This window comes from Ranitomeya variabilis, chromosome 4 (assembly GCF_051348905.1).
Source record: "Ranitomeya variabilis isolate aRanVar5 chromosome 4, aRanVar5.hap1, whole genome shotgun sequence".
Taxonomy (NCBI): Eukaryota; Metazoa; Chordata; class Amphibia; order Anura; family Dendrobatidae; genus Ranitomeya; species Ranitomeya variabilis.
The window spans coordinates 28355680-28427768 of record NC_135235.1 but is presented as its reverse complement, the minus strand read 5'-3'; the positions used below and the strand labels follow the sequence as shown (position 1 = coordinate 28427768).

The following is a 72089-nucleotide window of genomic DNA, read 5'->3' as shown; positions in this document are numbered from 1 at the left end:
GCTGGGGACCCGACTAGATGCATCGTGGACTTCTTTGCGGCGTCCCCGCCACTGTCCCAGAGGTCCAAGATGGCGCCGCTGTCTCCCAGATCCTCCCGGGCTGCGCGCCGAGGCTCTCAGTCCTCTGCATCGAGCGCTGCAGCGGTGGATCTCCCTGACTCCCTGGTGACAGCGTCGCTCCTCAGAGAAATGCTGGGAGATCTCCGGACCTCCCTGCAAGAAGACATGCGTTCCATGATGGCGGAACTCAGGGGAGAGGTAGAGGAATTGGGAGGCCGGACTGACCATTTAGAAAACAAGATGTCGGAACTGGTGTCCTCCCATAATGAACTTTGGGAAGCTCATGAAAATCTGCAAGTAATCACTACAAAAATCCAGGCTAAAACTTTGGATTTAGAAGATAGATCCAGACGAAATAATGTTAAGCTCAGAGGTATTGCTGAAACAGTTGGGTCTGAAGATCTTAAAGCCTTCCTTCAAGACTTTATTCTCACTGTACTTCCTCACTACACTAAAGAAGGTATTATAATTGACTGTATACATCGGATTCCCAAACCCTCAGGATTAGACCCCTCGGTACCCAGAGATGCACTTGCTCGTATCCACTTCTTTGTAATGAAAGATGAGTTTTTGCAAGCCTTGAGAGCCAAGCCATCTTTGCCTGAACGCTTTGCAGCTATTTCTGTTTTCCCGGATCTGTCAGCTGGAACACTGGCCCTGCGCAGGGAATTTCTTCCTTACACTGCAATCCTCAGAGATAAAGGCATAATTTACCGCTGGGGTTTTCCCACCAAGCTCTGCATCCGCAGGGATGGTGTGACCACTACGTGTTTAACCCCGTTGCAAGCTGCCAAGACTCTGGCGCAGTGGGGCTTCGACCCGCCTGGTCCCCCCTCCCCCTCTGCATCCTCCAAGCATCCCCGAAGGCGCCGTATTATTCCGGACTGGAAGGTTGCCTGATGTGCTAATTTCCTACATCTCCTGGTTGGGAGAAAGAAGGTTCTTCCTTTTTTTTTCCTTTTCCCGCAAAAAATTTTTTTGGTACTTTTTACTTCACTTCTCGTTGTTTCTACTAACTTTTGCTGAGATTGGCCCCTGGTGGCTCCCTCTCAGCTTATTGCCCCATAGGTGATTTGTTTTCTTTGTTTTCACCTTGGACTCAGGAATTTCCTGAATGGTCCTTTGCTGTTTGCCCTTGTTATGGTTTATTTGGTTCTATGTTTCCCTTCCCTTCCTTCCTCCTCCCCTGCAACTCAGATTACTATCTCATTATAGATTAAGTCGTCTCATATTCGCCATCATATATCCTGCAATTTTTATAATTTTTTATTATGAGTGTGTCGTTGTATTCCATTAATGTTAATGGCCTCAATTCTCCTGGTAAGAGGTCACTGGTATGGCGCCAGCTGGTCAAGTCTAAACAGGACATTATATGCCTACAAGAAACGCACCTATTGGAGCAAGATAATATTAGAATGTATTCAAATTTATATCCGCACCAATTTTTCGCAAATGGGAAGTCCAAGAAGGCTGGGGTAGCCATTTTTGTTAGCAAAACTAACTCCTTTCAACTAATTAGCTCTATGGCTGACCCGGCGGGCAGATTTCTTATAATTTTATGTCTGATCAACAATTATTCCGTGTATGGTCCAAATGTTGGTCAATCTAAATTTTTGGGCGCTTTCTTTTCAGAGTTAAGTAAATACCATCATGGTCATAAAATAATTGCTGGAGACTTCAATATTCCAGTTTCCAAGGAGTTAGATTGTTCGTCACATCTTGCTTCTACAGGCGAGGCAGCTCACTTAATTAATTCTCACAACCTCCATGATATTTGGAGATATCTACACTGTAATGAAAGAGACTACACATTCTGGTCTCCACGCCACGCCTCTTATAGCAGAATTGACTATATTTTGGTAGATGATGTAGCTCTCCCTCACTGTATTGCGGCCTCTATAGGCAACATCACCTGGTCTGATCATGCCCCTGTGTCTATTACCCTTAAAGATCCTCTTGCATTAAGGCCCCCTTCACACTGGCGCCTTAATACCCACCTTCTTTCTGAGCAAGCGAATTCTTTACAAATTGAACATTCTCTTCAGGAGTTTTTCTCCCTTAATGACTCTGCGGATGTGCGCGAGGACTCCCTCTGGTTTGCCCATAAAGCGGTAATACGTGGCCTTTTTATAAAGATGGCTGCAACAGCCAAACGTAAATATAATGCAAATCTCCACTCTGCTTTGTCTGAGGTGTCCCGTCTAGAGGCTCATCACAAGGCTCAAACCTCGGCTCAATTATTTTCTAACCTGTCTGTGGCACGCCTCCATCTCCGACAGCTTCTCCTTCACAGGGTAGAGAACTCGTTAAAGAAAACCAGGGCTAAATTCTATTCTATGGGGGATAGAGCCGGTACGTTACTTGCTAAACGGGTCAAAAAAAAGAGGCCCAATCTAAAATTCCCTACCTTCTCAAGCCAGATGGCGCCCGTATCCACAACCCAATTCATATTGCTGAAGAATTTGCCTCATATTATGCCTCCCTATATAATCTCAACTCTGACCCGGGTACTCCCCAGCCTTCCCAGGCCTCGATTGCTGCTTTCCTGAACAGGGCAGATCTACCAACATTAAATTCAGAACAACTGTCCCTTCTCAACGCTCCTGTTGAGGCCTCTGAAATCTCCCAAATAATTAAAGAAGCCAAAAAACGGTCGGCCCCCGGTCCGGACGGATTCTCCTTTTCTTACTATTCTCAGTTTCTTACTATACTATCTCCTTACCTTTTACGCTTATTTAATTATTGGCGATCAACTGGCTCTGTCGTGAAGGAGGGATTGGAGGCATGTATTTCGACTTTACCTAAACCTGGGAAGCCTACGACCTCCCCTGGTAATTTTCGCCCCATTGCCCTCCTTAACTGTGATATCAAAATCTATGCTAAGGTCTGGGCCAATAGGTTAATGTCGGTCCTCCCCTCCTTAATTCATGCAGATCAGGTTGGCTTTGTTCCGGGTAGGCAGACGAGGGACGGCACAAGACGTCTTATCGATCTCCTTGATGTCGTGGAGAGGGGGAGGCTGCCCTCTGTGTTTTTGTCCCTCGACGCGGAGAAAGCGTTCGACAGAGTGCACTGGGGTTATATCGCTGCCACTCTACATAAGTTTGGTATTGTTGGCCAGATCTTTTCAGCCATTATGGCTTTATACTCTAACCCCTGTGCCTCTGTCCGTTCTGCTGGTTTTAATTCCCGCGTTTTCTCTATTTCTAACGGAACGCGACAGGGTTGCCCCCTCTCTCCCATCATCTTTGCTCTTGTCATGGAGCCGCTGGCGGCTGTGGTGAGACAATGCTCAGACATTAGGGGCATACCAGTGGGTAATCAAGAACATAAAATTGGCCTCTACGCAGATGATGTGGTATTGTCCTGTTCTGCTCCCCTTGGTTCGCTGGCTGCAATATCCTCTATTCTCTCTCAATTTGCAGAAGCCTCTTATTATAAGCTCAACTTAACTAAATCTACAATTTTTCCCCTGTTTATTTCTCCCTCTCTTCAACTCCAAATTCAATCTAAATATCCTTTTATTTGGTCACCCCTTGGTTTTACTTATTTGGGTATACAAATCACACATTTAAAAAACATAGTCCGAACTAACTGTGATTCAACTCTTCTTGAAATTAAAAAAGAATTAGACCGCTTTCCTAGCTCTCAGCTGTCATGGATGGCCAGAATTCAAACCACTAAAATGTTAATTCTACCGAAACTTATATATCTTTTTAGATGTCTCCCTCTTTCCATTCCCTCTAAGTACCTTTCAGCCTTTCAATCAGCTATTGATCGTTTTATTTGGCACAATAAACCTCACAGAATAAAGCGATCAATAATGTCTCTCCCATATTCCAGGGGAGGTCTGGGAGTTCCCAAAATTCATTTGTACCACACAGCCGCTATCTTAGATCCTCTTAAAATTTGGTGGGAGGGGAATTCCTCTCTCCAATGGTTCAACATTGAATCGCAATTTGCACCTAAGGGATCCCTCAGATTCCTTCTTGAACTCTGCCTGCTCCGTCCACCCAATTGGCCCCCCCTTCTTAAAACAATCGTTTCGGCTTCTAAAACTTGGGCAAAGTCGTGCCCTGTGCATTTCCCATTTTTATTTAATTACTAGCTGTACTACCCGGCTTCGCCCGGGTTAATGACTGCTGTTAGCAAAATAGAATGTGTTAACAAAAATGTATTCTGCACACAAAAACCACAAAACAAATAGATAGAAATGTAATTATTAAAAGGCAAAAACTAAGCAAATAGAAGCATTTCACAACATATATTAGCTTTGTTATACTGAGAATGTCTTTGTTGCCTATATTAACCAATCAGAGCTCAGGTTAATTAACTGTAGCAAAATAGAAGCTGAGCTGTGATTGGTTGCTATTGGCAGCCTGATAAATCCCCAGCCAACAGGAAGCCCACCCCCTGGCAGTATATATTAGCTCACACATACACATAATAGACTGGTCATGTGACTGACAGCTGCCGTATTTCCTATATGGTACATTTGTTGCTCTTGTAGTTTGTCTGCTTATTAATCAGATTTTTATTTTTGAAGGATAATACCAGACTTGTGTGTGTTTTAGGGCGAGTTTCATGTGTCAAGTTGTGTGTGTTGAGTTGCGTGTGGCGACATGCATGTAGCGACTTTTGTGAGATGAGTTTTGTGTGGCGACATGCGTGTAGCAACATTTTGTGTGTCGAGTTGCATGTGACAGGTTAGTGTAGCAAGTTGTGTGCAGCAAGATTTGTGCATGGCGAGTTTTGCGCGTGGCGAGTTTTATGTGTGGTGCGTTTTGAGTATGTGCAAGTTTTGTGTGAGGCAACTTTTGCATGTGGTGCAACTTTTGTACATGTGGCAATTTTTCTGTGTGTGCAAGTTTTGCATGAGGTGAGTTTTCCATGAGGTGAGTTTTGCACGTGTGGCGAGTTTTGCGTGAGCCTAGTTTTGCATATGGCGAGTTTTGCATGTAGCGAGTTTTGCGCGTTGCGAGTTTTGAGTGGTGACTTTTGTGTTTCGACTTTTATGTGGCGAGGTTGGTGTGTGTGTGGTGAAATGTGTGCTGAGGGTCGTATATGTGTTCAAGCACGTGGTAGTGTGTGGCGCATTTTGTGTTTGTGTTCATATCCCCGTGTGTGGTGAGTATCCCATGTCGGGGCCCCACCTTAGCAACTGTACGGTATATACCCTTTGGCGCCATCGCTCTCATTCTTTAAGTCCTCATTGTTCACATCTGGCAGCTGTCAATTTTCCTCCAACACTTTTCCCTTCACTTTTTCCCCATTATGTAGATAGGGGCAAAATTGTTTGGTGAATTGGAACGCGCGGGGTTAAAATTTCACCTCACAACATAGCCTATGACGCTCTCGGGGTCCAGACGTGTGACTGTGCAAAATTTTGTGGCTGTAGCTGCGACGGTGCAGATGCCAATCCCGGACATACACACATACATACATACACACATTCAGCTTTATATATTAGATATACCTGTATGTAATCTCCTGTATATAGTATATACCTGTGTGTCATCTCGCCTATATATAGTATATATCTGTGTGTCATCTCCTCCTGTATATAGTATATACCTGTATGTCATCTCCTCCTATACATAGCATATACCTGTATGTCATCTCCTCCTGTATATACTATATACCTGTAGGTAATCTGCTCCTGTATATAGTATATACCTGTGTGTCATCTCCTCCTGTATATAGTATATACCTGTATGTCATCTCGTCCTGTATGTAGTATGTACCTGTATGTCATCTCCTCCTCTATATAGTATATACCTGTGTGTCATCTCTCCTGTATATAGTATATATCTGTGTGTCATCTCCTCCTGTATATAGTATATACCTGTGTGTCATCTCCCCTGTAAATAGTATATACCTGTGTGTCATCTCCTCCTGTATATAGTATATATCTGTATGTCATCTCCTCCTGTATTAGACCTCGTTCACACGTTATTTGGTCAGTATTTTTACCTCAGTATTTGTAAGCTAAAATGGCAGCCTGATAAATCCCCAGCCAACAGTAAGCCCACCCCCTGGCAGTATATATTAGCTCACACATACACATAATAGACTGGTCATGTGACTGACAGCTGCCGGATTCCTATATGGTACATTTGTTGCTCTTGTAGTTTGTCTGCTTATTAATCAGATTTTTATTTTTGAAGGATAATACCAGACTTGTGTGTGTTTTAGGGCGAGTTTCGTGTGTCAAGTTGTGTGTGTTGAGTTGCGTGTGGCGACATGCATGTAGGGACTTTTGTGAGATGAGTTTTGTGTGGCGACATGCGTGTAGCAACTTTTTGTGTGTCGAGTTGCATGTGACAGGTTAGCGTTGTGTGCAGCAAGTTTTGCGCATGGCGAGTTTTGCGCGTGGCGAGTTTTATGTGTGGTGCCTTTTGAGTATGTGCAAGTTTTGTGTGAGGCAACTTTTGCATGTGTTGCAACTTTTGTGCATGTGGCAATTTTTCTGCGTGTGGCAATTTTTCTGCGTGTGCAAGTTTTGCGTGTGGCGAGTTTTCCATGAGGTGAGTTTTGCACGTGTGGCGAGTTTTGCATGTAGAGAGTTTTGCGCGTGGCGAGTTTTGAGCGGCGACTTTTGTGTTTCTACTTTTATGTGGCGAGGTTGGTGTATGTGTGGTGAAATGTGCGCTGAGGGTGGTATATGTGTTCGAGCACGTGGTAGTATGTGGCGCATTTTGTGTGTGTGTTCATATCCCCGTGGTGGTGTGGTGATTATCCCATGTTGGGGCCCCACCTTAGCAACTGTACAGTATATACTCTTTGGCGCCATCGCTGTCATTCTTTAAGTCCCCCTTGTTCACATCTGGCAGCTGTTAATTTGCCTCCAACACTTTTCCTTTCATTTTTTCCCCATTATGTAGATAGGGGCAAAATTGTTTGGTGAATTGGAAAGCGCGGGGTTAAAATTTCACCTCACAACATAGCTTTGATGCTCTCAGGGTCCAGACGTGTGACTGTGCAAAATTTTGTGCCTGTAGCTGCGACGCCTCCAACACTTTTCCTTTCACTTTTTCCCCATTATGTCGATAGGGGCAAAATTGTTTGGTGAATTGGAAAGCGCGGGGTTAAAATTTCACCTCACAACATAGCCTATGACGCTCTCGGGGTCCAGACGTGTGACTGTGCAAAATTTTGTGGCTGTAGCTGCGACGGTTCAGATGCCAATCCCGGACATACATACATACATACATACATACACACACACACACATTCAGCTTTATATATTAGATGTCTCTATTCGGGCTCTGGAGGGGGTGGTGGAGGGCCTGTCTCTTTCCACTTGGGAGGCTTGCGGGATTGACCATATTATCGACCTCTATGATGGACCCGATCTAAGGTCTTTCGCAGACCTTTTGGCCCGGTATAATGTCCCTCCTAAGGCCTTTTTTCAATATTTTCAGATTCTGAGTTTTTTGAAGCGCCCAAATTTGTTTGGGGTACCCGCGTCCCCCCTGGGAGAGGAAACTCCGGTTCAGAGGTTTTTTAGACCTAATACTTGGGTAACCCATGGTATCTCAATTATTTATAGAGCACTTCTTTCCCATGACTTCTCAGATAGGCTCTCTTTTATGTACACCTGGGAGGCTGCCCTCTCGTTTGATGCCTCTTGTGAGGACTGGAGTTTGGCCATGCAACACCCCTCCAAATTCTCTTCATGTCTTGGGCACCTGGAACAGTCTAAAAAAATCCAACTTCTGTGGTATCTCGCTCCAGCCAAATTAGCAAAATTCTACCCTACAACTTCTCCCCTGTGCTGGAGAAACTGTAACTTTAATGGTTCGCTTGCTCATGTGTGGTGGAGTTGCCCCCGTATACAACTTTTTTGGCGCCAGGTTGAAGTTATCCTTTCGGAAGTAACCCGAATTCCTGTTACCCTAACCGGCCCTTTGGCGGTTCTAGGTATTTCACTGATAGACTTCCCATCTTCCCTGCAACCCATTATATCCAACATCCTAGTTGCTGCTAGGCTATGTATTGCAAAACACTGGAAATCCCCATCTGTCCCCTCCAATTCTGAGCTACTCGCTAAAATCAACCTTCACTTTAGCTATGAGTCAATTACTGCTGACAGTCTCTCTAAAAGGAATAAAGTCCTTACATGGTGGGACCCTTGGGTCTCTTCCCCTTTTATTTCATCTCCAGAACACCCTGCATCTACTGTCTCGCATTAATGGTGTTGTTATCTATGATATTCAGTGTATTATTCTTTCCTGTTTGGTCTAATTTCATGTATAGATGACTTCTCATATGGACGTGATCTCTGTGTTGCAAACTCACCCTTCCCTTTTTATTTCCCCTCCCTTTTTACCTGTATGTGTACTTTGCTCTTATTACTCAATAAAAATCTGAATGGTTAAAAAAAAAAAAAAAAAAAAAAAAATTAGATATATCCTTAGAGCTATCTCAACATTTGGGAAAGTGTCCTGCACACCCTTTTCCATGATAAGCTTGTACATGAATAGTTCAGTGCTGATATCTTTTGGCTCCTCGTCTGTGAATAAATTGGCAAATGTTACAAACTGACACAGTTCATCGATAAATGTAATGTCCAAGTCATCTGAATAAGACCTGATGAGTTGCTGTGCTGTGGACTTAAGCTCGTCTGAAGACAGTTCTGTCAGATGGCTAAAAAAGCTAAATGTGCTTGATATATCTTTATATGCTTGAAGACGTTGGTCAAGAGAAGAGATAAACTGATCAATAATAGGCAAGAAAGTTTCTGTTCTGTATTTTTCAGATGGGCTGTGTTGTACTTCTTCCTTATGGCCATAATCCAATGGATTGAGACACGTTTCGGCGCCTGTGTCGAGTTATCGTCTGAACATTTTGAAGGAGTCACGCTGGTCAGTGACGGCACATCAGTGTTTAGATCGAGTTTTGCGTGTTGTAGATTTTAACTAGTAGCATCTGTTCTTTGCAGGATATCACTCCAGAAGGTGGTGTTAATACCAATTTCAAGTTGATTCATTTGTCTTAACAGTCCTTCTGCTTCACACCTTACACAGCTTTTTTCTTCAAAGTCATCAGCAATCTGTTTAAGTACATCTTTAATTAGCTGATAGTCATGCTTACGGGCCTTAGTAGCGTCAGCTCTGCAGGACCAACGCGTTGTTGTGACACATTGAGAGTCAATGCTGTTGCTGATTCAATATTTTTCAAAGCCTCCATCAGGAGCTGATGCCGATGCGCTGAAACTGAAGAAGAACAGCTTTTCAAGGAAGTCAAAAAAATGTACAGCACTCGAGCAGCTTTCTACAGCATTTTTAGCAACCAGATTTAAAGGGATCCTGTCACCCCCCCCCCCACCGAGGCTTTTGAAACTAAAAGAGCCACCTTGTGCAGCAGTAATGCTGCATTCTGACAAGGTGGCTCTTTTAGTTCTGGGTGCTGTAACTGCAGAAATAATCCGTTTTGTAATTTGTCCTAAATACCTTTCTTCAGTCCTGGAGGCCGGCGTTTCCCCCCCTGCTGCAGACGCCACACAGCTGTCACTCAAGTCTTCTTGGCGCCGGGCGCCGCCTCCTCACCGCTGTTTTGAAATGAGCCAGCGCATGCACTCTTTTCTCCTGCCTTGGGCAGGCGCAGTGAGCGCTGCCCGTCTGTCCTCATATGAAGTCTCGGTGACTGCGCCTGCGCGGCCGCCCTGCTTGTGAATCCCAGCCCTGCAGTGTGAATAAATCAGAAGACACTGCAGGGCTGGGATTCACAGGCAGGGCGGCCGCACAGGCGCAGTCAGCTGGACTGCATATGAGCACAGAGGACGGGCAGCGCTCACTGCGCCTGCCAAAGGCAGGAGAAAAGAGCGCAGGCGCCGGATCACTTCAAAACAGCGGTGAGGAGGCGGCGCCCGGCACCAAGAAGATTTGAGCGACAGCTGTGTGGCGTCTGCATCAGGGGGGAAACGCCGGCCTCCTTGACTGAAGAAAGGTATTTTCTGACAAATTACAAAACGGATTATTTCTGCAGTTACAGCACCCAGAACTAAAAGAGCCACCTTGTCAGAATGCAGCATTACTGCTGCACAAGGTGGCTCTTTTAGTTAAAAATGCCTGGGGGGAGGGGGGGGTGACAGGTTCCCTTTAAACAGTGTGCCGTACAAGGAATCCAGGATTGTTCGGCTTGCAGGCCGTTGTATTTGCCACTCATTGCAGATGCATTGTCATAACTTTGACCTTGGCAATTTCCCAGGTCTAGGTCATGTCTCTTCAAAAATTCCAAACAAGGCATTGAAAATGTCTTGAGCGCCATGGCCTTTGTTTGCCATGAATGTTGCAAAGAAGTGTATGTTACTATTTTACATGTTTTGGGATATTTATCCCTATATTAGTGGGAGGCCCCCGCTTGGTGGGTGGCCCAGGGCCCAGGCCCCTTGGGTCCCCCTAAATCTGGGCCTGTATCTTATGTTATGTTTTGTTGAGTTGCTGTTCTGCTGGTTTTGCTTTTCCTCCTCTGGGCTTGTGTATTTGATTTGTTGTAACCTTTCCTCATTGCTTTTACAGGAGTGGAACTGCTCAAACTTGTCTGACATGTCTCTTTAGAACACAATGCTGCCTGAAAAAAAAAAAAATACAGCAACCCTAAGGCTAGTTTCACACATCAGTTTTTTGTTTTAAGGCTAAATCCAGTTAATTTGTAAAAAAAAAAAACGGATCTGACGTAAATTGTGAAAAACTGACACGCCAGATCCGTTTTTTAGATCTTTTTCTTCAGAATTTCTTTTAGCCTTTGCCTGATGAAGAGACCTGAGTAGTCTCAAAAGCTTTTCAGTTAGCCATTAAAAGGCATCAACCAGTGAGGACTCTCAATTCTAAATATTTTTCTATCCACTGGCAAACACGGCACCAAGATATATAGCTTTCCTGTATCAAAATGTTTTTTTTCTGTGTTTTTTTTTTGTGATGTGTTGTGCATAAATATGTGTTTCTTCAGATTTTGTATTAGTCTATGCCTGATGAAGAGACCTGTGTAGTCTCAAAAGCTTGCAATGTGTTACCATCTTTTCAGTTAGCCATTAAAAGGTATCAACTACTGAGGACTCTCAAGTCTAAATATTTTTGTATCAAAATGGTGATTTGTGGTGATTTAAAAGAATTCCTGTGAATATAATAAGTGAGTTTAAAATTATGTTATAAAAGGATCTTATATGCGAAAATACGGCGATAGCTGTTAGCATCAAGCTGAAGCTCAAATAAGCGCCAGACAGCAGAATATAGTGAACACACCGCTTCCCACATCCAGAGAAGAGAAGATCTCATAGGCAACAAGAGACAACATTAATGATTTGATTTCAGAGGAACGGGAGTGAGTCTATGTAAAGCACTCACAAATCATAAGAAGGTCAGCAGGATGAGAAGGGACGGCGTGGAAGCAAAGTGACGAAGGATCAACTCCCCCCTGTCAGTCGGGATAATTCTAACCCGTGAGATCACCACAATTAGCATCATCTCTCAGGACTCAATCTCAGGATAAAATAGACCATATTCAGGGAACAATTATATAGGAGACGGTTTGTATAAATTTAGGGAGTGGAAACGGTCGCTCCCAAGAGTAAACCCAGACTACACCAATATAAGGAATTTGCTACATAACACGTATAAGAAGGATTGTTTTTATATATAAAGCAGTGAATGAAAAAATATATATGAATAGGATTACACAGAATTACCGCATAGGCTACAAGTAAACACAATTATCTATAAAAATTAATCTTAATAGATATAAGTATAACCCCTACTCTGGAACCCTCTACCACAACATATCAGACTCTCGCCTACCATCGAAACCTTCAAAAAGAGCCTGAAGATCCACCTCTTCCGACAAGCCTACAACCTGCAGTAATCACCGATCGACCAAACCGCTGCACGATCAGCTCTATCCTCACGTACTGTATCCTCACCCATCCCTTGTAGATTGTGAGCCCTCGTGGGCAGGGTCCTCTCTCCTCCTGTACCAGTCGTGACTTCTATTGTTTAAGATTATTGTACTTGTTTTTATTATGTATACCCCTCCTCACATGTAAAGCGCCATGGAATAAATGGCGCTATAACAATACATAATAATAATAATAGTATAAATGCCTAAAACCACAAAGGATTATAAAACTAATAAAGGTATAAAACCACACTGGGTATAGAAATATAAACATAAAAAAGGGGGCTGCGCATTCAGATAAAGCCTCAGTTATTCCATTAAACGTCTATCAATCAAAATAATCAGACGTGTGGATCTGCAGCAGCCGCCAGCCTATATGCTCTTATCTCATCCTAACCAGGTGAGCAAATTTCACTCTTTTGAAGTAGTTGTCTACTATCAGGATCTGGGAAATCCTCCAGGCTCAAGACTATAGCAGCAGAGGGTCCGTTACAATTTCATCTCTCTCTACCATGGAATACTTCCAGAACCGCTCGGCTTCTAGAGAACGCTTGATTAAACAGACAATTGGTTTTGTTGAACCCAGCTCCACTACGGAACTGAACCAACAAGTATTCTCCGATGAAGAAACATAAAATCTCCGTAAAATCTTTTATCATTTTAAAGAAGCATTAAAAGAAGAACTTCATTTTAATCTTCATGTTCATTTTCTCTCGATTTATTTGAGAGAAAATATCTGCCCCAGAGGGCTTAGCGTAATATATGACTCTCCCTTTCCTGGGGATTCGGTTTTTACAAATGACTGGAATAATATCTTAAATAATTGCATGACAGAAATGTTAACCTGTTTATTTAGAAAGAGATCTGAACTTTGCGATATAGCAACAACTAAGATCAAACAAATTCATAATGATCTGTTACCATTTTTAGCACATCCGGAGTATAAGAAAATAAACTCAAAGGTCACAACATTTATAATGCAGCTAGAAAATGACACTATAATGAGAAATAAAAAAAATTACGGAGGGACAGGGGAGATTATAAAATAATACGAAAAATAAAAACCTAAATAATAATAATAATACAACTACACCTGTTAAAGTCCACTAAAAACAGTTGGATAATGAACCTCACACAGAATTATTAAATCAATCAAATAATGGTTCGAGCTGTTTTAACCCATAACCCATCTCAGTCAAGACTCACATTACAATTCTTGACAATAATTCTATTTCCAGTATTTCTCCAGATAATAGTACTCCCAAAACGTCTTCTAATACCCTCAAAGTTTTCTAAATCACTCCCAAACTCTGCTTGAGGGTAGGGAGCATCTTGAAAAAATTAAAATACAAATCGACCAAATAAATGGCTATAAGGATAAAGAAAAAAGAGAAAATTTCTTCTACTTCCAATAGATCCTTTTCCACCTGAGAAAAAGGGTGACATCTCTTTCCCGGACTCCTCTCCCCCTTTTCCTACCTCATTACTAGATCTATCAATACAACACCAAGTATGCTCATACCTTCACAACCTTCCAATGCTATTGTGCTTGATAAATTTAATATTACTAAAAACGATGTTATCATTACCTCTCAAATTGGTAATACCATTATATTTGACAACTCAAATGCTTCCAAAAATGGTACCGTTCCTTTTTTACCCCGTGCTCTGAACAACATACAATTAAATCAATTATTTCTTCCAAAAAAACAGAAAAAGAATAAATGCTATAGAGGAACAAGAGGTGGGAGAAAAAAAAGAGCGGAAAAATAATACCTTAGTAGCCAATGATGAGGGGGGTACTTCCAATATTTTTAATTTATCACAATGTGATCTAACAACTAATGAGACAGCTCTTCTCTCCGAAGGATTATCCTTTTGCCCTAATAATAAATCTATAATAGTAATAAATAATAATAAAGGACTTTGACCTCTTTTTGGACTTTGGATTTTCATTAGCATACTAACCCTAAAAAGACATTTTGCTAAAAACACTGCAAACAATTCCCCAGATGTTGAAGAAGATGCCCATGATTCTATAGATCTTTTTCTTCTAGATGTACCAAATAAATCTAATTTTCATCCTCTAGAAGACAAAAGCCACCAAATTAATGCCTTTAGTGACATTGTACAAAAAGAATTTGAAAAAATTACACGTAGTGCTTAGTAATAAAAAGAAGAAATCTAATCTTAATTTACGAGAGAAACAAGCATTGAAAGCAGTGTCACTTAACGATTTGATTGTGATTCGACCGGCTGGCAAAGGTGGAGGAATTGTAGTTCAGAATCGATGTGATTACATCAATCAAGTTTATAGGAGTCTGTCCGATGCTGATTATTATATTAAAAGCTCATCTAGTGATTATTCAAATTCTATTAAAACTTATAATGTTCTCATCGCCGAGGGTCTATCCCAGAATATTTTCAACAGTAAAGAGAAGAATTTTTTAAGCATCAAGAACCCCAGCATTCCTTTTTTCCACCATCTGCCCAAAGTGCATAAAAGTCTTCACAAAGAAATTTGTATTTTAAATGAGAATTGGTGCAAAAATATTATTTTATACAAAAGATTTATTGATGACTTATTTTTATTTGGGACAACTCCACTAATAATGTTGAAACTTTTATCCAGACAATAAATTTTAACAGCTGGGATCTTTCTTTTGCAGCGGTCTATAATAATCTTTCAATCAATTTCTTAGATGTTACCCTTTTTGTTAAAGAAGGAAAGATCTATAGCAAAACATTTTTTTAAAAGGTGGATACCAATGGTTATATCCATTATAGCAGTGGACACTACAACAAATGGTTAAATAACATCCCCAGCAACCAGTTTCACCATAATAGAAGGAACTGTTCACAAGATACCGAATTTAAAGAACAGTCCAATGTTTTAAAGAAAAGATTTTTTACTCAGAAATACCCTTCACATTTAATTAAAAATGCTTTTAAAAACTCAATTAAATTAAATCAGAGGACATTATTGGAGCCTAAAGAGAAAATAATAACTAATAATAATTATTCACTGAACGTTATAACGCAATTCTCCACTGAACACAAGGAGATACGTAAAGTTCTCCACAAGAACTGGTACATATTATTGAATGATCCCGTTTTAAACAGAATTCTTCCGAGAAATCTGGGGTTCACTTTTCGGAATGCCCCCACAATTAACGATTTAATAGCCCCTAGCTGCCTGAGATCCCATATAAGTTCTAATGGTTGTCACACCATTAATTCCATCAAAGGAATTTTCAAACGTGGCACCAGAAATTGCTTACTCTGTTCCAGTACAAACCATAAAGCTGACCATATAGTTTCCTTCTCCACCAAAGAAAAATTTATTATTCCTTTTTTTCTGAACTGCAATTCTGACTTTATAATGTATGTCATTGAGTGTCCTTGCAGTAAGCAGTATGTGGGGAGAACTACGCAGCATCTCAGACTTAATTCCCATCGCCACAGTATTAAAAAAGGCTTGCTTAATCATGGTCTGTCCAGACATTATGCCCTGATACATAATAAGGATTTTACCACTAAAGATCAGCCCAATTGATCATATACTTACACATGTACAGGTACCCAACAGATCCATGAAATTAAATAGAAAATATAATGGATTTATAAATTAGGTAGCCTAAAACCACAGGGTTTAAATGAAATAACTGAGGTTTTTATCTGATTAGTGCAGTTCCCCCCATTTCTATATATATTCAGATTTCAATGAATTTACATATATATATATTTCTATTCTTTATGCAGTTTTATATATATATATATATATATATATATATATATATATATATATATATATATATATATACCGGTATATATATATATATATATTTATATTTTATGTGGTTTTAGTTTTTTATTTTGATTGATAGACGTTTAATGGAATAACTGAGGCTTTATCTGAATGCGCAGCCCCCTTTTTTATATTTATATTTATTAATTTTATAAACCTTTGTGGTTTTAGGCATTTATACTTATATCTATTAAGATTAATTTATATAGATAATGTGTTTACTCGTAGCCTGTGCGGTAATTCTGTGTAATCCTATTCATATATATTTTTTCATACACTGCCTTATATATAAAAAAATCCTTCTTATATGTGTTATGTAGCAAATTCCTTATATTGGTGTAGTCTGAGTTTACTCTTGGGAGTGACCGTTTCCACTCCCTAAATTTATACAAACTGTCTCCTATATAATTGTTCCCTGAATATGGTCTATTTTATCCTGAGATTCAGTCCTGAGAGATGACGCTAATTGTGGTGGTTTCACGGGTTACAATTATCCTGACTGATGGGGGAGTTGATCCTCAGTCACTTTGCTTCCACGCCGTCCCTTCTCATCCTGCTGACCTTCTTATGATTTAAATTGTGAGTGCTTTACATAGACTCACTCCAGTTCCTCTGAAATACAATCATTAATGTTGTCTCTTGCTGCCTATGAGATCTTCTCTTCTCTGGATGTGGGAAGCGGTGTGTTCACTATATTCTGCTGTATTGCGCTTATTTGAGCGCCACTTGATGGTAACAGCTATCTCCGTATTGTCGCATATAAGATCCTTTTATAACATCATTTTAAACTCACTAATTATATTTACAGGAATTCTTTTAAATCACCACAAAGCATTGTATATATTTTTTTAATAGAAAATAATAAAAAATGATTTTATTACACATTTATTATTAAGATTCTAATGGACTATTTTGAGAAAAAGGATTTTGCTGGTCTCATGAGGTAGTCCAGCTGTAAGGTATCCGCTCTCGAACTGGAATGACCCTTTTATTACAGGTTCTTGTATATATATATTTATTTATTTAGTGGACATCGGATTTCTCTACTCTTTCTTTCTATTTTATTTCTTCTGCAAATGTTGCAACTTGGAACCTAGATATGTAAATGAAGTTAATAATTTTTTACTTTAAATACTTCTATAATATAGCCTATTAGAATTGTTAACCATGTGACATCTATGAACTTTGACACTATGTCATCTGACCTGTTGACGCTGATTTTTTTTTTTAAACTCAGAGTCCTTTCAAAACTATATATGCCTGTGATGGCTGTATTTACTGTGTGGTATTTCCTGATGAAGGGGGCATGAGACCCCTGAAACGCTTCAAATAAAACCACTGTGACTCTCCGACATTCTCCTGGAATTTATCCCTGCAGCAGCGCAGAGTTTTTAACTACGAATTCCCTTTGAATATAGTTCCACCAGTCTGTCACACTGCTTCTGGTGCAATAATGTCAGCAGTTCTTCTTTGTTTGATGGCTTGTGACTATCCATCATCCTCCTGATTACATTCCGGAGGTTTTCAGTGGGGTTCAGGTCTGGAGATTGGGCTGCCCATGACAGGGTTTTGATGTGGTGGTCTCTTAATTTTTGCCAGAGCTGTATATAGATTTACAAAAATGTCTCCACTGTCATCTTTGGGAATATACTGAGAATTATAGTAAATATGGCAATTTATTACACCATTAATTTTATATATAGATAATTGGAGCAATTTGTTCATTTTAATGGTTAACTATTAAAAGTTACATTTTAATTCACATCCCTTTCCGCCCTTGTCCCTTCCCTTATCTTAATCTGAACAAGCTGAGGCCACTCATGTGAATTTAACAATTGTTTGCTGAATTTATCCATTCTTTCAATGTTTGGTAAAGCTGCCTGTCAGAGTGTTTTGTGGGGTGTTGTTTTTTTACATTCCTGTATCTGCTATGAATGACTGTACAAGTTTTTAAATCAATGGAAGGGTAAAGGGGTAAAGTAATGAGCGATACGTAGTGAAAGTAGTGACAGTAATGTTTACTAAACATTTCACAACAAAGCCGGCGCTCATGACAGTTTTGTCTCCATTCAAAAAAATCGGTTGGATTATTCTGATCAGAGTGGGGTCAGTTTTTCTCGGAGGTGGAGAAAATAGAAAATAAAAAAAAGAAGTTTCTTCAGCTTCTCCATTATGTCAGTTTGTGAAAATCGGACCTACGCTCAGATGTCATCCAAGTGCAGTCTGATGTTTTCACAGACCCATAGACTTGCATCGCCAATCTGACACTCAGATAAAAATTTGGACATGTCACTGATTTTTTTCCTTGGACAAACCAAGCAGAGGAAAAATTGGACTTGTGCACAGTCCGGTAGAATAAGATGAGTATGACTGTTATCCATGAAAACCACAGATACCACTCGCCAGAGATAATTGGTCTTGTGCTAAAGGTACCTTCACACTCTGCAACTTTGCAACGAGAACGACAACGATCCGTGACGTTGCAGCGTCCTGGATAGCGATCTCGTTGTGTTTGTCAGGCAGCAGCGATCTGGATCCTGCTGTGATATCGCTGGTCGGAGCTAGAAGTCCAGAACTTTATTTCGTCGTCAGGTCGGCGTGTATCGTCGTGTTTGACATCAAAAGCAACGATACCAGCGATGTTAAGGTACCTTCACACTAAACGATAATGATAGCGATCCGTGACGTTGCAGCGTCCTGGATAGCGATCTCGTTGTGTTTGACAGGCAGCAGCAATCAGGATCCTGCTGTGATATCGCTGGTCGTTGCTGAAAGTTCAGAACTTTATTTGGTCGTCAGATCGCCGTGTATCGTTGTGTTTGACAGCAAAAGCAACGATACCAGCGATGTTTTACAGTGGTAACCAGGGTAAATATCGGGTTACTAAGCACAGGGCCGCGCTTAGTAACCCAATGTTTACCCTGGTTACCAGCGTAAAAGTAAAAAAAACAAACAGTACATACTCACCTTCGCGTCCCCCGGCGTCCGCTTCCTGCACTGACTGAGTGCCGGCCGTAAAGTGAAAGTACAGCACAGCGGTGACGTCACCGCTCTGCTGTTAGGGCCGGCACTCAGTCAGTGCAGGAAGCGGACGCCGGGGGACGCAAAGGTGATTATGTACTGTGTTTTTTTTTTACTTTTACGCTGGTAACCAGGGTAAACATCAGGTTACTAAGCGCGGCCCTGCGCTTAGCAACCCGATGTTTACCCTGGTTACCCGGGGACCTCGGCATCGTTGGTCGCTGGAGAGCGGTCTGTGTGACAGCTCTCCAGCGACCAAACAGCGACGCTGCAGCGATCGGCATCGTTGTCGCTATCGCTGCAGCGTCGCTTCGTGTGAAGGTACCTTTAAACATGGAGCTAATGACCTGTGAGAACGATAAGTGAGTCGCCGTTACGTCACTGGATCGCTCCTGCATTGTTCTGGAGCTGCTGTGTTTGACGTCTCTAGCAACCTAAACAGCAACGCTGCAGTGATCGGCTCGTTGTATATATCGCTGCAGCGTCGCTGAGTGTGACGGTACCTTAACAGACAGCAATCACTGTAGTCTGATCCTTTCATCTGTAGATCGGAATATGACTACACGGAGTTTGCTTGTAGTCTGTTACCATTGAGGGGCATAGTTCTGCAGAGGAGCCGAGTACACAACAGTGATCTAAATTCTGTCCTAATTCTAAGTTTACGAACATTACAGGACACACAAACATCACTGCTGGAGGTGAGTGATTGGCTGCAGTGGTCAGCTGACTGATGGACAACAGCTATCACGTCATCAGTAGAGACCACTGAAGCCCCAGGAACGTTCCCTGCTGTTTGCCCGATATTACCGCAGAATCCCTATAATATCTGAGTTTTCCAGTAAATTGTAGTTTTATCTGTAAGAACCGTGTGGAGATTAACAATCATGAGAACTGCACCAATATGTGGTCAGCAGCAGCGCAGAGCGGGATCTGTCACTGTGGGCTTCATGGTATTTATCCACGTTATCTAGAGCAAGACGTAGGAAAATGTGAGGGATCTGAGCTCATTGTTATTAGTTTCTGAGACAAAAGGGAGGAAAATGCAGAAGCCTCAGCCGGAAATGGGCAGTTCAGTCTCACTATTGTCTGTGAATGGCTGAAAGTTCATTCTATTTTCAGTTCCTGAATCTGACGTCTGTTTTTGCTCAGAGCAGGGCGTCTCCTGGCTGTTATGTACATAATATCTTCACCGAAAGGAGATATTCACAGAGGATCGCTGCTTTCTACTGAGCTTCAGGGCTGCAGCAAGTCTAAACTCTGATATGTGACAACTGACAAGCTTTACTAAAACCATGGGGGTGTGCGAAGAAGACGGAATGTTACACCTTGAGAAAACAATGAACAAAGAGAAATCTGGTGAGGATGGCAGGATATTTTATATTTAATAATTATCATTAATATTATCAGTCCTGTTACCAGTCCCCAGACCTAGGGACGGACACTGACAGCGATGAGCCCCTGTGCAGAACTCATGTCTGGGCCCCTCCATTAGGCCCCATCCACAAAAATACATGAATATTCACATTAAGATCAATATAAGAAAAATAGGCACATGCCCATTTAAAAATTACACGCATGTACATAGTAGACACATGCAGAAAAGAAATATTATATATACTGTATATATATTATGCACACACAGTGACATTTTTGTGATACACTTGTTAGCATCATTAAGCTATTTTGTTTTTTTCGTTCACCCATTCATGCCTGTAACAGTCACACCCAGGCTCGGACTGGCCCACCGGGAAATCGGTGGATCCCCCGGTGGGCCCCTGACTCTGACAGTGTCTGGCTTCACAGCATCGCTGCATGCACGATTTAAGCCCCCCCCATCCCCACTCAACAGAAGAGGAGAGAAAGGCTGAGCCCTTGCATTGCCGTGTATAAGGTAGGGTGGGAATCAGAGGCTCAGCTACAGCATAGGAGTGTGCGGGCTGGATCTCTTCCCTCTCTGGCTGGCTAGGATGTAGGGGGGAGGCTCAGCACAGCCATTCCCCCATCTGCACGCACTATGCTGTTCCTGGAGCTTCACAGCTTTAAGCCCCGCCCACCAGCACAGACCAGGTCAGGCTGATGGAGCATGCGTGCAATCACTGCTCCTGAAGAAAGTGCTAATGGAAGCGAATGATGGCCTCTGTCTGCGGCACTGCTGTCGTCGGCACTGTCAGGAGGGGGAGGGGAGGCTCAGGAGGAGCAAAGTGCTGGGCTGAAGTGAGTACTGGAGCTTCCTGTTTATGTCTCTATCCTGACTCTCTGCTGTTCTCGATTCCTGTTTGCCCCTCACAGCTGTGCTCTCCCTGCCCCCTCTACCCTGCCTTATAATTGATGATAATACCTTCCTCCACTGCTGTTCTGTGATGGTGACTGGGGGTCCCATCTTCATGGCGCTTGCTGCCAGAGATCCATCTTACTTCTGTGTGTAGAAGGGTATGTTTCCACGCTAAGTATTGGTAGCGCTTTTGCACGCACGGTGATTCCGCATGTGTTCATTGAACCGTGCGGAATAGCCGCATCTCCGCAAGATAAATAGACGTGCTGCGGTCTGGAAAGACGCGCCACATGTCCGTTTACGCAGGGAAGCCAGAGGCATCCGTACATGCATAGTGGAGATGAGATTTCATAAAATCCCCTCCACTATGCTGTAACATCTGGAGGCTTCGGATGTAGGCAGCGTCCAACCTGCAGCGTTTCTTGACCGTGGAAACATACCCTAAGATGTACAAATCGCATGTATACACTATTAGGGCCCCTTTCCACTTGCGAGATAAACATCTGTGTCTCGCATGTGAAAACCAAGCTCTGGAGCCGGCACTTGGGAGCGGAACATGCAGCCACACTCTCCGCTCCCAAGTGCCGGCGCCACAGCTTGGTTTTCACATGCGAGACAAGGACGTTTATATTGCAAGTGGAAAGGAGCCCTAAAACTAAGTACAGTGTGTATGTCTGCAATGCATTTATGTCAATAAGTGAATACTTGTGACATTTCTAGTGATAGACATTAAAAAGCATACATGGTTTAGGTAAAAGCGCCACAAAAAATGTACCTTTAAAAAAAATACCTGCCATTTTTATATGCAGAATGAATAATTAATATATCTATAATGTTATTTATAGAAAAAATATAATCGTAAAAAAAATTGCCACCTCCCATGCCCCAAGAAGTTAATAAAAGTAGATAATTAAAAGGGTTGTCCCATTTCAAAAATTACTCCATAAGCTCAGGGGTATAAAAAAAAAAAAACAAGCCATATACAACTGAGGCTATGTGCACACACTGCGGATTTGACACTGCGGATTTGCAGCAGTTTTTTCTGAGTTTACAGTACAATGTAAACCTATGGAAAACAAAATCCGCAGTGCCCATGCTGCGGAAAAAACTGCGGGGAAACGTAGCGGTTTACATTCCACAGTATGTCAATTCTTTGTGCAGATTCGGTTTACACTTGCTCCATAATAGGAATCCGCAGGTGTAAAACCGCAGGTGGAATCCGCGGAAAAAAATGTAAATCCGCAATGCGGTTTACCTGCACATTAACCAAAATCAGAGAGGAAAAACCTACACACCTTTCCATAGCGTGTGCACATAACCTGAGATTTAGGCTATGTGCACATGCTGCCGAAAGGTGTGCGGATTTTTCAGCACTGATTTTGGTAAATCCGCAGGTAAACTGCACTGCGGATTTACAGTGGATTTTCTGCGGTTTTTGTGCGGATTCCAGCTGTGTTTTTCACCTGCGGATTCCTATTATGGAGCAGGTGTAAACCGCTGCGGAATCCACACAAAGAATTGACATGCTGCGGAATGTAAACCACAGGCTTCCGCGCAGTTTTTTTCTGCAGCATGTGCACTGCGGATTTTGTTTTCCATAGGTTTACATGGTACTGTAAACTCAGGGAAAATTGCTGTGAATCCACAGCCGCCAATCCGCACCGTGTGCACATAGCCTAAAAGACTGCGCACATCCCAGTAGCTCAGGTTTTTTTTTGTGTCCCTGAACCTACAGAGTAATAATCTTTTAAACAGGACAACCGCATTGTCACAATCAAGCCCTTATATAAACTTAAAAATAAAAGAGTGGTCTCTGGGAAACTAAAAAAAAATACTGCCTAAAAGTGCACAGTTGTAGCTGGGATCACATCAGTATGTGTAGCCAAAATCGGGAAAGGATCAATCAGAGGAGAAGTATAATAGAAACACGTCACCACTTCTGTGTTTATCACCCACTCCTGGTTTCGGCTGCCAAATTCTGATGTAAAATACTGACCAAATACTGAACGTGTGAACGTGGCCTTAAAGAAATGGATCTGTCACATAACAGACAAAAATGGTGACTGACAGAACCAATTAAATACAGTACTCAGGTCTTTGTTGTTTCTGTTACAGTGTGCACCTTCTAGGAGGAAAAAATGTGCAGCATGTTGTACCTGTTTTTGTATTGAATATAAATGAAACTTAGGGTACCGTCACACAGTGCAATTTTGATCGCTACGACGGCACGATTCGTGACGTTGCGGCGTCGTATGATTATCGCTCCAGCGTCGTAGACTGCGGTCACACTGTGCAATCACGGCGCTGGAGCGATGCCGAAGTCCCCGGGTAACCAGGGTAAACATCAGGTTACTAAGCGCAGGGCCGCGCTTAGTAACCCGATGTTTACCGTGGTTACCAGCGTAAAAGTAAAAAAAAACAAACCGTACATACTTACCATCTGATGTCCGTCAGGTCCCTTTCCGTCTGCTTCCTGCTCTGACTGAGATCCGGCCGTACAGTGAGAGCAGATCACAGCGGTGACGTCACCTCTGCGCTCTGCTCTCACTGTACGGCGGCTCAGTCAGAGCAGGAAGCGGACGGCAAGGGACCTGACGGACATCAGATGGTAAGTATGTACGGTTTGTTTTTTTTTTTTTTACTTTTACGCTGGTAACCACGGTAAACATCGGGTTACTAAGTGCGGCCCTGCGCTTAGTAACCTGATGTTTACCCTGGTTACCAGCGAACGCATCGCTGGATCGCTGTCACACACAACGATCCAGCGATGACAGCAGGAGATCCAGCGACGAAAGAAAGTTTCAAACGATCTGCTACGACGTACGATTCTCAGCAGGGTCCCTGATCGCAGTAGCGTGTCAGACACTGCGAGATCGTAACGATATCGCTAGAACGTCACGAATCGTACCGTCGTAGCGACCAAAGTGCCACTGTGAGACGGTACCCTTACTCCTAACAAATACTACAACACAAAGGTGTACCTAGCCTGAGCATTGAAATGTAGAGTGGGCCCCTGGAGTCAATTCGACTGGTGGGCCCTAGGCACCCCAGTCCGACACTGGTCACACCTTTTATTTATGTAATGTTCGCACTATAAGGGTATGTTTCCGCTGTCAGGATGGCCGGCTAAGCCGCTCGGCGCTAAGCCCCGCCCCCTTTCTGGGACGCGATCATGCCGGATGTGTTAACTCTTCACATCCGGGATGATGGCTCTGTCCCATAGGGCCCTGTGTTATGCCTTGCGGGGACGCTGCGTCCCCGCAAGGTGTACGGACATGCTGCGATCTGAAAAGACGCGCAGCATGTCCGTAGTCGCAGGGCCGCCGCGTGCGGGTTTCCACGCATAGTGGAGACGGGATTTCATAAAATCCCCTCCACTATGCTGGAACATCTGGACGCTGCTTGTTTGACGCTGCAGCTCTGCGCAGCCTAAGGGTATGTGTCCACGTTCAGTTTTGCTTCAGGCTTTGGTCAGGATTTTATGCAAGTAAAATCCTGACCAAAACTGCACCTGAGGTCACTGGCAGGTCACCTGCGGTGTGCCTGCATGTTTTGCTCATTGTAGCAACATGCTGCGTTTTGAAAAAACGCACCGCATGTGCGTTTTCGCGGCAAAAACGCATGCGTTTTTTAACGCATAGTGGAGTCGGGATTTCATGAAATCCCCTCCACTATGCTGTAACATCTGGACGCTGCGTTTTTGACGCTGCGGAAAAACGCAGCGTCAAAAACGCAGCGTTTCCTGAACGTGGAAACATACCCTAAGACTTGTTTTTTGTTACCACCACCGTGTGTTGATCCCTATGTTATCACCCTGCTTAAGGCCATGTGTACACATTGAGCATTTGGTAAGTTTTTATACATCAGTATTTATAAGCAAAAACCAGGAGTGGGTGATAAATACAGAAGAGGTGACGTGTTTCTATTATACTTCTCTGATGTAAAATACTAAACGTGTGAACGTGGTCTAACAAGCCCTTTGTAAAGGTGTAAGTAATTTCAGTATATGAAAAAAAAAAATATATATATATATATTAGACAAAAAATGTTCTATAAAGCCAGGCCATGATGGGCTGAGCTTCACAGGAGGACAAAGGTAGAAGCCATGGGGGCCTTTAGCAGTCCCATGGCTGCCATCGCAACCCATTGATAATAATAATAATCTTTATTTATATAGCGCCAACATATTCCGCAGCGCTTTACAGTTTAACAGTTTCAAACACAACAGTCATAGGTAACAATGTTAACAATACAGTAATAAAGCAAAATAAGACGACCCTGCTCAATGAGGTGGGGGAGATACAAAGCACAGGTGTGTATTTACAATGACGTATTTACAATGATGGTCCAGCCATCTCTGCAATCCAATTTAGAGATGACATCTCCCTGAGCTCGGGGTCTCCTCTGTACTCTGCTCAGACAGGAGACATCACAGATCCTCCATAATATCATGGATCTGATGTACATGAAGAGCAGAAACCTCCAGACCAGGCCGGATACATTGTACACAGCACGAGCTGACACTTTGTTTCCTCCTTTATAACTTGGTTCCACCTCCACATACTGTGGTAAGGCTACTTTCATACTAGCGTTTTTTGCAATCCGTCGCAATGCATCGTTTTGCCGAAAAAACGCATCCTGCAAAAGTGCTTGCAGGATGCGTTTTTTCCCCATAGACTAACATTAAGCGACGCATTGCGACGGTTGCGCCGTGTTGTGGCGGACCGTCGGCTACAAAAAACGTTACATGTAACGTTTTTTGCTGCCGACGGACCGCCATTTCCAACCGCGCATGCACGGCCGGAACTCCGCCCCCACCTCCCCGCACCTCACAATGGGCCGGCGGATGTGCTGGAAAAATGCATCCGCTGCCCCCATTGTGCAGCGTATACAACGCTAGCGTCGGTAACCTCGGCCCGTCGCAGTAGTGTGAAAGAAGCCTAAGACTCAAGGATCACTCAGCCTCACTGGCAAAGAGCCAACATCATAGCTAATCTCTTCCTCACCCATCTGACTTGTTTACCAGTTATATATTAACCCCGCCTGGTTCCTGCAATAATTGCTGCAGACTTTGGATTCTTTATCTCCTGGTCACCTTTATTAGGGTATGTTTCCACGTTCAGGAAACGCTGCTTGTTTGACGCTGCGCAGCGCTGCAGCGTCAAACAAGCAGCGTCCAGATGTTCCTGCATAGTGGAGGGGATTTTATGAAATCCCGTCTCCACTATGCGTGGAAACCCGCACGCGGCGGCCCTGCAAGGCATATCACAGGGCCCTATGGGAGAGAGCGATCATCCCGGATGTGAAGAGTTAACACATCCGGCATGATCGCGTCCCATTAAGGGGGCGGGGCTTAGCACCGAGCGGCTTCGCTGCTGCGGCGATACCACCGCCCATCCGTACCGTGGACACATACCCTTAAGGTACCTTCACACTCAGCAACTTTCCATCGAGAACGACAACGATCTGTGACGTTGCAGCGTCCTGGATTGCGATCTATTTGTGTTTGACACGCAGCAGCGATCTGGATCCCGCAGTGATATCGCTGGTCGGAGCTAGAGGTCCAGAACTTTATTTAGTCGTCAGGTCGGCGTGTATCGTCGTGTTTGACAGCAAAAGCAACGATGTCAGCAATGTTAAACATGGAGCTAACGACCTGTGAGAACGATAAGTGAGTCACCGTTACGTCACTGGATCGCTCCTGCATCGTCCTGGAGCTGCTGTGTTTGACATCTCTACAGCGACCTAAACAGCGACGCTGCAGTGATCGGCTCGTTGTCTATATCGCTGCAGCGTCGCTGAGTGTGACGGTACCTTTAGTCATTTCTAGGTTTTGTAACTTTATCTTTGGAAATGTTCTGATGGACACAAACCTGCCATTATTCCCTGATAATTATTACTATTATTCCTCATTAATCTTTATTGCTGCTTTCTAGATTAGAATATTTTCCCTACATGCTAATATTTTTTTTTTTCAACTGTTCCAGAAGATATTACGAGGAAGATTGTGACCAACTGTCAAAAGAATAGAGCAGGTAATAATACATGATACATTTATCCGCTCTTTATAGCCATTGTGTGGATTCAATAATTATAACCAAAACACACCGGATGATCTTTCCCAGACAAGACTAATTGTGAGCTAAGCCTCGATTCCTTTTGCTCCCCATTCTGAGGAGGCTGGTTTGGCAAATGGGGAGGTAGGACATTAGTGATAAGGACCATCCATAGTTAGGTGCACCATGACCTGCTTGGAGGCTTTTGTTCTCTTTGATGAAAAAACACTAAGCACCTTGTATGTGTAACATTTGTAGTAATATTGGATTTCATGTGTTCATTAGTCGCAGTGTGTGGACACTTCTGTGTGTAGATGATGGCAGTCACTTCTTTACTTACAACCAGGGACAGGATCCAAATACAGAAGGAGCAGTTCACTGGTTTTTAGGATAAACCTATATTTCCAGTACTGACAGTCTACACACTGTATATGGGGGAGACTCTTCTCATAATACCAGGGGTGTAGCTATAGGGAATGCAGAGACATTAGTGTATGATGAGCTTGTGATAGTCGCTTGTCTGTTCATGTGAGACGAAATAAAATGAAGAAAAAAAGTTATGACTCTTTGATCTTGGCCAGTAAGGAGGGAGGGGAGAGGAGAAGGGGAAAAATGGAGGAGAGGGAGGGTAGGGAGAAAATCGCACAAATTGTTCTGGCTTGTAAGGCACAAATAATCCCTAATGCGTAGGCGTTAGGCTGTGGAGACATTAGATCTGCTGCTTATCCTGAGAGCCAGAAATATACAAGAATCAGTTACCGCCCGTTACTGCCCCCTGCTGGTCTGTGGTGCAGGAATCCTTCATGATTCTCATGTACAGTAATTATAGTAACTTGTTTGCTGTGTTCTAAGAGGAATCAGGAAAGGGAGAACTAAGTGAGATCCTACAGATACATCATCTAATAATTCAGTATCAGATTCCTAAAAGAATAAATAATTCCCCTCATAATCCCAATATATAAAATCTTCCATGTCATAAGAGTTACCCTCCGCTGTATCAATGTCATCAGACAGGAATTGTCACGGCTTTTCCTGTAAAAATAGTTGCTATTTTGCTTTTCTGCGGGGAATTCCTGTTTTATAGCTCATGTTACAGTTTGTTTTGGAAATGTCTACCTCTATCCCAGTCATCTGAAAGGAGCGTACAGAAAATTACGTGCTGTAAATATCTCCATACTAAAAAAATTGAGATGATTTTTAGTTGCAGAAATTTCTGACGCAAATCAGCTGTGTGTAAATGCAGCCATCAGTGTTAACAGGATAATAATAGAAACATTTGCTGTGCACACTTATCCCCAGAGCTAGAGTTACATGCTGAACAATAACCAGTGACTGTGAAAAATGAGCAATCGGCTCACCTGTCCAGGTACATGGCAAAATATTCCAGTAAGGCTATGTTTCCATGGTCCGGATATGCAGCGCTTTTGATGGAGCGGATCCCTGCTCTGTCCAAAGCACTGCCGGCTTTTGTACGCGCGGTGATTCCGCATGTGTTCATTGAACCATGCGGAATCACCGCATCCTATACATAGAACTGTGTAATTTATCTTGCGGAGACTGGTCGGTCTAGTAAGACTCACCGCATGTGCGTAAACGCAGGTTTGCCAACTGCACATTTGAATGCACAGTGGATATTGGATTTCATAAAATCACATCCACTATGCTGTAACATCTGGCCACTGCGGATTGGACACCGCGGCTGTATGTCCAATCCACAGCAAATACGCCACATGGAAACATACCCTAATATAAACAGTCTAAACGATAGCCAACAGCAGGGTCGGAATGGCCTGGCAGGGTATCGGGTAAATCCCTGGTGGGCCCTTGTCTCTGGGGGCAGGAGAGGAGAAGAAAAAGAAAGAAAAAAAGTCTGCAGTTTTTAGGGGCATGGGCTCTTTAAAAGCGCAGATAGAGAAAGTGCAGGGGTGCGGAGACGTAGCATTCATTACCTGAACCGCGGCGTCACACGTCCTGATAGTAGCTGTCAAGTGTGCTCCCGTCATCACCAGCGTATAACATCAATGTCATGCACCGCATGCGAGGGGTGCACATCATCCGCCGGCCTCTGCTAGGGGTGCCAGGACTGTAATTATGGCCCACTGCAATGTTAGCTGCTGGAGCACACCTTAGCCACCAGACACATGAATAAAATGTCCCTTTGTCAGTGTACCTCTCTCTCCATTCTCCCAACCATCAGGGTCACTTCTGGTCTGTTGCAGGCTCACTCCCGACGATTGCACGCAAATAGAGACAGAGTCCAGTTCCAACTTTAAATGAGTAACTTTACTGATTTCTTTTCTCAGCACGTCCATATCAATTGCAGCATCGACATAGAGTTTCACACAGTTCTCATCCTTCACTTTCCCTGTGCTCTCCCTCATGTCCTTCAGCATCTTCCCGGGTCGTACAGTCTGGTCCAGTACCGCAGCGTCCTCCCTGTCCAGCTTCACTACTTTTAGGAATTGTCCTGTCCATTTCGTACCAGACATAAGGGCATCTGCACATGTAGTAAGCTGCTACATAATAGAGCCACCTGCCTTCCTGTGCTGCTGCAAATTCCGGCCTAACGGCCTTGGACGACTGGGTTTCTAGCTTTAACGTTATGGAGCTGACCACCCTGTCTGGGCTCTATGGCCCTACTGACCTGTCTGGGCTCCCTGGCCTACTGAACTAAAGTGCAGGGAACTTGCAGGCTTACCCACAGTTGGCCCCTCTTAAGTTAACTGTTGCCTATCCTAATCTAAGTGTGCTAAGATGCCACCCTCTAGTGGGCTAACTACATTACTATCCTTTCCCTGAACAGTAATATACATATAGCAGCATTAGGTACATAACATTATTTTAGAAAGTAAGACATTCAGAACCAGGATGTGTTAGGGCATTAAACTGTTTCTGAGACCCCTTACAAGCCCACATCTTTCCCGGCACATATCAGCTGTTTTGAACAGCTGACATGTGCCTGGAATAGCCGTGGGGGGAATCGTGATCCACCCGCTGCTATTAACCTGCTAAATGCTGCTGTCAAACGCTGACAGCAGCATTTAACAAGGGCTTCCAGCAATTGTGCCAGAAATACGCACATCGATGACCCCCGTCACGTGATTGTGGGTAACCGGTGTGTTAGCATGACAGCCAGAGGTCTCCTGGATACCTCTATGGTTGTCAGTGCTGACTTGCTGTGATTGCCACCTGTGGTTGTCGCTCATAGCAAGTGAGTAAATCTGTTAGGCCAGTCTCACACGTCCAGAAAATTCCGGTACCGTAAAAATCAGTACCGGAGTTATCCGTGTCCGAGTGGCACATCAGTGTGGCACACGTGCGGCAGCCGTGTGCTGACTGGGTACCATACGGACCGTGCAGGAGACAGCACTAGAGTTAAGCGCTGTCCCCTGCTTTGGGTGCTGAAGTCGCCATTCATTTCTTCTCTCCAGCAGCGTTCGCTGGAGAGAAGGAGTGAAAACTTTTTTTTGTTAAAATAATGTTCCCGGTAACCAACCCCCTCCCACCCCCTGTGCGCCCGCCCACTGGAAAGAAAATACTCACCCAGCTCCCTCGATGCGTCCTCTCAGCGTCGCAGCTCGTCCTATATGAGCGGTCACGTGGTGCCGCTCATTACAGTGATGAATATGCGGCTCCACCCCTATGGGATACTATATATATATACTATATATAGGCCCATTATACTGCATGGAGGGCTGTGTGGGGGGTCAAAGTTGTTGCTCATACTGTGTTGGGGTCACCATACTTTGCCTTGGAAGTTGAGGTGGGGTACAGCAAGGTCATCATACTGTGCATGTGGAGATTATGGTGGAGGAATTCACCATGGGGGTATCATATTGTGTTTGGGGGCACTTTTGTTGGCATCATACTTTATGGGGACAATGAAAGAGGAATTTATGACTTCTGCAGGAGGAACATTACTATGTAAAGGCTGGATCTGCTCTTCTGTGAACCCGACAATTATTAAATTTCTTTTTTGGTGGGGGGATCAGAACTTCTGCTATGGGGCCCCATGATTTCTATGTACACCCCTGGGTATAGGATGTGGGTTGGGTCGTGCTTCCAGGGAATGGAGATACCCAGTGACTCGCATATTGAGCACTTACGGCCTAGTAGGTAATATCGGTGACCCCCACTAGGGCCAGTGTAACGATCAGGGGTATTTATAGAGACTACAACGAGGACAGGCCTAGTACTGAGAATGACACCCGTGAAGTTGAGAAGTAAAGGCATTAAGAGTCATTTAACTGCTTGGTAACTAGTGCGAGAAAGAGACAGTAAGCTACATTACTTCATAAACCGTACCCTCCCTACAATAAAAACCAACCACACAGACTCCTGTTTATAAAAGGGCAACCACCCAGACTAAATTCATCACCATAAATATAGATAATAATCCCCCTTCCTGCAGTCATGTGTCCCCGTCACTTAGTACTTTGGGGGTCTAATGCTTATGCTGCAGGTCAGAGAATAGACGCTAGAAATAATATGGCTGCAGTACCAAGAAAGACCACTAGATGCTGGAACAGAAGACAAAAATATCAGAGAATTAAGAAAACATTGCGCAATATCTTCCATTTCAGGATTTCTCCCAGATGAGACTTTTTGAAATCTTTTAACTTATAGTTGTAGGAGAAGCATTTATTATCCTGCAGTGTCAGGAGCAACCGGCATTATCAACTAATGTGTCCAAAGTAGGAAGATCGGCCATCATTAGTAATAGGAGAGATTATCTGCACCCAGCACATCGCCCCTGACATGTCGTCTTCTCAGTGAGGTCTGGAGATGCTGCTCCGCAGGTGTCGGGTTCTTACATTGTGTCATTGTCTTCTCTTCTCTTATTGATCCACAAGTAACAATCCGTCTCCTCATTGTGTTTCCAGCAGAGTCTCTTCTGATATTGGTGATAATCCTACTTATGATGGCTCTCATCAATGTCTGGACTCGTAAGTATCAATATTTAATATCCTAAAGCTAAAATAATGTAACTATTTGGGGTCTTCACAAGGGTTGAGCGAAACGGATCGGTCATTTTCATAAGTCGCCGACTTTTGGCAAAGTCGGGTTTCATGAAACCCGACCCGATCCCAGTGTGGGGTTGGCCATGCGGTATGCAACTTTCGCGCCAAAGTCGCGTTTCAATGACACTAAAAGCGCCATTTCTCAGCCAATGAAGGAGGACGCAGAGTGTGGGCAGCGTGATGACATAGATCTCAGTCCCCACCATCTTAGAGAAGGGCATTGCAGTGATTGGCATGCTTTCTGCGGCGTCACAGGGGCGTTCCCGCCGACTGCCATCTTACTGCTGCCGATCATAGCATAGGGAGAGGTTGCTGCCGCTTCGTCAGAAGCAGGGATAGCGTTAGGCAGGGTAAATTAACCCCCAAACCGCTTGTGCTGTAGCGATTTCCACTGTCCAACACCACCTTTTCTTTGCAGGGACAGTGGAGGCTAGATTTCAGTGCAACAGCTCTGTAGCTTATAACGCTCCCTGATAGCTGCATTGCTGTGTGTACGCCGCTGTGCAAACCAACTGCTTTTTTAAAAGCACAAATCCTGTTGCTCCTTCCTTTCTGCACAGCTATCTTGTTTGTTTGTCCTCATTTTTTGTGTGCAGCAGTCCTTTTTATTGCTGCCTGCCATACTTTTCAGAGATTATTGTAGGGAGATAGTAATTGTAGTACAGTCCCTTTTTTTTTTTTTTAATATCTTCCAGCCACTTTCAGTCCCTGAAACTGTGTAGTGTAAAACAGTGGGGCTGTATTTTTCTGCACTGTCCCACACCTGAAAAGGGAGATTAATATTGCCAATCAGTGCATCTGTGCGAGTGCTGTCTGGGGTATCTGTCAGTCATTTTGTGCCACAGAAACTATACTGTGATACAGTGGGCCTGATTTTTCCCTGCATTCTCCCACACATAAAGAGGGAGATTTATATTGCCACTGAGTGCATCTGCATCAGTCCGGCTAGTGCCATATCTGCCAGCCACTTTCTGCCAATCAAACTGTGTAGTGTAATACAGTGCGCCTGATTTTTTCCTGCATTCTCCCACAAAATGTCCTCATCCTTTTCAAATTGAAGATGAGGTGTGTAACATGAGGTTCTGGAGCAGCTGAGGTGTGTAACATGAGGTTCTGCAGCAGCTGAGGTGTGTAACATGAGGTTCTGCAGCAGCTGAGGTGTGTAATATGCCATGAGGTTCTGCAGCAGCTGAGGTGTGTAATATGAGGTTCTGCAGTAGCTGAGGTGTGTAATATGAGGTTCTGCAGCAGCTGAGGTGTGTAACATGAGGTTCTGCAGCAGCTGAGGTGTGTAATATGCCATGAGGTTCTGCAGCAGCTGAGGTGTGTAATATGCAGTTCTGCAGCAGCTGAGGTGTGTAATATGAGGTTCTGCAGTAGCTGAGGTGTGTAATATGAGGTTCTGCAGCAGCTCAGGTGTGTAATATGAGGTTCTGATGAGGTGTGTAACATGAGGTTCTTCAGCAGATGAGGTGTGGAGCATGATGTTCTGCAGCAGCTGAGGTGTGTAATATGAGGTTCTGATGAGGTGTGTAACATGAGGTTCTTCAGCAGATGAGGTGTGGAGCATGATGTTCTGCAGCAGCTGAGGTGTGTAATATGAGGTTCTGATGAGGTGTGTAATATGAGGTTTTGCAGCAAATGAGGTGTGTAACATGAAGTTCTGCAGCAGCTGAGGTGTGTAATATGAGGTTCTGCAGCAGATGAGGTGTGTAATATGAGGTTCTGGAGCAGATGAGGTGTGTAATATGAGGTTCTGCAACAGCTAAGGTGTGTAATATGAGGCTCTGGAGCAGATGAGGTGTGAGACATGAGGTTCTGCAGGAGCTGAGGTGTGTAATATGAGGTTCTGGAGCAGATGAGGTGTGTAATGTGAGGTTCTGCAGGCGCTGAGGTGTGTAATATGAGGTTCTGGAGCAGATGAGGTGTGTAACATGAGGTTCTGCAGCAGCTGAGTTGTGTAACATGAGGTTCTGCAGCAGCTGAAATGTGTGACATGAGGTTCTGCAGCAGATGAGGTGTGTAGAGTGTTCTGGAGAAGCAGAGGCCAGAACTATAGAGCATTACTGGTCAGATGATGGTAGAGTTTCTTCATTGATTCAATGTATATAAATACTGTATATTGAGTAGAACGTCATGCATGTAACTAACGATCCAATACATTTCTGTGTAGGTCCCACATCCTGTCACCTGTATTATGAGGTCGGTGAGGACAGTATCATTACCCGTGCACCAGGTGAGTAGATATCTCGGGATCTCCCACGTTCTCTCTTACATCGGCCGTCTCTGTGCTATACTGCAGATTTCCGGGGTCCTCAGAGGTTACACTGTAATCACAAACACAGGGAATAATCCAGATCTGTAAGTTATCAGAGGTGGAAATATCCCGCACCCCGATATCCACCATATAATACCCTGATAACAGCTCGTCTGATCATTGTATCCTCATCTACAGATACGAGATCTGTGCGGTGTAATATCAGGATTGTGTTATCTGTCATCTCACAGGGGATATTTTATGTATGTAATTTTGTATTCATCTAATTTTCTGTTGACCAAAATCTGCAAGAATATAAAGTGATCTGCAGAAAACCGGAAATGTCAGCAGATCGAGTGATCTCCGGAGACCCCAGAGATCTCCAGTGCGAAATGCGTAATTATCATTGTATAATGGACGATATGAAGCTCGAAATCTTTTATTCCAAATATAAATTCGTGCATTGATACAAATCATGATGTGTTCATTGTACAGAAATACCTGAAATCAAGAGCGAGAAATCTGCTCCATGTGATGATGATTGGATCTGGTACCGGGGAAAGTGTTATTACTTCTCTACACAAAGTGACACCTGGAGAAACAGCGACAAATTCTGTAACTCACATAATTCATCACTGGCGATTGTAGAAAGTAAAGAGGAACTGGTGAGAAACCGATAATGTACAGAAGAGGCTGTAATATCCACACAGGATTATCTATATATATAATTGTCTAAGGGGTACTTCTGTCTTTCTGTCTGTCAGTCAGCAACTTCCGTCACGGAAATCCCGCGTCGCTGATTGGTCTCACCAGCTGCCTGTCATGGCTGCCGCGACCAATCAGCGACGGCCACAGCCCGATTAGTCCCTCCCTACTCCCCGCAGTCAGTGCCCGGCGCCTGCTCCATACTCCCCTCACCGCTCACACAGGGTTAATCCCAGCGGTAACGTACCACGCTATGCCGCGGGTAACGTTACCGCTGCTATCAACCCTATGTGTCCCCAACTTTTTACTATTGATGCTGCCTATGCGGCATCCATAGTAAAAAAATCTAATGTTAAAAATAATAATAAAAAAATAAAACCTGCTATACTCACCCTCCGTAGTGCGACGATGCGCTCGCGCCTTCCGTCAGCTTCCGGTCCCAGAGATGCATTGCGAAATTACACAGAAGACTTAGCGGTCTCGTGAGACCGCTAAGTCTTCTGGGCAATTTCGCAATGCACACTGGGAACGGAAGATGGCGGCAGCCGCGCGTACATCGTCAGAGCGCCGTTGGATCCCAGGGGGTGAGTATGTAACTATTTTTTATTTTAATTCTTTTTTTTTTTTACAGGGACATGGTGCCCACACTGCTAAATACTGCGTGGGCTGCGTTATATACTACATGGCTGCTATATACTACGTGGGCAGTACTATATACTACATGGCTGCTATATACTATGTTGGCAGTACTATATACTACATGGCTGCTATATACTACGTTGGCAGTACTATATACTACATGGCTGCTATATACTACGTGGGCAGTACTATATACTACATGGCTGCTATATACTACGTGGGCAGTACTATATACTACATGGCTGCTATATACTACGTGGGCAGTACTATATACCACATGGCTGCTATATACTACGTGGGCAGTACTATATACTACATGGCTGCTATATACTATGTTGGCAGTACTATATACTACATGGCTGCTATATACTACGTTGGCAGTACTATATACTACATGGCTGCTATATACTACGTGGGCAGTACTATATACTACATGGCTGCTATATACTACGTGGGCAGTACTATATACTACATGGCTGCTATATACTACGTGGGCAGTACTATATACTACATGGCTGCTATAAACTACGTGGGCAGTACTATATACTACATGGCTGCTATATACTACTTGGGCAGTGTTAGATACTACATGGCTGCTATATACTACGTGGGCAGTACTATATACTACATGGCTGCTATATACTACATGGGCAGTACTATATGCTACATGGCTGCTATATACTACGTGGGCAGTACTATATACTACATGGCTGCTATATACTACGTGTACAGTACTATATACAGTACTACATGGCTGCTATATACTACGTGGGCAGTACTATATACTACATGGCTGCTATATACTACGTGGGCAGTACTATTACTACATAGCTGCTATATACTACGTGGGCAGCACTATATACTACATGGCTGCTATATACTACGTGGGCAGTACTATATACTACATGGCTGCTATATACTACGTGGGCAGTTTTAGATACTACATGGCTGCTATATATTACGTGGGCAGTACTATATACTACATGGCTGCTATATACTACGTGGGCAGTACTATATACTACATGGCTGCTATATACTACGTGGGCAGTACTATATACTACATGGCTGCTATATACTACGTGGGCAGTACTATATACTACATGGCTGCTATATACTACATGGCTGCTATATACCACGTGGGCAGTACTATATACTACATGGCTGCTACATACTATATGGGCAGTGTTAGATACTTCATGGCTGCTATATACTACGTGGGCAGTACTATATACTACATAGCTGCTATATACTACGTGGGCAGTACTATATACTACATGGCTACTATATACTACGTGGGCAGTACTATATACTACATGGCTGCTATATACTACGTGGGCAGTACTATATACTACATGGCTGCTATATACTACGTGGGCAGTACTATATACAGTACTACATGGCTGCTATATACTATGTGGGCAGTACTATATACTACATGGCTGCTATATACCACGTGGGCAGTACTATATACTACATGACTGTATATACTACGTGGGCAGTGTTAGATACTACATGGCTACTATATACTACGTGGGCAGTACTATATACTCACAAGCGCAAGAAAGACAAACAGTATCAGATCCGCACTGAATGAGCTGTCATAAAACAATCCAGCTGCGAGGCTAATAGCTTCTTCAAAAGTCAGACGGAGTCAGCTACTATTGAAGTGGGGGCGGTGCTCTGCAGCTAGAGTCAATGATTCACATGAAATCAGAAGATGCGCCTGTGCGTGAAACGGCCGTCGTCCGTCTTGTCTCTGCACACTCCCTCACTGCTCCCTCCTCATGCCATAGCCTGTATTGTGCCGTGTTTAACATGGAATGCCACGCTTAATAAAGAATGAACTACAGTGGAAGGAACCGGGTGAGTGCCGCATTCTTTCTTTATCTTCATTTTCAAGTACTATATACTGCATGGCTACTATATACTACGTTGGCAGTACTATATACTACATGGCTGCTATATACTACGTGGGCAGTACTATATACTACATGGCTGCTATATACTTCGTGGGCAGTACTATATACTACATGGCTGCTATATACTACGTGGGCAGTGTTAGATACTACATGGATGCTATATACTACGTGGACAGTACTATATACAGTACTACATGGCTGCTATATACTACGTGGGCAGTACTATATACCACATGGCTACTATATACTACGTGGGCAGTACTATATACTACATGGCTGCTATATACTACGTTGGCAGTACTATATACTACATGGCTGCTGTATACTACGTGGGCAGTACTATATGCTACATGGCTGCTATATACTACATGGCTGCTATATACCACGTGGGCAGTACTATATACTACATGGCTGCTATATACTACATGGGCAGTGTTAGATACTACATGGCTGCTATATACTACGTGGACAGTACTATATACAGTACTACATGGCTGCTATATACTACGTGGGCAGTACTATATTCTACATGGCTGCTATATACTACGTGGGCAGTACTATATACTACATGGCTGCTATATACTACGTGGGCAATATTAGATGCTACATGGCTGCTATATACTACGTGAGCAGTACTATATACTACATGGCTGCTATATACTACGTGTACAGTACTATATACAGTACTACATGGCTGCTGTATACTACATGGGCAGTACTATATACTACATGGCTACTATATACTACATGGGCAGTGCTATATACTTCATGGCTGCTATATACTACGTGGGCAGTACTATATACTACATGGCTGCTATATACTACATGGGCAGTGTTAGATACTACATGGCTGCTATATACTACGTGAACAGTACTATATACAGTACTACATGGCTGCTATATACTACGTGGGCAGTACTATATTCTACATGGCTGCTATATACTACGTGGGCAGTACTATATACTACATGGCTGCTATATACTACGTGGGCAATATTAGATGCTACATGGCTGCTATATACTACGTGAGCAGTACTATATACTACATGGCTGCTATATACTACGTGTACAGTACTATATACAGTACTACATGGCTGCTGTATACTACATGGGCAGTACTATATACTACATGGCTACTATATACTACATGGGCAGTGCTATATACTTCATGGCTGCTATATACTACGTGGGCAGTACTATGTACTACATGGCTGCTATATACTATGTGGGCAGTGTTAGATACTACATGGCTGCTATATACTACGTGGACAGTACTATAAACAGTACTACATGGCTGCTATATACTACGTGGGCAGTACTATATACTGCATGGCTGCTATATACTACGTGGGCAGTACTATATACTACATGGCTGCTATATACTACATGGGCAGTACTATATACTACATGGCTGCTATATACTACGTGGGCAGTACTATATACTACATGGCTGCTATATACTACGTGGGCAGTGTTAGATACTACATGGATGCTATATACTACGTGGACAGTACTATATACAGTACTACATGGCTGCTATATACTACGTGGGCAGTACTATATACCACATGGCTACTATATACTACGTGGGCAGTACTATATACTACATGGCTGCTATATACTATGTGGGCAGTACTATATACTACATGGCTGCTGTATACTACGTGGGCAGTACTATATGCTACATGGCTGATATATACTACATGGCTGCTATATACCACGTGGGCAGTACTATATACTACATGGCTGCTATATACTACATGGGCAGTGTTAGATACTACATGGCTGCTATATACTACGTGGGCAGTACTATGTACTACATGGGTGCTATATACTACATGGGCAGTACTATATACTACATGGGCAGTGTTAGATACTACATGGCTGCTATATACTACATGGACAGTACTATATACAGTACTACATGGCTGCTATATACTACGTGGGCAGTACTATATACTACATGGCTGCTATATACTACATGGCTGCTATATACTACGTGGGCAGTACTATATACTACATGGCTGCTATATACTACGTGTACAGTACTATATACAGTACTACATGGCTGCTGTATACTACGTGGGCAGTACTATATACTACATGGCTACTATATACTACATGGGCAGTGCTATATACTTCATGGCTGCTATATACTACGTGGGCAGTACTATGTACTACATGGCTGCTATATACTACGTGGGCAGTGTTAGATACTACATGGATGCTATATACTACGTGGACAGTACTATATACAGTACTACATGGCTGCTATATACTACGTGGGCAGTACTATATACCACATGGCTACTATATACTACGTGGACAGTACTATATACTACATGGCTGCTATATACTATGTGGGCAGTACTATATACTACATGGCTGCTGTATACTACGTGGGCAGTACTATATGCTACATGGCTGCTATATACTACATGGCTGCTATATACCACGTGGGCAGTACTATATACTACATGGCTGCTATATACTACATGGGCAGTGTTAGATACTACATGGCTGCTATATACTACGTGGGCAGTACTATGTACTACATGGGTGCTATATACTACATGGGCAGTACTATATACTACATGGGCAGTGTTAGATACTACATGGCTGCTATATACTACATGGACAGTACTATATACAGTACTACATGGCTGCTATATACTACGTGGGCAGTACTATATACTACATGGCTGCTATATACTACATGGCTGCTATATACTACGTGGGCAGTACTATATACTACATGGCTGCTATATACTACGTGTACAGTACTATATACAGTACTACATGGCTGCTGTATACTACGTGGGCAGTACTATATACTACATGGCTACTATATACTACATGGGCAGTGCTATATACTTCATGGCTGCTATATACTACGTGGGCAGTACTATGTACTACATGGCTGCTATATACTACGTGGGCAGTGTTAGATACTACATGGCTGCTATATACTACGTGGACAGTACTATATACAGTACTACATGGCTGCTATATACTACGTGGGCAGTACTATATACTGCATGGCTGCTATATACTACGTGGGCAGTACTATATACTACATGGCTGCTATATACTACATGGGCAGTACTATATACTACATGGCTGCTATATACTACGTGGGCAGTGTTAGATACTACATCGCTGCTATATACTATGTGGGCAGTACTATATGCTACATGGCTGCTATATACTACGTGGGCAGTACTATATACTACATGGCTGCTATATACTACGTGGGCAGTACTATATACTACATGGCTGTTATATACTACGTGGGCAGTACTATATACTACATGGCTGCTATATACTACATGGCTGCTATATACCACGTGGGCAGTTCTATATACTACATGGCTGCTATATACTACGTGGGCAGTGTTAGATACTACATGGCTGCTATATACTACGTGGGCAGTACTATATACTACATGGCTGCTATATACTACATGGGCAGTACTATATACTACATGGCTGCTATATACTACATGGGCAGTGTTAGATACTACATGGCTGCTATATACTACGTGGGCAGTACTATGTACTACATGGGTGCTATATACTACATGGGCAGTACTATATACTACATGGGCAGTGTTAGATACTACATGGCTGCTATATACTACATGGACAGTACTATATACAGTACTACATGGCTGCTATATACTACGTGGGCAGTACTATATACTACATGGCTGCTATATACTACATGGCTGCTATATACTACGTGGGCAGTACTATATACTACATGGCTGCTATATACTACGTGTACAGTACTATATACAGTACTACATGGCTGCTGTATACTACGTGGGCAGTACTATATACTACATGGCTACTATATACTACATGGGCAGTGCTATATACTTCATGGCTGCTATATACTACGTGGGCAGTACTATGTACTACATGGCTGCTATATACTACGTGGGCAGTGTTAGATACTACATGGCTGCTATATACTACGTGGACAGTACTATATACAGTACTACATGGCTGCTATATACTACGTGGGCAGTACTATATACTGCATGGCTGCTATATACTACGTGGGCAGTACTATATACTACATGGCTGCTATATACTACATGGGCAGTACTATATACTACATGGCTGCTATATACTACGTGGGCAGTGTTAGATACTACATCGCTGCTATATACTATGTGGGCAGTACTATATGCTACATGGCTGCTATATACTACGTGGGCAGTACTATATACTACATGGCTGCTATATACTACGTGGGCAGTACTATATACTACATGGCTGTTATATACTACGTGGGCAGTACTATATACTACATGGCTGCTATATACTACATGGCTGCTATATACCACGTGGGCAGTTCTATATACTACATGGCTGCTATATACTACGTGGGCAGTACTATATACTACATGGCTGCTATATACTACATGGGCAGTACTATATACTACATGGCTGCTATATACTACGTGGGCAGTGTTAGATACTACATGGCTGCTATATACTACGTGGCCAGTACTATATACTACATGGCTGCTATATACTACGTGGGCAGTACTATATACTACATGGCTGCTATATACTACGTGGGCAGTACTATATACTACATGGCTGCGATATACTACGTGGGCAGTGTTAGATACTACATGGCTGCTGTATACTATGTGGGCAGTACTATATACTACATGGCTGCTATATACTACGTGGACAGTACTATATACAGTACTACATGGCTGCTATATACTACGTGCGCAGTACTATATACTACATGGCTGCTGTATACTATGTGGGCAGTGTTAGATACTACATGGCTGCTATATACTATGTGGACAGTACTATATACAGTACTACATTGCTGCTATATACTGCGTGGGCAGTACTATATACTACATGGCTGCTATATACTATGTGGGCAGTACTATATACTACATGGCTGCTATATACTATGTGGGCAGTACTATATACTACATGGCTGCTTTATACTACGTGGGCAGTGTTAGATACTACATGGATGCTATATACTACGTGGACAGTACTATATACAGTACTACATGGCTGCTATATACTACGTGGGCAGTACTATATACCACATGGCTACTATATACTACGTGGGCAGTACTATATACTGAAGTAAGAAAAAACAAAGTCCAGCTCACCATATCGACATTCCCGGAGGCTCGGAGCACGGAACCGCTGTGTCAGGGCGTAGGCAAACATAAAAGGAAAAGAATCCAGCTCAACGATGCAGTGAAAGATCCGTAGCTTTATTTCACTTCAAAATAGCGTGTGAGGACAAAACATCAGCACATTAAAACCAAGATCAACGCGTTTCCGGTGACTGAGCACCCTTAATCATGATTAAGGGTGCTCAGTCACCGGAAACGCGTTGATCTTGGTTTTAATGTGCTGATGTTTTGTCCTCACACGCTATTTTGTAGTACTATATACTACATGGCTGCTATATACTACGTTGGCAGTACTATATACTACATGGCTGCTATATACTACGTGGGCAGTACTATATACTACATGGCTGCTGTATACTACGTGGGCAGTACTATGTACTACATGGCTGCTATATACTACATGGGCAGTACTATATACTACATGGGCAGTGTTAGATACTACATGGCTGCTATATACTACGTGGACAGTACTATATACTACATGGCTGCTATATACTACGTGGGCAGTACTATACACTACATGGCTGCTGTATACTACGTGGGCAATGTTAGATACTACATGGCTGCTATATACTACGTGGGCAGTACTATATACTACATGGCTGCTATATACTATGTGGACAGTACTATATACAGTACTACATGGCTGCTGTATACTACGTGGGCAGTACTATATACTACATGGCTACTATATACTACGTGGGCAGTACTATATACTTCATGGCTGCTATATACTACGTGGGCAGTACTATATACTACATGGCTGCTATATACTACGTGGGCAGTACTATATACTGCATGGCTGCTTTATACTACGTGGGCAGTACTATATACTACATGGCTGCTATATACTACATGGGCAGTACTATATACTACATGGCTGCTATATACTACGTGGGCAGTGTTAGATACTACATCGCTGCTATATACTATGTGGGCAGTACTATATTCTACATGGCTGCTATATACTATGTGGACAGTACTATATACTACATGGCTACTATATACTACGTGGGCAGTACTATATACTACATGGCTGCTATATACTACGTGGGCAGTACTATATACTACATGGCTGCTATATACTACGTGGGCAGTACTATATACTACATGGCTGTTATATACTACGTGGGCAGTACTATATACTACATGGCTGCTATATACTACATGGCTGCTATATACTACGTGGGCAGTGTTAGATACTACATGGCTGCTATATACTACGTGGGCAGTACTATATACTACATGGCTGTTATATACTACATGGGCAGTACTATATACTACATGGCTGCTATATACTACGTGGGCAGTGTTAGATACTACATGGCTGCTGTATACTACGTGGGCAGTACTATATACTACATGGCTGCTATATACTATGTGGGCAGTGTTAGATACTACATGGCTGCTATATACTACGTGGACAGTTCTATATACAGTACTACATGGCTGCTATATACTATGTGGGCAGTACTATATACTACATGGCTGCTATATACTACGTGGGCAGTACTATATACTACATGGCTGCTATATACTACGTGGGCAGTGTTAGATACTACATGGCTGCTATATACTACGTGGACAGTACTATATACAGTACTACATGGCTGCTGTATACTACGTGCGCAGTACTATATACTACATGGCTGCTATATACTACGTGGACAGTACTATATACAGTAATACATGGCTGCTATATACTACGTGCGCAGTACTATATACTACATGGCTGCTATATACTACGTGGGCAGTACTATATGCTACATGGCTGCTATATACTACGTGGGCAGTACAATATACTACATGGCTGCTATGTACTACGTGGGCTGTGTTAGATATTGCATGGGCTGCGTTATATACTACATGGCTGCTATATTCTACATGGCCAGTGTTACATACTATGTGGCCTGTGTTTTGTACTGTGTGGGCTGTGCTATATATTGTGTGGCCTGTGTTATATACTATGTCGCCTGTGTTATATACTACGTGGCTGCTATATACTGCGTGGCCTGTGTTATATAGTACGTGAGCTGTGTTATATACGGTTTGGGCTGTGTTATATATTGCGTGGCCTGTATTAACGCATCGGGTTTTCTACAATATGTATGTATGTATATAGCAGCCACATACTATATAGCAAAGGCCACGTAGTATTTGTCTGCTATATACTACATGGCTCCTATATACTACGTGGCCTGTGCTATATACTATGTGGCTGCTATATACATACATATTCTAGAATACCCGATGCATTAGAATTGGGCCACCATCTAGTATAATAATAACTGTATTATAATAATAATAATAATAATATATCCCCACATGATTATATAGAACAACTGTTATATTCAGACAGGATTATATATCATAACTATATGATAAATATAATAATATCCACCAGGATTATATAATATCTGTATAATAATAATAACAATATATGTATATTATTTCAGGATTTTATGTTCCAGTATAAGGGTACAGACAATCACTGGATCGGTATGAGACGTACAGACGATAATACGGCCTGGACCTGGACTGATGGAACATTATATAATGAAAGCTTGTAAGTGCTCACATGACAGATAATGATAGCGTACAATATGTAGCTGGACTATTACTTGTCTATCAGTTCTCAGAGCGTTAAAGTGCAACTCTGCTTTTAGCAAACTATTGACATGCCATGGAAAACCTTAGAGTTGGAGGACTCTCAGCTCACAGACCCCAATCAAAGTCCTCCTTCACAGGTCTGTGTTTCTGGTACATCTGGAATTTGTTTTTTTCATGGATACTCATTATAACCTATGGAGCCGCTCATATGTCTGTGTTTTTCATCTGGAAGCCTGGATGACAAGGGCCAATACAAGGCTATGGATGAGTGAAAAACACGTACAGCACATGGATGGCATCAGTGTACAGTCTGTGTGCCATCCGTCTGTGTAGACAAATAAGACCAGAAAAGGATATGCACACTAATGGGATCAACCTAAATATTAAATTTTATTATTATAACTATACAAAAAGGCAAGGTAAGTAACACAAAAACATTTAAAAGCCAAAAGGGCTAAGTAGCCCAAACATGGTCACCCCAAATGGACAGAAAAACACATTCATGGTAGTGCATACATATAGAAAAAATACACGGTATCTAGAGGTCAGATACAGACAAATAAATATACATGTCATTGACTAGATATCAAAACACTATTCAATATGCTGCCAGCTGACCCAATATATACCATTGATAGTTTGACGCCCGGGAGACCGAGGTACCCAGCACCATATCAATGAGGTCCGTCTCTTGAGGGGGATGTCACTAGTGGCTTGACCCGGTGCTGTGGCCTCAGGCGATGCACGATGTAAGGGATATCATGAAGGAACAGACACTTACTTGATCAGCAGCAGGTCCTCTCAGCTGTGATGACCCCGATCCTGGATCGATGGCTATTGTCCAAATGAAAGACTGAGGCGCTGAAACGTTTAACCAGTTTACTTCAACAAAAAAGGAATTTGCAACCAATACTGTCACCGGAGTTTGTTTAAGAACTCTAAACTGCTTTGACCCTGTCAGGATTTCCACCTCTTATTATGCGCAGTTTCTGTATGGCCCTGCTGCTGTATGTGAACTGGCTGCCGACCCAATCTGTCTCTTCTGTGCTCTGGTTCGACGGACAACCCGAGTCCTCTTTTGTCGGCTTACCCCCTCTGGGAGTACCGCTGAACTCTGTGTCTGTTGCTGCGCCTTACCCTGGTGAAGCTGATATCACCTCACTTCCTTCCGGTTGCTGTATTATATATAATGAATATAGCCACGGATCCGGTATCCGTCTCTGCGCCTATTCTGGGTAGAAATTATTGCTACCCGGTTCTCACAATGTCCTTTTTCTCTATTCCTCTTTTCCTACTATGGGTATTACGGGCCTATAATCCGTCATAGGGCTGTTAGGAGTTCAGTTATACGACCTCTCACTTTCAGCTCCTCAACCCAACTGCCAGTCCTTTTCTCAGACCAGAATAGATCAAGGGGAGTCTCTGGAGCTCCCCCTTCTGGCCGGAGATGGTAGTGCAGTCTTGCTATTTTAGTATTTGTATTTAGTGTCAATAACTATTTTTGTGGCAAATACCCCTAGGGGCGCCACATTAGTATCACACAGGTTTTAGTGCAAGGACATGGGAAATACAACAATAAGTATCCTATTCAGGTAAAGTATAACACCCATGCATCCTGCCAACCCTATATTGTATAAAATTACAATGCACTACCAAAAACGCCGCCTGGTGCCTGATAACATAAGTCCTACTGACCCCAGCCGCCATACAAATAATGTCCAACCTAGACAGTGTCCTGGCTAATACCACCAACTCCCTACAAACGGCCGGCGTACAAAGTCCATAATGATGGTCAGATTGCAAGTGCAATCACGCATTACCAGGTGTTGTCCGTGGGGGAACCATAGCCCCACGCGTATCGACGCTGCTAGTGTGTCTTCCTCAGGGAAACCTCTTCCTGTGTGCTGTACATGTTTAACTTTGCAAAGTATAAGAGAAGCTTCATAATTTCTCTCTTTTTTTTATCCATACCGGAAAAACACTGATGACACTGATGGTAAAAATGGAAACATGGATGACACACTGATAGCACACTGATCCAACACTGATGACCCCAGTACTGTCTTTTTTATTTATTTATTTTTATTTATTAACTACTGTCAATTATATTTGATGCAAATTGAAATTCCCCCTTTAATTAAGCAAATCATCCCAAATCGAATTTTGGAAGTTTCGTGGAACTCTACTTACTCTATTTCAGCAAATACAGAGAAAAAGTTATATTTCCCAATATACTTTTTGTACTGACTGCTCATAATTTATACGTTATCTGCTTTGGGTAATTCATTCACCAATTATTTCTGGGGATAAAAATATGTCTTATCCTGAACACACAGGAGCCGCACTAAGTAAAAGACAAAGCACTGATACTAAGAGCTCGCTCACATCAGCGTATAAAAAAAAACTTTGCTCCAATGTTTGTCCTGAAAAGTTGGATGAGTGTCATGTGTATGCCATTCTATATGTCATGCGAGTGCTTTGTGAGTGTGCGATTTTTTTAATTTTATTGTTTTTCTCACCTAGCATCCATTTGACATGCGTATGCAATGCATTTTTATCATCATCTTTTACATACTATAATACTCTATGTAAGTTAAAGCTACATGCAAAACTAATAAAGCAATCATATAAATGTATAGATAGATGATGGAAAGATATTAGACATATAATAGATATTTATTATTGAACTTTATAGACTTGCTTATCCAAATAAATAAATACTGTAAATTAAAAAAAAACAACGTGTTGCCCTCCCCTATTTTATGAAACCAGCTAAAGTAAAGCAGATACAGCAGTGAGCATATATTATCAGGCTGGGAACATTCATTGCTATTGGGCCCTTCCCAGCCTAAAAATACGAGCCCACAGCCACCCTAGTTGTGGTGCATCACATTAGATTCTTGAATTCTGGGGCTTCGCCTGGCTCTTCCCTATTGCCCTGGTGCGGTGGCCATTGGGGTAATGGGGTGATTTCAGCTGTGAACTGTTCAAATTCCCATCTGGCATCAAGCCCTGATATTAGTAAAGGAGAGGTGTCTGCCAGACATCCCCATTACTAATCCGATAATTAAAAAGAAAAAACTCACACAAAAAAAAACTTTATTTGAATAAAGACTCCCCAACAGTTTCCCTGGTTCGCCAATCTATTAAAAATATAAAACCCATGCAGGTCCAACATAGACCAAGGAATCCAACATAGTCCACAAATAGAGACCTGAAAAACATAAAACGAGAGAAATAAAAGTCCAGCGCTTCTCAAGACGTTCCCCGATTCCGTCATATAAAGCCTCTGGAGCCTCTTTCCGGGCTCCATAGGCTGTAGCAGCAGCCACTACTGGCTCACGCTGTGCTCCATGAGACCTGGTGGCTCTAAAGAGTGGTGACCTCAGTAACGATAACATTCATCGGAGCTGCCGGGTGTCACAAAGGTCAGAGTGACTATGGCTGTGAACTTCCTGTACTTGGCTAATGCAACTCCTTGGTTCCTTTGAGATGTGTACGCCATCCAATTTTTACGGATCGTGTGCTATCCGTTTTTTTTCTCTCACTCTTTGACTTGCATTGGCGAATCTTGTCCGATATATGCAGCCATGGGCGCCATGCTGCAATTTGTTTCTTTAGCCCGATAACAGCTGAGAAAACATCCGCAGACAGCACTGACTCAATGAATAATATTGGTGTGAATGCAATCTGATTTTTTTTCTTGCATTTTACTCTTCTGATTTATACACAAGTGTGTGCGAGCCCTAAGAGCTCATTCAGATGAGCATATAATTGATCCGTATGTTGCCTGTGTGCACACCACAGTCCACACAAGTAAAGCACTCTGACCCATTATATCCAGGGTGCAGCGCACAAGGGCAATTTTACATGCATCCCAATGGTTTAATAATACATGTATTGTAAATTCAGCGCTGTCACACATGCACAATGAAGAGGAGCGCACGGAGCCACATATTCATCACTGTAATGAGCGGTACCACGTGACCGCTCACACAGGACAAGCTGCCGGCGCTGAGAGGAGGCATCGCGGGAGCTGGGTGAGTATTTCTCTGCAAGCGGGCGGGCGCACAGGGAGTGGGGAGGGGTGGGACGCGGGAGGTGACCCCAAACTTTATTTTAAACAAAAAAAAACTTGATCTTTCATCCCTTCTCTCCTGCAAGCACTGCTTTCAGCTGAGCAGGACAGAAGGGATGAATGCCAGCTTCAGCACCACACGCTGGGGACAGTGCTTACTGTAGCGCTGTCTCTCCTGCATGGTCCGTGTGGTCCTCAGGCGGCACACGGCTGCCGCACGTGTGCCACACTGATATGCCACGTGAGCACACGGACACACGGACGGATAACTCCGGTACCATTTTCTCTGGTATCGGAATTATCTGGACGTGTGAGACTGGCCTTAAGGGTATGTGCACTCGTAGGAGGGATCTCTGCAAATTTTTTCCGCACCTGTTTTTGTAAATCTGCAGGTAAACCGCACTGTGTTTTACCTGCTCATTTACTGCAGAATAACCATGCTTTTCATGCGGATTCCACCTGTGGTTTTACACCTTCGGATTCCTATTATAGAGCAGGTGTAAACCGCTGCGGAATCCACACAAAGAATTGACATGCTGCTTAATAAACAACGCAGAGTTTCCGCGCATTTTTTTCCACAGCATGTGCAGTGCGGATTTTGTTTTCCATAGGTTTACATGGTACAGTAAACGCAAGGAAAACCGCTGCGGATGCACAGCAAAATCCGCAACGTGTGCACATAGCCTTAGAGATTTGGCTTCTACTAGACGGCAATGATAATAAAATCACATAATACTCATCCTCCTAAGTCCAGCGCTGTTTCTCTGCTGCTCCTCTTGTCTGTTTATTGGCTGCAGTGGTAATTTCACAGCTACAGTGCACGTCACCACTGCAGCCAATCATTATTTAAGACTAGGAACGTGAAGAAGTGTGCACTGCCAGGTATTAACAGAACAGTTCTTATTTAAGTGTATCTGTGAGTCGCCCGCCAGGGCCATGGGGTACTCGGTACCGGGTCCTGCGGTTCACAGGGGGATGTCACAGTGGCTGCGACCCGGTCTGTGGCCCTGGGCGTACATGTAAAAGGGAAAGGTCTTTAATGGGATAAAGTTTATGTTCGTGATGCCACCTGTGGTATTCGGTCAGGGTAACCGACGCTGCTTTAAGGGGTTCGCTGGGGTGATGTTATGGCAGCTAGATGGTATACCTTCTCATAGGTGAAGTGTATCTCCAGGGCTCCCGGTGTGTAGATGGTGGTATGGTGAGAGGTGCAGAGAAGAACGAGGACACAGGATTGCAGTCTCTTTACCTTGTTTACTGTTGGTTTCAGCAGCCACAGTCCAGGGCACTGGATCACAGGGCAAGTAGGGTCCGGCCGGTTTGGACGCAAGTCCAGAGTCCTCTTATCCAGGTGGAAAATAGAAGCCTTCCTTTGCGCTGTAGTGGTGTAGTCCCTTACTGCTAGAAGCTTCACATAAGGTACTCACAGATGTTATCTCTCTCTGCCCCCCAGATAGGATAGGACAAAACCAGTATGACTGGTGACTTGAGCCTGTTTATAGGGTCTCTTAGATAACCCGACTCTGTGGGGAGTCACCTAGTAAATAGGATCAAAAGCTCCCCCTGGTGACCTGGAGTGTGAATGTGTTGCATGTTTGTGGTACCTGGTTACAGTTATCTTTTCTTGCCTCCAAATGTAGCATCACTCTCCCCAGGAGGAAAGCAAGGCTACTGTGATGACCAGGACCCTGGGGCGCCACACTCCCCTCTTCCCCCCTGTTAAATCCAGTACTCCCAGACTGGGAAAAGAAGAACAACAATACATGTTAATGCAAGAAGACATACAATTTTTTTAAAAAAATGCTGTAAAATAAGTGAACAAGTTAATGCAAACTGGTGCTTCCCTTTAGGGGAGGTAAGGACACTTGGACATTGCAAAACATATTTACATTGTGGGCCCATTTTGATAAGAATAAAAAACAATATAACAACTACTAAATGCTAGTACCCTCTAAGGGTATACTAGCTTTTAAGTGCTACATAAACATTTTCTTTATCTTCTAAGTGCAAAAACGTTCGACTAACCCCCACGGGTTTACTGCATCTCGTTCATTTTATTCAAAAGTGAATCTGTTATGGACCTGGTGGTTAGGAGCACCTGAAATGACCTGATAGTCAAACTGCAAAAATAGAGCGAGCTCTGGGAAGTGGGAGCTCTGCTGATCCTATTATCACACACACTAGAATCAGCCGTGGATCGTGCCTGACTCTGCCTAGACGACTCTTCACAGCCTGAGAGGTAACTACCCCTAAAGAGAAATATAGCCTCACCTTGCCTCAGAGAAATTCCCCAAAGGAAAAGGGCAGCCCCCCACATATATTGACTGTGAGTTAAGAGGAAGGCACAAACATAGGAATGAGACAGGTTTCAGCAAAGGAGGCCAGACTGACTAAATAGACAGAAGATAGATAAAGGGATCTTTGCGGTCAGCACAAAAACTACAAAAAGCCACGCAGAGTGAGCAAAAAACCACCGCACCGACTCACGGTGCGGTAGGTGCCACTCTGCAACCCAGAGCTTCCAGCTAGCGAGACAATATCATAATAGCCAGCTGGACAGAACTTAGCAGGTACTCAGAAATATATTCAGCACACAAATGAACAACAAAATGAGCTTAGCAGGGACTTAGCTTCTGTTGCAGTAAACAGGTCATCAGGAGATCCAAGTGAGATCTGAACCAGTACTGATACATTGACAGCTGGCATCAAGTAACGATCTGAGCAGAGTTAAATAGAGGAACCAGCCCAGTACTAAACGATGCAGCTGAGAAAGCCACTTTAAGACCAGCAGCTCCACTTTCAGCCACCAGAGGGAACCCACGGACAGAACTCACAGAAATACCATTCCTGACCACAGGAGGGAGTTCGAGAACAGAGTTCACAACAGTACCCCCCCTTGAGGAGGGGTCACCGAACCCTCACCAGAACCCCCCGGCCGATCAGGATGAGCCAAATGAAAGGCACGAACCAAATTGGCAGCATGAACATCGGAGGCAAGAACCCAGGAATTATCTTCCTGACCATAGCCCTTCCATTTGACCAGATACTGAAGTTTCCGTCTCGAGATACGAGAATCTAAAATCTTCTCCACCACATACTCCAATTCTCCCTCGACCAACACCGGAGCAGGAGGGTCAACGGAAGGAACCATAGGCGCCACATATCTCTGCAACAACGACCTATGGAACACATTCTGGATGGCAAAAGAAGCCGGAAGGTCCAAACGAAATGACACAGGATTAAGGATTTCAGAAATCTTATAAGGCCCAATAAAACGAGGCTTAAACTTAGGAGAAGAAACCTTCATAGGAACAAAACGAGATGACAACCAAACCAGATCCCCAACACGAAGTCGAGGACCAACACGGCGACGGCGGTTAGCAAAACGTTGAGCCTTCTCCTGTGACAATGTCAAATTGTCCACTACATGAGTCCAAATTTGCTGCAACCGGTCCACCACAGAATCCACACCAGGACAGTCCGAAGGCTCAACCTGCCCTGAAGAGAAACGAGGATGGAAACCAGAATTACAATAAAAAGGTGAAACCAAAGTAGCCGAACTGGCCCGATTATTAAGGGCGAACTCAGCCAATGGCATAAAGGTCACCCAATCATCCTGATCAGCAGAAACAAAACATCTCAGATAGGTCTCCAAAGTCTGATTGGTTCGTTCAGTTTGGCCATTTGTCTGAGGATGGAAAGCCGAAGAAAAAGACAAATCAATGCCCATCTTAGCACAAAAGGACCGCCAAAACCTTGAAACAAACTGGGAACCTCTGTCCGACGCAATATTCTCCGGAATGCCATGCAAACGAACCACATGCTGGAAGAACAACGGAACCAAATCAGAGGATGAAGGCAACTTAGGCAAGGGTACCAAATGGACCATCTTAGAGAAGCGATCACAAACTACCCAGATCACCGACATCTTTGAGAGACAGGGAGATCTGAAATAAAATCCATGGAAACATGCGTCCAGGGCCTCTTCGGGACCGGGAAGGGCAAAAGTAACCCACTGGCACGAGAACAGCAGGGCTTCGCCCGAGCACAAGTCCCACAGGACTGCACAAAAGCACGCACATCCAGCGACAAGGAAGGCCACCAAAAGGACCTAGCCACCAAATCTCTGGTACCAAAAATTCCAGGATGACCAGCCAACACCGAACAATGAACCTCCGAGATAACCCTACTAGTCCATCTATCAGGGACAAACAGTCTCTCTGCCGGACAGCGGTCAGGTCTCTCCCCCTGAAACTCCTGTAGAACCCGCCGCAAATCAGGGGAGATGGCAGACAAAATTACCCCCTCTTTGAGAATACCAGCCGGCCCCGAAACTCCCGGAGAATCAGGCACAAAACTCCTTGAAAGGGCATCAGCCTTCACATTCTTAGAACCCGGAAGGTATGAAACCACGAAATCGAAACGGGAGAAAAACAGCGACCATCGAGCCTGTCTAGGGTTCAACCGCTTGGCAGACTCAAGATAAGTCAGATTCTTATGATCCGTCAAGACCACCACGCGATGCTTGGCGCCCTCAAGCCAATGTCGCCACTCCTCAAATGCCCACTTCATGGCCAACAACTCTCGATTGCCCACATCATAATTACGCTCAGCAGGCGAAAACTTTCTAGAAAAGAAAGCACCTGGCTTCATCACAGAGCCATCAGAACTCCTCTGAGACAAAACAGCCCCTGCTCCAATCTCAGAAGCATCAACCTCGACCTGAAAAGGGAGCGAAACATCTGGCTGACACAACACAGGGGCCGAAGAAAAACGACGTTTCAGCTCCTGAAACGCCTCAACGGCCGCAGAGGACCAATTCACCACATCCGCACCTTTCTTGGTCAAATCAGTCAGTGGTTTGACAACACTGGAAAAATTAGCGATAAAGTGACGGTAAAAATTCGCAAAGCCCAGGAATTTCTGAAAGCACTTTACAGATGTAGGCTAAGTCCAATCATAAATGGCCTGGACTTTAACTGGATCCATCTCGATAGTAGAAGGGGAAAAAATGAAGCCCAAAAAGGAAACCTTCTGAACTCCGAAGAGACACTTAGACCCCTTCACAAACAAGGAATTAGCACGAAGGACCTGGAACACCATTCTGACCTGCTTCACATGAGACTCCCAATCATCCGAAAAGACCAGAATATCATCCAAATATACTATCATGAATCTATCCAGATACCTTCGGAAGATGTCATGCATAAAGGACTGGAATACAGATGGCGCATTAGAAAGCCCGAATGGCATCACCAGATACTCAAAATGGCCCTCGGGCGTATTAAACGCGGTTTTCCATTCATCGCCTCGCTTAATACGCACAAGATTATACGCTCCTCGAAGATCTATCTTGGTAAACCAACTAGCCCCCTTAATCCGAGCAAACAAATCAGACAATAGAGGCAAAGGGTACTGAAATTTGACCATGATTTTATTAAGAAGGCGGTAATCTATACAAGGTCTCAGAGAACCATCCTTCTTGGCCACAAAAAAGAACCCTGCTCCTAACAGTGATGACGACGGGTGAATATGCCCTTTCTCCAAGGACTCCTTTATATAGCTCCGCATAGCGGCGTGTTCTGGCACAGATAAATTGAAAAGTCGGCCTTTAGGAAACTTACTACCAGGAATCAAATTAATAGCACAATCACAATCCTTATGAGGAGGCAGGGCACTGGACTTGGGCTCATCAAATACATCCTGGTAATCCGACAAAAACTCAGGTACTTCAGAAGGAGTGGAAGAAGAAATTGACAACGCAGGAACATCACCATGGGCCCCTTGACAACCCCAACTGGACACAGACATTGATTTCCAGTCCAATACTGGATTATGGACCTGTAGCCATGGCAAACCCAACACAACCACATCATGCAAATTATGCAACACCAAAAAGCGAATATCTTCCCGATGTGCAGGAGCCATGCACATGGTCAACTGGGTCCAGTACTGAGGCTTATTCTTGGCCAAAGGCGTAGCATCAATTCCCCTTAATGGAATAGGATGCTGCAAGGGCTCCAAGAAAAAACCACAGCGCCTGGCATACTCTAAGTCCATCAAATTCAGGGCTGCGCCTGAATCCACAAACGCCATAACAGAGTAGGATGACAAAGAGCAAATCAAAGTAACGGACAAAAGAAATTTAGGCTGTATAGTACCAATGGTGACAGACCTAGCGGACCGCTTAGTGCGCTTAGGACAATCAGAGATAGCATGAGTGGAGTCACCACAGTAAAAACACAGCCCATTCTGACGTCTGTGTTCTTGCTGTTCAGCTCTGGTCAAAGTCCAATCACATTGCATAGGCTCAGGCCTCTGCTCAGAGGACACCGCCATATGGTGCACAACTTTCCGCTCCCGCAAACGACGATCGATCTGAATAGCCAAGGACATTGATTCATTCAGACCAGCAGGCTTGGGGAACCCCACCATAACATCCTTAAGGCCCTCAGAAAGACCCTTTCTGAAAATTGCTGCCAGGGCACACTCATTCCATTGAGTAAGCACAGACCACTTTCTAAACTTCTGACATTACATTTCAGCATCATCCTGACCCTGACATAGAGCCAGCAAGATTTTCTCTGCTTGATCCACAGAATTTGGTTCGTCATAGAGCAATCCAAGCGCCAGAAAAAACACATCTACATTAAGCAATGCAGGATTGTTATGATCCTTAGTGGCTGAGGATCACAGAACGGACTAGCTAAGTACTGAACATAGAACGAGCTCTAGGGAGGTGGTAACTGGAATGACCGCAAACCTGATCCTAACCAAACACACTAAAGGTAGCCGGTGAACGTGCCTAAATTCCTGGACGTCTCGACGCAGCCTGAGGAACTAGCTACCCCTAGAGAGAAAGTAAGACCTCACTTGCCTCAGAGAAATAACCCCAAAGATATAGGAAGCCCCCAACAAATAATAACGGTGAGGTAAGGGGAAAATACAAGCGTAGAAATGAAAACAGATTTAGCAAATGAGGCCCGCTAATACTAGATAGCAGAAGACAGATAGGAAACTGTGCGGTCAGTAGAAAACCCTACAAAATATCCACGCTGAGAATTCAAGAACCCCCACACCAACTAACGGTGTGAGGGGAGAAACTCAGCCCCCTAGAGCTACCAGCAAGCAAGGAAATCACATATTAGCAAGCTGGACAAGGAACAAAAATAAACCAAGAAACATATGAACACTGATGATCAAAAAATGAACAAACAGAAACTTAGCTTCTCTTGGAGAGACTGATAACGAAGGTAGTCAGAAGGAATCAGAATAGCACTGAATACATTGACAGCAGGCAACAACTGAAAGTCCAGGTGAGCTAAATAGGAAACCAACTAAGAGATAACGAGACAGTTGATCCCAGCCACAGACCTGCAGAAAGACACAAAGAGCCACCAGAGGGAGCCCAAAGACCGCACTCACACAGTACCACTTGTGACCACAAGAGGGAGCCCAGAAATAGTTCACAACAGTACCCCCCCCCTTGAGGAGGGGTCACCGAACCCTCATCAAAACCCCCAGGGCGATCAGGATGAGCCACATGGAAGGCACAAACCAAATCGGCCGCATGAACATCAGAGGCGACAACCCAGGAATTATCCTCCTGACCATAGCCCTTCCACTTAACCAAATACTGCAGCCTCCGTCTAGAAATACGAGAATCCAAGATCTTCTCCACCACGTACTCCAATTCGCCCTCAACCAGCACCGGAGCAGGAGGCTCAACAGAAGGAACCACAGGCACCACATACCTCCGCAACAAAGAAAAAAATGGAACACATTATGAATGGCAAACGACGCTGGGAGGTCCAAACGAAATGACACCGGGTTAAGGATTTCCAAAATCTTATAAGGACCGATGAAGCGAGGCTTGAATTTAGGAGAGGAGACCTTCATAGGAACATACCGAGAAGACAGCCATACCAAATCCCCAACACGAAGTCAGGGACCCACACCGCGACGGCGGTTGGCAAAGCGCTGAGCCTTCTCCTGTGACAACTTCAAATTGTCCAACACATGGTTCCAAATCTGCTGCAACCTATCCACAACAGAATCCACCCCAGGACAGTCAGAAGGCTCAACCTGACCCGAGGAAAAACGAGGATGAAAACCAGAATTGCAGAAAAAAGGCGAAACCAAAGTAGCAGAACTAGCCCGATTATTAAGGGCAAACTTGGCCAATGGCAAAAAAGTCACCCAATCATCCTGATCAGCAGAAACAAAACATCTTAAATAAGTTTCCAAGGTCTGATTAGTTCGCTCGGTTTGGCCATTCGTCTGAGGATGGAAGGCTGACGAAAAAGACAAATCAATGCCCATCTTAGCACAAAAGATCCGCCAAAATCTGGACACAAACTGGGATCCTCTGTCAGACACAATATTCTCAGGGATGCCATGCAAGCGAACCACATTCTGAAAAAATAGAGAAACCAAATCGGAGGAGGAAGGCAACTTAGGCAAGGGCACCAAATGGACCATTTTGGAAAAACGATCACACACCACCCAGATGACAGACATTCTCTGAGAGACTGGAAGATCCGAAATAAAATCCATGGAAATGTGCGTCCAAGGCCTCTTCGGGACAGGCAAAGGCAAAAGCAAACCGCTGGCACGAGAACAGCAAGGCTTAGCCCGAGCACAATTCCCACAGGACTGCACAAAGGAACGCACATCCCGCGACAAGGAAGGCCACCAGAAGGACCTAGCCACCAAATCTCTGGTACCAAAAATCCCAGGATGACCTGCCAACACTGAAGAATGAACCTTGGAAATAACTCTGCTGGTCCATCTATCTGGGACAAACAGTCTCTCTGGTGGGCAACGGTCAGGTCTATCCGCCTGAAATTTCTGCAGCACTCGTCGCAAATCTGGGGAAATGGCAGACAAAATCACTCCCTCTCTGAGGATACCAGCCGGCTCTGAAACTCCCGGAGAGTCAGGCACAAAACTCCTAGTAAGAGCATCAGCCTTCACGTTCTTTGAACCAGGCAGGTACGAGACCACAAAATCGAAACGGGAGAAAAACAACGACCAACGAGCCTGTCTAGGATTCAGCCGTTTGGCAGACTCGAGATAAATCAGATTTTTGTGATCAGTCAAGACCACCACACGATGCTTAGCTCCCTCGAGCCAATGTCGCCACTCCTCAAATGCCCACTTCATAGCCAACAACTCCCGATTACCAACATCATAATTCCGCTCGGCAGGCGAAAACGTTCTTGAAAAGAAAGCACAAGGCTTCATCACAGAGCAATCAGAGCTTCTCTGCGACAAAACAGCCCCTGCTCCAATCTCAGAAGCATCAACCTCGACCTGAAAAGGAAGAGAGATATCAGGCTGACATAAAACTGGAGCTGAAGAAAACCGGCGCTTCAGCTCCCGAAAGGCTTCCACGGCCGCAGGAGAACAATTAGTCACATCAGAACCCTTCTTGGTCAAATCCGTCAAGGGCTTAACCACGCCCGAAAAATTAGCGATGAAGCGACTTTAAAAATTAGCAAAACCCAAACTTCTGAAGACTCTTAACAGATGTAGGCTGAGTCCAGTCATGAATAGCCTGGACCTTGACTGGGTCCATATCAACAGTAGAAGGAGAAAAAATAAAACCCAAAAAGGAAACCTTCTGTACTCCGAAGAGACATTTTGAGCCCTTCACAAATAAGGCATTAGCACGCAGGACCTGAAATACCATCCTGACCTGCTTCACATGGGACTCCCAATCCTCAGAAAAGACCAAAATGTCATCCAGATACACAATCATAAATTTATCCAGATACTCTCGGAAGATGTCATGCATGAAGGACTGAAACACAGAAGGAGCATTAGAGAGTCCAAAAGGCATCACCAAGTACTCAAAATGGCCTTCGGGTGTATTAAATGCTGTTTTCCATTCATCCCCCTGCTTAATACGCACAAGGTTATACGCACCACGAAGATCTATCTTGGTGAACCAACTGGACCCCTTAATCCGAGCAAACAGATCAGATAATAATGGCAAAGGATACTGAAATTTGACCGTGATTTTATTTAGAAGACGATAATCTATACAAGGTCTCAGAGAACCATCCTTCTTGGCCACAAAAAAGAATCCTGCACCAAGAGGGGAGGAGGACGGGCGAATATTTCCCTTCTCCAAAGACTCCTTTATATAACTCCGCATCGCGGCATGTTCAGGTACAGACAAATTAAAAAGTCGTCCCTTAGGGAACTTACTACCAGGAATCAAATTTATAGCACAATCACAATCCCTATGAGGAGGCAGGGCACCGGATCTGGGCTCATCAAATACATCCTGGTAGTCCGACAAAAACTCGGGGACCTCAGAAGGAGTGGAAGAAGCAATTGACACCAAAGGAGCATCGCCATGAATCCCCTGGCAACCCCAACTTGACACAGACATAGCTTTCCAATCCAGAACTGGATTATGGTCCTGCAGCCATGGCAGACCCAAAACGACAACATCATGCAAATTATGCAGCACAAGAAAGCGAATCACCTCCTGATGTACAGGAGTCATGCACATGGTCACTTGAGTCCAATACTGAGGCTTATTCTCAGCCAATGGCGTAGCATCAATTCCCCCTCAGTGGAATAGGGAATTCCAACTGCTCCAGGACCAAACCACAGCGCCTGGCAAACGACAAATCCATCAGATTCAGGGCAGCACCTGAATCCACAAAAGCCATAACCGAGTAGGATGACAAAGAACAAATTAAAGTAACAGACAAAATGAATTTAGGCTGTATAGTACCAACGGTGACAGATGTAGCGATTTTTTTTAAGCGCTTAGAGCATGCTGAGAAAACATGAGTAGAATCACCACAGTAAAAGCATAACCCATTTTGACGTCTATGACTTTGCCGCTCCATTCTGGTCAGAATTCTATCACATTGCATAGACTCAGGTCTCTGTTCCGAAAACACCGCCAGATGGTGCGCAGATTTGCGCTCCCGCAAACGCCGATCAATCTGAATGGCCAAAGCCATTGAGTCATTCAGACTTGCAGGCGTAGGGAACCCCACCATAACATTCTTAATGGCTTCAGAAAGACCTTCTCTGAAATTTGCAGCCAGGGCACACTCATTCCATTGAGTAAGCACCGACCACTTCCTAAATCTTTGACAATACACCTCTGCTTCATCCTGACCCTGAAAGAGGGCCAGCAAAGCCTTTTCTGCCTGATTCTCAAGATTAGGTTCCTCACAAAGCAGTCCAAGCGCCAGAAAAAACGCATCCACATTCAGCAATGCAGGATCTCCTGGCGCCAGAGAGAAAGCCCAATCTTGAGGGTCGCCACGTAACAAGGAGATAACAATTTTAACTTGCTGAGCGGAATCACCAGAGGAACGAGGTCTCAAAGAAAGAAATAATTTACAATTATTCTTAAAATTCAGAAACCTAGATCTATCTCCAGAAAACAACTCAGGAATAGGTATTTTTGGCTCTGACATAGGACTATGAACAACAAAATCCTGAATGCTTTGCACCCTTGCAGCAAGACGATCCACACCAGAAGTCAGACTCTGAATATCCATGTCTGCAGCTGAGCTCAAAGCCACCCAGAGATTAAGGGGATGAGAGAAGCTGGACAGACTGCAGCAAAGGGAGAGGAAAAAAAAATAAATTGTACTCAGGACTTCTCTTATCCCAATTCTGCGATGCATTAAACACGTTTTGGGCCTGCTGTACTGTTATGATCCTTAGTGGCTGAGGATCACAGAACAGACTAGCTAAGTACTGAACATAGAACGAGCTCTAGGGAGGTGGTAACTGGACTGACCGCAAACCTGATCCTAACCAAACACACTAAAGGTAGCCGGTGAACGTGCCTAAATTCCTGGACGTCTCGACGCAGCCTGAGGAACTAGCTACCCCTAGAGAGAAAGTAAGACCTCACTTGCCTCAGAGAAATAACCCCAAAGATATAGGAAGCCCCCAACAAATAATAACGGTGAGGTAAGGGGAAAATACAAACGTAGAAATGAAAACAGATTTAGCAAATGAGGCCCGCTAATACTAGATAGCAGAAGACAGATAGGAAACTGTGCGGTCAGTAGAAAACCCTACAAAATATCCACGCTGAGAATTCAAGAACCCCCACACCAACTAACGGTGTGAGGGGAGAAACTCAGCCCCCTAGAGCTACCAGCAAGCAAGGAAATCACATATTAGCAAGCTGGACAAAGAACAAAAATAAACCAAGAAACATATGAACACTGATGATCAAAAAATGAACAAACAGAAACTTAGCTTCTCTTGGAGAGACTGATAACCAAGGTAGTCAGAAGGAATCAGAATAGCACTGAATACATCGACAGCAGGCAACAACTGAAAGTCCAGGTGAGCTAAATAGGAAACCAACTAAGAGATAACGAGACAGCTGATCCCAGCCACAGACCTGCAGAAAGACACAAAGAGCCACCAGAGGGAGCCCAAAGACCGCACTCACACAGTACCACTTGTGACCACAAGAGGGAGCCCAGAAATAGAGTTCACAACACAGGATCTCCTGGCGCAAGGGAAAATGCCCAGTCTTGAGGGTCATCACGCAACAAGGAAATAATGATTTTTACTTGCTGACTAGGGTCACCAGAGGAGCGAGGTTTCAGAGCAAGAAACAGTTTACAATTATTCTTGAAATTCAGAAACTTAGATCTATCCCCGGAAAACAAATCAGGAATTGGGATTTTAGGCTCCAACATAGGATTCTGAACTACATAATCCTGAATGCTTTGTACTCTTGCAGTGAGATGATCTACACAAGAGGACAGACCTTGAATGTCCATATCTACACCTGAGTCCTGAACCATCCAGAGTTTTAGGGGAAAAGAAAGGCAAAACACACTGCAGAAAAAAAAATGGTCTCAGAACTTCTCTTATCCCTCTATTGAGATGCATTAACACTTTCTGGCCAGCTGTACTGTTATGGACCTGGTGTTTAGGAGCACCTGAAATGACCTGATAGTCAAACTGCAAAAATAGAGCGAGCTCTGGGAAGTGGGAGCTCTGCTGACCGCAACCCTGATCCTATTATCTGTTGTGAACTATTTTTGGGCTCCCTCTAGTGGTCACAAGCGGTACTGTGTAGTGTTGTCTTTCTGCTGGTTGGCAGCATCAGCTGGTTCGTTATTCTTGGTTGGTTTCCTATTTAGCTCACCTGGATACTCAGTTCCTTGCCTGCTATCAATGTATTCAGTGCTCTTCAGATTCCTTGTGTCTACCTTGCTCCCAGTCTCTCCAAGACAAGCTAAGTTTTTGTTTGATCATTTTTTGATTATCAGCGTTCATTATATTTTTAGTCCAGCTCGCTAAAATGTGATTTCCTCGCTTGCTGGTTGCTCTAGGGGACTGAGTTTCTCCCCCCACACCGTTAGTTGGTGTGGGGGTTCTTGAAATCTCAGAGTGGATATTTTGTAAGGGTTTTTTACTGACCGCATAGATTACTTTTTCTATTTTCTGCTATCTAGTATTAGTGGGCCTCATTTGCTGAATCTGCTTTCACCCCTGTGTATGTGCCTTCCTCTTACCTCACCGTTATTATTTGTTGGGGGCTTCTATATCTTTGGGGATTATTTCTCTGGAGGCAAGAGAGGTCTTTCTTTCTCTCTAGGGGTAGTTAGTTCCCCAGGCTGGCTCGAGACGTCTAGGATTTTTAGGCACGTTCACCGGCTACTTCTAGTGTGTTTGGATAGGTTCAGATTTGCGGTCAGTCCAGTTTGCCACCTCCCTAGAGCTTGTCCTATCTTTGTTACTTAGCTGGAGTATTTGTGATCCTCAACCACTAAGGATCATAACAGTATAGCAGGCCTAAAAGTGTTTAATGCATCGCAGAAGTGGGATAAAAAGAAGACCTGAGTACATTTTTTTTTTTTGTTGTTTCCTCCCGCTTTTCCTTTGCTGCAGTCTGTCTAGCTTCTTTCATCCCCTTGAACTCTGGGTGGTTTTGAGCTCAGCTGCAGACATGAATGTTCAGACTCTGACTTCTAGTGTGGATCATCTTACTGCACGGGTGCAAAGTATTCAGGATTTTGTTATTCATAGCCCTATGTCAGAACCAAAGATACCCATTCCTGAGTTGTTTTCTGGAGATAGATCTAGGTTTCAAAATTTTAAGAATAATTGTAAGTTATTTCTATCTCTGAGAACTCGTTCCTCTGGTGATTCCACTCAGCAAGTTAAAATTGTTATCTCCTTGTTGCGTGGCGACCCTCAAGATTGGGCTTTCTCTCTGGCGCCAGGAGATCCTGCATTGCTTAATGTAGATGCATTTTTTCTGGCTCTTGGACTGCTTTATGAGGAGCCTAATCTTGAGAATCAGGCAGAAAAAGCGTTGCTGGCTATCTCTCAAGGTCAGGATGAAGCAGAGGTGTATTGTCAAAAATTTCGGAAATGGTCGGTGCTTACTCAATGGAATGTGTGTGCCCTGGCTGCAAATTTCAGAGAAGGTCTTTCTGAGGCCATTAAGAATGTTATGGTGGGGTTTCCCACCCCTACAAGTCTGAGTGATTCTATGGCTTTAGCCATTCAGGTTGATCGGCGTTTGCGGGAGCGCAAATCTGCTCATCCTTTGGTGGTATTTTCTGAACAGAGACCTGAGTCTATGCAATGTGACCGAACTCTGACCAGAATTGAGCGACAAAGTCATAGACGTCAAAATGGGTTGTGCTTTTACTGTGGTGATTCTACTCATGTTATCTCAGCATGCTCTAAACGCTTAAAAAAAATCGCTAAACCTGTCACCATTGGTACTATACAGCCTAAATTTATTTTGTCTGTTACTTTGATTTGTTCTTTGTCGTCCTACCCGGTTATGGCTTTTGTGGATTCGGGTGCTGCCCTGAATCTGATGGATTCGTCGTTTGCCAGGCGCTGTGGTTTTGTCCTGGAGCCTTTGGAATTTCCTATTCCTCTGAGGGGAATTGATGCTACGCCATTGGCTGAGAATAAGCCTCAGTATTGGACGCAAATGACCATGTGCATGACTCCCGTACATCAGGAGGTGATTCGCTTTCTTGTTCTGCATAATTTGCATGATGTTGTCGTTTTGGGTCTGCCATGGCTGCAAGCTCATAATCCAGTTTTGGATTGGAAAGCTATGTCTGTGTCAAGTTGGGGTTGTCAGGGAATTCATGGCGATACTCCGTTGGTGTCTATTGCTTCTTCCACTCCTTTTGAGGTCCCTGAGTTTTTGTCTGACTACCAGGATGTATTTGATGAGCCCAGGTCCAGTGCCCTGCCCCCTCATAGGGATTGTGACTGTGCTATAAATTTAATTCCTGGTAGTAAATTCCCTAAGGGACGACTTTTTAATTTGTCTATACCAGAGCATGCCGCGATGCGGAATTATATAAAGGAGTCTTTGGAGAAGGGACATATTCGCCCATCCTCTTCCCCTCTTGGTGCAGGATTTTTTTTTGTGGCCAAGAAGGATGGTTCTTTGAGACCTTGTATAGATTATCGTCTTCTGAATAAAATCACAGTCAAATTTCAGTATCCTTTGCCACTATTGTCTGATTTGTTTGTTCGGATTAAGGGTGCCAGTTGGTTCACCAAGATAGATCTCCGTGGTGCATATAACCTTGTACGCATTAAGCAGGGAGATGAATGGAAAACAGCATTTAATACGCCCGAAGGCCATTTTGAGTACTTGGTGATGCCTTTTGGACTCTCTAATGCTCCTTCTGTGTTTCAGTCCTTCATTCATGACATCTTCCGAGAATATCTGGATAAATTTATGATTGTTTATCTGGATGACATTTTGGTCTTTTCTGATGATTGGGAGTCCCATGTGAAGCAGGTCAGGATGGTGTTTCAGGTCCTGCGTGCTAATGCTTTATTTGTGAAGGGCTCAAAATGCCTCTTCGGAGTACAGAAGGTCTCCTTTTTGGGTTTTATTTTTTCTCCTTCTACTGTGGAGATGGACCCAGTCAAGGTCCAGGCTATTCATGACTGGACTCAGCCCACATCTGTTAAGAGTCTTCAGAAGTTCTTGGGTTTTGCTAATTTTTACCGTCGTTTCATCGCTAATTTTTCTAGCGTGGTTAAACCTTTGACGGATTTGACCAAGAAGGGTTCTGATGTGACTAATTGGTCTCCTGCGGCCGTGGACGCCTTTCGGGAGCTGAAGCACCGGTTTTCTTCAGCTCCAGTCTTATGTCAGCCAGATGTCTCTCTCCCCTTCCAGGTCAAGGTTGATGCTTCTGAGATTGGAGCAGGGGCTGTTTTGTCGCAGAGAAGCTCTGATGGCTCTGTGATGAAGCCATGTGCTTTCTTTTCAAGAAAATTTTCACCTGCCGAGCGGAATTATGATGTTGGTAATCGGGAGTTGTTGGCTATGAAGTGGGCATTTGAGGAGTGGCGACATTGGCTCGAGGGAGCTAAGCATCGTGTGGTGGTCTTGACTGATCACAAAAATCAGATTTACCTTGAATCTGCCAAGTGCCTGAATCCTAGACAGGCTCGTTGATCGTTGTTTTTCTCCCGTTTCAACTTCATGGTCTCATACCTGCCTGGTTCGAAGAACGTGAAAGCTGATGCACTTTCTAGGAGTTTTGTGCCTGAATCTCCGGGAGTTTCTGAGCCGGCTGGTATTCTTAGAGAGGGAGTGATTTTGTCTGCCATTTCCCCAGATTTGCGACGAGTGCTGCAGAAATTTCAGGCGGATAGACCTGACCGTTGTCCACCAGAGAGACTGTTAAGAGGAAGGCACAAACATAGGAATGAGACAGGTTTCAGCAAAGGAGGCCAGACTGACTAAATAGACAGAAGATAGATAAAGGGATCTTTGCGGTCAGCACAAAAACTACAAAAAGCCACGCAGAGTGAGCAAAAAACCACCGCACCGACTCATGGTGAGGTAGGTGCCACTCTGCAACCCAGAGCTTCCAGCTAGCGAGACAATATCATAATAGCCAGCTGGACAGAACTTAGCAGGTACTCAGAAATATATTCAGCACACAAATGAACAACAAAATGAGCTTAGCAGGGACTTAGCTTCTGTTGCAGTAAAGAGGTCATCAGGAGATCCAAGTGAGATCTGAACCAGTACTGATACATTGACAGCTGGCATCAAGTAACGATCTGAGCAGAGTTAAATAGAGGAACCAGCCCAGTACTAAACGATGCAGCTGAGAAAGCCACTTTAAGACCAGCAGCTCCACTTTCAGCCACCAGAGGGAACCCACGGACAGAACTCACAGAAATACCATTCCTGACCACAGGAGGGAGTTCGAGAACAGAGTTCACAACATGAATCATCATGAGTTATCTTCATAGCTATCTGTCTAAATTCAAGTCTCAATTTTATTTTTATTTACTATATTAACTCTTTAATATATTAACTTTCTAGCGGGCAACATACAATTCTAATTAGCAAAGTGCAACAAGTCAACTTTCAAGTCTTTCAATGAGGTAGTGCAATTAATACGCGAATCAATCATTAACTTTAGAACAGCAACAACGATGCGAGGCACCCATCATTAACCCCCAATGTTGGGTTTGGGCGGGCTACAAGGCATGTATCCAGACCTGGAATCCTGCTGTGCCAAACGGGTTTTTCTTCAGTTCTCTGGAAAACAAAGCAACTTTTACGGAAATGTTAGAAGCAGTCTTTCTTTGTAAAACCAGTAGGAAGCACCTTTTAAGAAGGTGCAAACTATTTACAATGAACAGTTTTTGATCATGCACAGTTCATAATTCACAGTTCTTTAGTCAGGAAGGGCAACTAGTGTAAAACATAGGATCCCTTTAAACGCGGGACCCCTTTAAGTGTAAACTTAACTTATTTACAGTTATTTTTAGATTTGCTTTGCTGTAGTATAGCAGTTGCCAAGGCACCAATCTGCATCGAACACTTGATTCAGATTGGTATCTGAATTCACATCTGGTGCCAGATCAACATCATGGGTTTGTCCCTCATGCATGGTCAAGTCATTAGCTGCTATCAAAGTTTGCGTGGCTTGAGTACATATGTCAGCTAGTGCAGTTGCCATGGCAGTTGTCTCAGTGGCGCTGATTATGCACACGGTGGTACTGGTAAGGGTCTGAGGGGTTGTTGGCTGTGCAGCTGAGGTAGTACAGGTGGTAGTTTCTTTGGCGCTAGGTGATACTGCTGTGGGTACGCATCTCCTAACGTTCATGGCGTACCAGCCTTTTTCACTCCAGTGATGGGTGTAGGTCACATGATCCCCTCGGCACAGATCCCGGTCAGGATGTCCCTCCCGGAGTTGAGATTCCACGTCACAACGGGTGACATAGACCTCTGCCAGCAGTCCCGATTCCTTAATGAAACCCCAACCCCTTTTTGGGTGGAAGATCACTACTATCCCCCTTTTTGCTGGGCTCTTGTTACATCGTTTAGTTTTATGGGCCTGTGCTTTGTGTTGGGCCTCACTCCCTTTTTTCTCCTTCCATTTTAGCACCAGACATTGGTTATATTCCTACCAGGTGAGGGCTTCAATATGGGACCCTTCTGGTTGGGCCTCCCCAGGGGACCCGATTGGTTCTGCTTTCGGATTGTCCCATTGGAAAACCACCCTCACGGGGCTCACCTCCAGCGGCATGCCTATGGGTGTTGGAAGTGGGCCCGTCAATGTCTTGTCGGTGGTGGTAATAGTCGCTGGAGCAGGGCCTTGATCTGGGGCAGGAGCTGTCGCTGGAGCGGGGTCAGTGACTAAGGAAAGAGCGGTCGCTGGAGCGGGATCGGTCACCGGGAGATGGTAGCTTTCTGTACCTGCATCTGATGTGGTTCCACCAATGCCAGTCTGCTCTGCTGATGAGGCTGCTGGAGTCTGCTGCTGCACGGACTGCGACTCCTCCGGTGCATTCTTCCTGCACAGGTCCAACTTCCATTTCTTCACTGCGGTCAGCTCTGTGTCCAGAAGTTGGCGGCTCAGCTCCTCCACCTGCGGTTCCAGGAAGTCCGGAACCTCCAGCAGCGGTGAGCTCGGGTCCTCCTCCGGTGGCTTGGGATGGTCTCGGGTCGCTTCACCGTCTTTTGGGTACCCGCTGGTCGCAATCTCTTCTTCCGGATCTGCGGCCACACACGCATGCTGCTCCTCCATGTCTTGGGGGCGAGCCCCTTCTCCTTGTTCCTGCCATTGCAGATCAGGAGGCGGACTTCCTTGGCTGATAGGCACATCCTCATCGTGTAATAGCATTCGTAGGGGGCGTTCATCACTGTTCGTGCCACTCCGATAATCTCCTCCCATGATGGCACCCCCTTCTTCTCCGGGGCTCCTCGTGGCGCTGTAATGGCGGTGGTTTTGGCGGTATTTTACGATACACAGTCTCTCAGCACAAAACAGTTAGGCACAGTTTTTTAGGTGCACTTGACCCGATTTTCAGGGTCAGTCTATCCTGTTCGTGACGCCAAGAATGAGTCACCAGGGCCATGGGGTACACTGTACCGGGTCCTGCGGTTCACAGGGGGATGTCACGGTGGCTGTGACCCGGTCCATGGCCCTGGGCATACATGTAAAAGGGAAAGGTCTTTAAAGGGATAAAATTTATGTTCGTGACGCCACCTGTGGTATTCGGTCAGGGTGACCGACGCTGCTTTAAAGGGTCCGCTGGGGTGATGTTATGGCAGCTAGATGGTATATCTTCCCACATGTGAAGTATATCCCCAGGGCTCCCGGTGTGTAGATGATGGTATGGTGAGAGGTGCAGAGAAGAACGAGGACACAGGATTGCAGCCTCTTTACCTTGTTTACTGTTGGTTTCAGCAGCCACAGTCCAGGGCACTGGATCACAGGCAAGTAGGGTCCGGCCGGTTTGGAAGCAAGTCCAGAGTCCCCTTATCCAGGTGGAAAATAGAAGCCTTCCTTTGCGCTGTAGTGGTGTAGTCCCTTACTGCTAGAAGCTTCACATAAGGTCCTCACAGATGTTATCTCTCTCTCTGTCCCCCGTATAGGACAAAACCGGTATAACTGGTGACTTGAGCCTGTTTATAGGGTCTCTTGGATATCCCGGCTCTGTGGGGTGTCATCGTGCCTCCTGGGTGTGGGTAAGGACAGGTAACGTGCAATTAGCTGTCATGCCGGTCTCTGATGTAAGGCGTGGAGGTCCTTACAACCTCGGTGTTCTGGCTACCGGTGTTCTGCGCCTCAGAAGGAGGCAGCCTGCTCGGGGCTGGTCCCCTTCTGGTATCCTCTCCTGTGCTTCCTCCCCTGTACGCTCACTGCAATCAATTCTGCTTTCTAAATGTCTCTTTCCGGGAGCTGCAGTTCTGTGGCATGCACAGCTCCGTGAACCCTCTGTCCTCCTCAGACTGATGTCTGGAACTCACTCTGGAGCTCTGCCAGGAACTAACTAACTCTCCCTACAGACTACCAGTTATATATATGTATGGCGAGTCAACCTAGTAAATAGGATCAAAAGCTCCCCCTGGTGGCCTGGAGTGTGAATGTGTTGCATCTTTTTGGTACCTGGTTACAGTTATCCTTTCTTGCCTCCAAACGTAGCATCACTCTCCCCGGGAGGAAAGCAAGGCTACCGTGACGACCAGGACCCTGGGGCGCCACATTTGCGGTACCTGGCACCGATCACTACGCATTGAATGGAAAAGGCAGCTCAGCTGCAAACAATGTGTTTACATACGGTGGCTGACAGAGGTTCTAACAGCTGATGGTTCTTTTACTGTCCATTAATTAAATTCAGGTTTTATGATGACAGCAGTGCTGGATTTATCTATTTTAATATTTGAGTCATCCCTGGACCTGATGAGAGTCACGCTGTCAGGCTGTTAAGCTTAATTTCCGGAGCACAACACTGAGGATTCAGGTGTGCAGCAGCTACAGCTCTGATACTGTAAGGCTATGTGCCTACAATCAGGAAATAGCAGCATTTTGGATGCAGTGTATTGTCGCTGCGTTCTAATAACGCAGGTAATTTCACATGTGCTCAGTGAATCATGCAGATTTACTGCATCAAATGAATGACTATGGTTGAAAGTACGTAGGTAGCGTCTCTGCTGCAGATAATTGACAATTGCTTCGACTCATAAACCCGTACCACGAGTTAGTTTACGCAGCATCAGATAGAAGCACAGCGGGCCTGAGAATTCTATAAATCCCATCCACTGGGCTTGTAACGTACAACACAGCGTTTGGGACACAGCGCAGGTGAGCTGCATTCAAAACGTGGGCACATACCCTTACAAGCCATGCACCTGTGTGATCTTAAAGAGTCTAAAACAGATTCTTTTGTTAGATTAAATGACAGCAAGCAGAGATCTTGAAAGCACGTGTAATTGATACAGAAAGTATATTGTATAATAGGTATTACATTCTCAGAATCTTATACTATGTGTTAATAGCAAAATTGTTACACAGTGAGCAGTAACATATCAAACGCAAATGCAAAGTTGATGATGTGGTTATGGGATAAAACCATGCTGAGCTGATATTTCTCTCTCCTGTTTTTTCCAGATTCAAGATCAGAAGAAAATTACAAGAAAACACTGAACATGTCTATCTCAATTCTGGAATTGTGGGGAGTGATGGAGGAAATTTTCGTTTCAAATGGATATGTAACAAGGAATAAGGGAGTTGTAGCGTCAAAATATTCTGATGATGCCTCTCTTTCATGATTTGTTGACTTTAAATAACACTTTTTTAACCTCTTATTAACCAAGCCAATTTGAAGTTAATGACAAATTTTACAATTCTGACCACTGTCACGTTATGAGGTTATAACTCTGGAACGCTTCAATGGATCCCACAGATTCTGAGATTGTTTTTTCATGACATATTGTACTTTGTGATAGTGGAAACATTTATTTGCTATGACTTGCATTTATTTGTGAAAAAAATAGAAATTTGGCAAAAATTTTGAAAATGTTGCAATTTTCAAAATTTTTAATTTTTGTGCACTTAAATTACAGAGACATGTCACACAAAAATAGTTAATAGATAATATTTTCCACATGTCTACTTTGCATCAGCACTAGTGTTGAGCATTCCGATACCGCAAGTATCGGGTATCGGCCGATATTTGCTGTATCGGAATTCCGATACCGAGTTCCGATATTTTTGTGATATCGGAAATCGGAATCGGAAGTTCCCAGTGTATGGTTCCCAGGGTCTGGAGGAGAGGAGACTCTCCTTCAGGCCCTGGGATCCATATTCATGTAAAAAATAAAGAATTAAAATAAAAAATATGGATATACTCACCCGTCCGGCGGCCCCTGGACCTTACCGAGGTAACCGTCAGCCTCCGTTCCTAAGAATGCAGTGAGTTTAGGACCTGCAATGACGTTGCGGCTTGTGATTGGTCGCGTGAGCGGTCACATGAGCAGTCACGCGACCAATCACAAGCCGCGACGTCATTGAAGGTCCTTCACTCCTCATTCTTAGGAACGGAGGCTGCCGGTTACATCGGTAAGGTCCAGGGGCCGCTGGAGGGGTGAGTATATCCATATTTTTTATTTTAATTCTTTATTTTTTACATGAATATGGATCCCAGGGCCTGAAGGAGAGTTTCCTCTCCTTCAGACCCTGGGAACCATCCAGGATACCTTCCAATACTTGTGTCCCATTAACTTGCATTGGTATCGG

At 44.0% G+C, this 72089-nt stretch overlaps 1 protein-coding gene across 2 annotated transcripts; it reads left to right on the top strand.

Annotated features, from left to right (window-relative positions):
• Positions 1-19955: 19955 nt before the first annotated feature.
• Positions 19956-71489, top strand: LOC143768352 (C-type lectin domain family 2 member A-like). 2 transcript variants are annotated; one of them, XM_077257037.1, is made up of 7 exons: positions 19956-20140; positions 27044-27091; positions 31999-32058; positions 34307-34369; positions 34886-35055; positions 45299-45408; positions 70962-71489. In XM_077257037.1, the coding sequence occupies exons 1-7, from the start codon at positions 20077-20079 to the stop codon at positions 71074-71076; spliced, it is 630 nt and encodes a 209-aa protein (XP_077113152.1). In that variant the 5' UTR covers positions 19956-20076; the 3' UTR covers positions 71077-71489. The 2 variants fall into 2 exon arrangements, with proteins under 2 accessions (XP_077113152.1, XP_077113151.1); XM_077257036.1 differs by having other exon boundaries at positions 31996-32058.
• The last annotated feature ends 600 nt before the right edge of the window (positions 71490-72089 follow it).

Coding starts and splice junctions, on each gene's coding strand:
- LOC143768352 (XM_077257036.1), top strand. CDS start 20,077: ATGGGGGTGTGCGAAGAAGACGGAATGTTACACCTTGAGAAAACAATG. Junction 20,141..27,043: donor AATGAACAAAGAGAAATCTG/GTGAGGATGGCA, acceptor CAACTGTTCCAG/AAGATATTACGAGGAAGATT. Junction 34,370..34,885: donor TATCATTACCCGTGCACCAG/GTGAGTAGATAT, acceptor TTCATTGTACAG/AAATACCTGAAATCAAGAGC.